The sequence below is a fragment of the Nerophis lumbriciformis genome, linkage group LG01 (genome assembly GCF_033978685.3).
Source record: "Nerophis lumbriciformis linkage group LG01, RoL_Nlum_v2.1, whole genome shotgun sequence".
Classification (NCBI taxonomy): Eukaryota; Metazoa; Chordata; class Actinopteri; order Syngnathiformes; family Syngnathidae; genus Nerophis; species Nerophis lumbriciformis.
Genome location: NC_084548.2, coordinates 2085001 through 2137500, shown reverse-complemented (window position 1 = coordinate 2137500; position 52500 = coordinate 2085001). Strand labels below are relative to the sequence as shown.

Sequence of the window (52500 nt, the reverse complement as noted above, 5' to 3'; positions counted from 1 at the left end):
TCATTGTGTACTTGTCTATCAGCGTTGCGTGTGTCAGCTGGTGTGCTCTCAGTACAACAGCCAATCAAATTAGATCTACTTTGTTTTCATCACACAGCATTCATCCAATCAAATTGCAGGACAACCAACGAAGAAGACATGTCCAAACCACACGCCAGTGAACAAAAAAATGATACCTAAAATAATTTTGTTTGGGTATAAAAATTACGAGGTGGTCAACACAAAACGGTTTGCAGTATGCAACACATGCGGTTCGAAAATTACTGATGGAGAGGCAACAACTTCCAACTTCGTCCGGCATTTGAAGTTGCACAAAGAAGGGTAAGTTTTGAATGTAAGATAACGTTTATTGGCTAAGTAATGTGACTTTTATTTGCTGTGTAGTTAAATCAGTGAGGCTGTAAACTCACTGCTAACGTTATAACGTTATTGCAAACACGGGAATCTGTTGCAGTTCACTACCTTATTCATACTTTTTGTTCAGTGATTTTTTTTAAGCAGGGTTACGTTAGTCAATATATCACACGTAACGTTAGACGGCGGTCAGCAGCACCGCGTATTTTAGCCACCTAAAAAAAGACAAAAATAGTAAAATAAAGGTCAGTTAAAATGTATACTATATTATGAATATGTGTACCGTTTTAGCTAGCTTTCTGACATACTGTTGGTTGTTTACCTCAGTGGTCCCCAACCACCGGGCCGCGGCCCGGTACTGGTCCGTGGATCGATTGGTATCGGGCCGCACAAGAAATAATTTTTTTTTTCTTTCTTTTTTTAATTAAATCAACATAAAAAACACAAGATACACTTACAAGTAGTGCACCAACCCAAAACAACTCTCTCCCCCCTTTTGTTCTGGGCATTGAACATGAAGACTCTTCCTTCACTGTTCCGAGTGGCCATGAGAGTCTTGGCAGTGCCTGCCTCCAGTGCTCCAGTGGAGCGAGTTTTCAGCCATGGTGGCATCATACTACGCCCCCATCGTGCACAAATGACTGACAGACTCTTGGCTAATTTGGTCTTTTGCAAATGCAATGCAGCATAGGGCCCTGACATATAAAAAGTACAACTTTTTTGTTATGTTCACGTATATGTCATGTTTTTTCAATGTTAACACTTTTGTACAAATAAGTACATTTGCACTTGATTTTTCAAATGTGTTTGTTCTGTAAAGGAATGAGTTAATGTTTAAAATGACTGGTTAATAGTGCTATTATAAAGTGCAATGTCAGCACAATTTTCTTTCCTGCAATTTAAAATGCACTTGTTTTAATAAATAAATACAGCGTTTGAAAAGCATACACAATCTGTGTTAATATATTAGTCTGTGGTTAAAAGGACTTGAAAGGACTCGAAACTCAAAATGCAGGACTTAGGACTTGACTTGAGACTTTCCAGTCTTGACTTTGGACTTGACTCGGGGCTTGCCTGTCTTGACTCGGGACTTGACTCGGACTTGAGGGCAAAGACTTGAGACTTACTTGTGACTTGCAAAACAATGACTTGGTCCCACCTCTGCATATGACACTGAGATAAATATCATATTTTTACGTGTTTAGGGTATATTTCCGTGTGACTGTCACACATCATGTGAAAGAGCGAAGATATGACGATAACGGGGATTTATTTTTATTTTGTTATGTTATGTAAGCAGGTCAGAAAGGTGATGGCGTCGGAGTCGAGATTGATAAGGTCGGCGAAACAACAGCACATTATCCATCCATCAAGATAGTATCTTCTCCTAAGTTCTAGTCACCACTCGATCAGCAGCGTTTTGGAGCAGCTTATGCCATACGGGGCTTGCTGTAGTAAATATGACAAAGACATTTGAATAATAGTAATAATGATTGTAACAGTAGTGGTAAATAAATCATAAGAATGCATATGTACCATTCAGGCCCGGCCCTAACCAATCTGGCGCCCTAGGCAAGATTTTAGGTGGCGCCCCCCCACATCGGCAGTGAAGTGTATATACTCACAAGAAACCGAATAGCTTTGTCTTTGACCTTTTTTTTTACTTAAAGAAAGCAAATTAACAATCAGAATAGTTAACAAGATTTAAAAAAATATGAATAAATAAATGAATGCAAAAAAATAAAAAATGAATATATGAAATACAATATTTTTTACATACATATTGCTTAATTAACATTAATGATGTGCACTTTAACAACTAGGCTTACAACTATACCTGATATATAAAGGGGTGGAAAAGTGACTATTACCTGCAGGGCAAACATTAGCTAACCAGAAGGCAATAACAATGTAAACAAAAAACACCTGCTTAAAAGATCTAATACAAATGTCCCTGAGGAATGTAAGGTGGGAGTACTGTAATTACCTAACGTTACATTATTATTTTCCATAACAATTTAGCCCCCTCCACAATATTAACCCGACGTTAAAACAGAACTAGCTATTTATTGATTAGCAATTGCCGAATCATGTAACATTAGCTTAATGCTAAAAAGCCAGGTTACTATCACATTCTGTAACAGACAAATAATTTCATGTAGGCTAACGTTACCTACCTGCTACCTCTGTCTTTTTCTCGTTTCTCCTCCTCTTCTTTTCTCTTTTTTCTTCCCTGGGCACCTGACAGTTTTGGCCGTTTTGCCACCTTTGTTGATTTTTTGATGTGGTGACGTCCAAAAAGAGTCATGATACGGGAAGGGAGGGGGCGGCGCACCGTGCGGGGGGCAGGGGGGAAAGGGGGGGGGGGGGGGGGGGGGGGGGGGGCGTAATGTTGTAACAAATAATATTTCTATTAAATAGGCTTTACTTTACATTTTAATTAACGTGGGATTATTTTTTGTATTTAGAAATAATAGTACCAAATTTTTTTTTTTTTTTTTTTTTTTTTCTCCAACATTTGTGGCACTGGCGTGGCGCCCCCTGATGGACGGCGCCCGTAGCATTTGCCTATACGGCCTATGCCACGGGCCGGCCCTGGTACCATTAACCAAATATGATCAATTCTGCATCATTTGAGTACCAAAGTGAAAGAGAGTAGAGGTACATTCCATGGAAATTGTACTGAATCATAAAAACTGTCCCTTCTATTTCAGGTTTTACACCCCCTTGTGGCCATGCGGGAGTGGTTCTGATTAATAATAATAATAATAATAATAGATTGTATTTGTAAAAAGCACTTTGCATTGAGTAAACAACCTCAAAGTGCTACAGTGTATTAAAAAAATTAAAATATAATTTAAAAAAAATAAAAATAAAAACTAGAACAGCCAAATAGCTAGAACTAGTATGCATAAAAAAAGGCTTTTTGTTACGATCCGCTGCCCGGATCATAGTTTGTTTATGTTTGAGTCACATGTTTTCAGCACCTTGATTTTGTTTGTGTTCAGTTGCCATGTCAACTGATTACATTCACCTGCCTCTGGTTAGTGTTCGGGACGCGCACCTGTTGCCCGGGCACTAATCAGAGGGCTATTTAGTCTTTGCCCTGGCCTCACTCGGTCTGGCTTCCTAGTTTGTTCTTACACAACTGATGACGACGATTATTTCCTGTTTCTTAGCTAGCTATTTTGGTTTACTAGCTCCCACGCTAGCCCTTTTGTTTTGCCTTTTGTACTACGTGTATGTTTTTTGTTATTCACCGTATGATTTATTTGTTTAAGAAATCATTTTCCTACCTGCAAGCTGTGTCCGTAGCCGTCTGCATCCTTGGGAGAACCACACCCGCATCACTATGCGACCACGTCGTTACACTTTTTTTTTAAAAAGAAGGGTTTTTAAGCCTTTTTTAAAAGCATCCACAGTCTGTGGTGCCCTCAGGTGGTCAGGGATAGCGCTCCGCAGACTGGGAGCGGCGGATTAAGTTTGCTTAACGGTGTCACGTCGAAGTGGACTTAAAAGGAGTAGGAAAACGTAGAGCTTACTGTAACTCAGGCTGGAAAAAACAACAACAAATTCAACAAAACCAAACTCAGACGAAAGCTGCAATTCAAGTCCATGTGATGAAGTAGCGATGGAAAATGTATTGTGAGTGTTCTTCAGCTGTAACTGAAGTCTTATCAACCTCTGCATTTAAAACCTTCAACTGTTGGAACTCGTGCGTGTTACACTTGCCATACCCTTTTTGCCGTGATCAGCACTATTAATGCTGACTAAGCAGTTACTGCTGCAAGAACGCTAGTTTGACTTATTTTGCAAAACACACAATATTGTGTTTGCCAGGAAGTGTTGCACTTGGAACACGACCGATGTTTGATTGTAATGTGCATCTTAGTCGTAGTTTTGTGGTCGCTGGCGGTGCAGAGACGGCAGGCGACGTGCAGATTAAAAGTCTGTTTGATTAGGGCCAGTGCAGGAACTAAGATTGAAGGAGCAAACTTGGTGCACAAAGACACAATAGACAATTAGCCAGCAACTGAAGGACCCAGCTTGTCGAATTAGGTCCTGACTTTAAGCAACTCAAAGAGAACGTTGAAACAACATGCTTTTTGATGACGTTTAATCAATGTTGGGTTCTGACGTTGATTTGAACATTGAATTTTGGTAATTTCTGAACCAATATTCTACAACACAAAAACAACGTTGAAACAACATGCTTTTTGACGACGTTTAATCAATGTCGGGTTCTGACGTTGATTTTAACGTTGAATTTTGGTCATTTCCCAACCAATATTCTACAACTCAAACATACCGTTGAAACAACATGCTTTTTGACGACGTTTAATCAATGTTAAGTTCCAATGTTTAGATGAACATTGAATTTTGGTAATTTCCGAACCAATATTCTACAACACAAATACAACGTTGAAACAACATGCTTTTTGACGACGTTTAATCAATGTTGGGTTCTGATGTTGATTTGACCATTGAAATTTGGTTATTTCCGAACTAATATTGTACAACACAAATAGGACGTTGAAACAACATGCTTTTTGACGTTTAATCAATGTTGGGTTCTGATGTTGATTTGACAGTAGAATTTTGGTCATTTCCCAACCAAATTTTACAAGACAAAAACAACGTTGAAACAACATGCTTTTTGACGATGTTTAATCAATGTCGGGTTCTGACGTTGATTTTAACGTTGAATTTTGGTCATTTCCCAACCAATATTCTACAACTCAAACATAACGTTGAAACAACATGCTTTTTTGATGACGTTTAATCAATGTTAAGTTAAATTCCGATGTTTAGATGAACATTGAATTTTAGTAATTTCCGAACCAATATTCTACAACACAAATACAATGTTGAAACAACATTCTTTTTGATGACGTTTAATCAATGTTGGGTTCTGAAGTTGATTTTAACGTTGAATTTTGGTCATTTCCCAACCAAATTTTACGACACAAATACAACGTTGAAACAACATGCTTTTTGACGACGTTTAATCAATGTTGGGTTCTGACATTGATTTTAATGTTGAATTTTGGTAATTTCCCAACCAATATTCTACAACTCAAACATAACGTTGAAACAACATGCTTTTTGACGACGTTTAATCAATGTTAAGTTAAGTTCCGATGTTTAGATGAACATTGAATTTTGGTAGATTCCGAACCAATATTCTATAACACAAATACAACGTTGAAACAACATGCTTTTTGACGTTTAATCAATGTTGGGTTCTGACGTTGATTTTAACGTTGAATTTCGGTCATTTCCCAACCAAATTTTGCAACACAAATACAACGTTGAAACAACATGCTTTTTGACGACGTTTAATCAATGTTGGGTTCTGACATTGATTTTAATGTTGAATTTTGGTCATTTCCCAACCAATATCCTACAACACAAATACAACGTTGAAACAACATGCTTTTTGATGACGTTTAATCAATGTTGGGTTCTGACCTTAATTTGACAATTTATTTTGGTCATTTACCAACCGATATTCCATAAAACAAATACAACGTTGAAACAACATGCTTTTTGACGACGTTTAATCAATGTTGGTTCTGACGTTGATTTTAACGTTGAATTTTGGTAATTTCCCAACCAATATTCTACAACTCAAACATAACGTTGAAACAACATGCTTTCTGACGACGTTTAATCAATGTTAAGTTCCAATGTTTAGATGAACATTGAATTTTGGTAATTTTCGAACCAATATTCTACAACACAAACACAACGTTGAAACAACATGCTTTTTGACGACGTTTAATCAATGTTGGGTTCTGATGATGATTTGACCATTGAAATTTGGTCATTTCCGAACTAATATTCTACAACACAAATAGGACATTGAAACAACATACTTTTTGACGACGTTTAATCAATGTTGGGTTCTGACGTTGATTTTAACGTTGAATTTTGGTCATTTCCCAACCAATATTCTACAACTCAAACATACCGTTGAAACAACATGCTTTTTGACGACGTTTAATCAATGTTAAGTTCCGATGTTTAGATGAACATTGAATTTTGGTAACAACATGCTTTTTGATGACGTTTAATCAATGTTCGGTTCTGATGTTGATTTGACCATTGAAATTTGGTTATTTCCGAACTAATATTCTACAACACAAATAGGACGTTGAAACAACATGCTTTTTGACGACGTTTAATCAATGTTGGGTTCTGATGTTGATTTGACAGTAGAATTTTGGTCATTTCCCAACCAAATATTACTAGACAAAAACAACGTTGAAACAACATGCTTTTTGACGATGTTTAATCAATGTCGGGTTCTGACGTTGATTTTAACGTTGAATTTTGGTAATTTCCCAACCAATATTCTACAACTCAAACATAACGTTGAAACAACATGCTTTTTGACGACGTTTAATCAATGTTAAGTTAAGTTCCGATGTTTAGATGAACATTGAATTTTGGTAATTTCCGAACCAATATGCTACAACTCAAACATAACGTTGAAACAACATGCTTTTTGACGACGTTTAATCAATGTTAAGTTAAGTTCCGATGTTTAGATGAACATTGAATTTTGGTAATTTCCGAACCAATATTCTACAACACAAACACAACGTTGAAGCAACATGCTTTTTGACGACGTTTAATCAATGTTGGGTTCTGATGTTGATTTGACCATTGAAATTTAGTCATTTCCGAACTAATATTTTACAACACAAATAGGACGTTGAAACAACATGCTTTTTGACGACGTTTAATCAATGTTGGGTTCTGATGTTGATTTGACCATTGAAATTTGGTTATTTCCGAACTAATATTCGGGTTCTGACGTTGATTTTAACGTTGAATTTTGGTAATTTCCCAACCAATGTTATACAACTCAAACATAACGTTGAAACAACATACTTTCTGACAACGTTTAATCAATGTTAAGTTCCGATGTTTAGATGAACATTAAATTTTGGTCATTTCCGAACCAATATTCTACAACACAAATACAACGTTGAAACAACATGCTTTTTGACAACGCTTAATCAATGTTGCATTCTGATGTTGATTTGACCATTGAAATTTGGTCATTTCCGAACTAATATTCTACAACACAAATACAACGTTGAAACAACATGCTTTTTGACAACGTTTAATCAATGTTGGGTTCTGATGTTGATTTGACAGTAGAATTTTGGTCACTTCCCAACCAATATTCTACAACACAAATACAACGTTGAAACAACATGCTTTTTGACGTTTAATCAATGTTGGTTCTGACGTTAATTTGACCATTGAATTTTGGTCATTTCCCAACCAAATTTTCAACACAAAAACAACGTTGAAACAACATGCTTTTTGACGACGTTTAATCAATGCCGGGTTCTGACGTTGATTTTAACGTTGAATTTTGGTAATTTCCCAACCAATATTCTACAACTCAAACATAACGTTGAAACAACATGCTTTTTGACGACGTTTAATCAATGTTAAGTTAAGTTCCGATATTTAGATGAACATTGAATTTTGGTATTTTCGGAACCAATATTCTACAACACAAATACAACGTTGAAACAACATGCTTTTTGACGTTTAATCAATGTTGGTTCTGACGTTAATTTGACCATTGAATTTTGGTCATTTCCCAACCAAATTTTCAACACAAAAACAACGTTGAAACAACATGCTTTTTGACGACGTTTAATCAATGCCGGGTTCTGACGTTGATTTTAACGTTGAATTTTGGTAATTTCCCAACCAATATTCTACAACTCAAACATAACGTTGAAACAACATGCTTTTTGACGACGTTTAATCAATGTTAAGTTAAGTTCCGATGTTTAGATGAACATTGAATTTTGGTCATTTCCCAACCAAATTTTGCAACACAGAAACAACGTTGAAACAACGTGCTTTCTGACGACATTTAATCAATGTTCAGTTAAGTTCCGATGTTTAGATGAACACTGAATTTTGGTAATTTCCGAACCAATATTCTACAACACAAACACAACGTTGAAACAACATGCTTTTTGATGACGTTTAAACAATGTTGGGTTCTGATGTTAATTTGACCATTTATTTTGGTCATTTACCAACCGATATTCTATAACACAAATACAACGCTGAAACAACATGCTTTTTGACGACGTTTAATCAATGTTGGCTTCTGATGTTGATTTGACAGTAGAATTTTGGTCATTTCCCAACCAATATTCTACAACACAAATACAACGTTGAAACAACATGCTTTTTGACGATGCTTAATCAATGTTGGATTTTGACGTTGATTTGATCGTTGAATTTTGGTCATTTCCCAACCAATATTCTACAACACAAATAGGACGTTGAAACAACATGCTTTTTGATGTTTAATCAATGTTGGTTCTGACGTTAATTTGACCATTGAATTTTGGTAATTTCCCAAACAAATTTTACAACACAAAAACAACGTTGAAACAACATGCTTTTTGACGACGTTTAATCAATGTCGGGTTCTGGCATTGATTTTAACGTTGAATTTTGGTAATTTCCCAACCAATATTCTACAACTCAAACATAACCTTGAAACAACATGCTTTCTGACGACGTTTAATCAATGTTAAGTTAAGTTCCGATGTTTAGATGAACATTGAATTTTGGTCATTTCCGAACCAATATTCTACAACACAAACACAACGTTGAAACAACATGCTTTTTGATGACGTTTAATCAATGTTGGGTTCTGAAGTTGATTTTAACGTTGAATTTTGGTCATTTCCCAACCAATATTCTACAACACAAAAACAACGTTGAAACAACATGCTTTTTGACATTTAATCAATGTTGGTTCTGATGTTAATTTGACAATTTATTTTGGTCATTTACCAACCGATATTCTATAACACAAATACAACGTTGAAACAACATGCTTTTTGACGACATTTAATCAATGTTGGTTTCTGATGTTGATTTTAACGTTGAATTTTGGTCATTTCCCAACCAATATTTTACAACTCAAACATAACGTTGTAACAACATGCTTTTTGACGACGTTTAATCAATGTTGGGTTCTGACGTTGATTATAACGTTGAATTTTGGTCATTTCCCAACCAAATTTTACAACACAAATACAACGTTGAAACAACAAGCTTTTTGACTATGTTTAATCAATGTTGGGTTCTGACAATGATTTTACCGTTGAATTTTGGTAATTTCCCAACCAATAAGCTACAACACAAAAACAACGTTGAAACAACATGCTTTTTGACGACGTTTAATCAATGTTGGGTTCTGACGTTGATTTTAACGTTGAATTTTGGTCATTTCCCAACCAAATTTTACAACACAAATACAACGTTGAAACAACATGCTTTTTGACGACGTTAAATCAATGTTGGGTTCTGACCTTGATTTTAACGTTGAATTTTGGTCATTTCCCAACCAATATTCTACAACACAAATACAACGTTGAAACAACATGATTTTTGACGTTTAATCAATGTTGGTTCTGACGTTAATTTGACCATTGAATTTTGGTCATTTCCCAACCAAATTTTACAACACAAAAACAACGTTGAAACAACATGCTTTTTGACGACGTTTAATCAATGCCGGGTTCTGACGTTGATTTTAACGTTGAATTTTGGTCATTTCCCAACCAATATTCTACAACACAAATAGGACGTTGAAACAACATGCTTTTTGACGTTTAATCAATGTTGGTTCTGACGTTAATTTGACCATTGAATTTTGGTCATTTCCCAACCAAATTTTACAACACAAAAACAACGTTGAAACAACATGCTTTGTGACGACGTTTAATCAATGTTGGGTTCTGACGTTGATTTTAACGTTGAATTTTGGTCATTTCCCAACCAATATTCTACAACACAAATACAACGTTGAAACAACATGCTTTTTGACGACCCTTAATCAATGTTGGATTTTGACGTTGATTTGACCATTGAATTTTGGTCATTTCCCAACCAATATTCTACAACACAAATACAACGTTGAAACAACATGCTTTTTGACGTTTAATCAATGTTGGTTCTGACGTTAATTTGACAGTAGAATTTTGGTCATTTCCCAACCAAATTTTACAACACAGAAACAACGTTGAAACAACGTGCTTTCTGACGACATTTAATCAATGTTCAGTTAAGTTCCGATGTTTAGATGAACACTGAATTTTGGTAATTTCCGAACCAATATTCTACAACACAAACACAACGTTGAAACAACATGCTTTTTGATGACGTTTAATCAATGTTGGGTTCTGACGTTAATTTGACCATTTATTTTGGTCATTTACCAACCGATATTCTACAACACAAAAACAACGTTGAAACAACATGCTTTTTGACGACGTTTAATCAATGTTAAGTTCCAATGTTTAGATGAACATTGAATTTTGGTAATTTTCGAAACAATATTCTACAACACAAACACAACGTTGAAACAACATGCTTTTTGACGACGCTTAATCAATGTTGCGTTCTGACGTTAATTTGACCATTGAAATTTGGTCATTTCGGAACTAATATTCTACAACACAAATACAACGTTGAAACAACATGCTTTTTGACGACGCTTAATCAATGTTGGATTTTGACGTTTATTTGACCGTTGAATTTTGGTCATTTCCCAACCAATATTCTACAACACAAATACAATGTTGAAACAACATGCTTTTTGACGATGCTTAATCAATGTTGGATTTTGACGTTGATTTGACCGTTGAATTTTGGTAATTTCCCAACCAATATTCTACAACACAAAAACAACGTTGAAACAACATGCTTTTTGACGTTTAATCAATGTTGGTTCTGACGTTAATTTGACCATTGAATTTTAGTCATTTCCCAACCAATATTCTACAACTCAAACATAACGTTGAAACAACATGCTTTCTGACGACGTTTAATCAATGTTAAGTTCCGATGTTTAGATGAACATTGAATTTTGGTAATTTCCGAACCAATATTCTACAACACAAATACAACGTTGAAACAACATGCTTTTTGACGTTTAATCAATGTTGGTTTCTGATGTTGATTTGACAGTAGAATTTTGGTCATTTCCGAACTAATATTCTACAACACAAATAGAACTTTGAAACAACATGCTTTTTGACGACGTTTAATCAATGTTGGGTTCTGACGTTGATTTTAACGTTGAATTTTGGTCATTTCCCAACCAATATTCTACAACTCAAACATAACCTTGAAACAACATGCTTTTTGACGTTTAATCAATGTTGGTTCTGACGTTAATTTGACCATTGAATTTTGGTCATTTCCCAACCAATATTCTACAACACAGAAACAACGTTGAAACAACATGCTTTTTGACGACGTTTAATCAATGTTGGGTTCTGACGTTGATTTTAACGTTGAATTTTGGTCATTTCCCGACCAATATTCTACAACTCGAACATAACGTTGAAACAACATGCTTTTTTGACGACGTTTAATCAATGTTAAGTTAAATTCCGATGTTTAGATGAACATTGAATTTTAGTAATTTCCGAACCAATATTCTACAACACAAACACAACGTTGAAACAACATGCTTTTTGATGACGTTTAATCAATGTTGGTTTCTGATGTTGATTTGACCATTGAAATTTGGTCATTTCCGAACTAATATTCTACAACACAAATAGGACGTTGAAACAACATGCTTTTTGACGATGCTTAATCAATGTTGGATTTTGACGTTGATTTGACCGTTGAATTTTGGTCATTTCCCAACCAATATTCTACAACACCAAAACAACGTTGAAACAACATGCTTTTTGACGACGTTTAATCAATGTTGGGTTCTGACGTTGATTTGACAGTAGAATTTTGGTCATTTCCCAACCAATATTCTACAACTCAAACATGCCGTTGAAACAACATGCTTTTTGACGACGTTTAATCAATGTTAAGTTCCGATGTTTAGATGAACATTGAAATTTGGTAATTTCCGAACCAATTTTCTACAACACAAACACAACGTTGAAGCAACATGCTTTTTGACGACGTTTAATCAATGTTGGGTTCTGATGTTGATTTGACCATTGAAATTTGGTTATTTCCGAACTAATATTCGGGTTCTGACGTTGATTTTAACGTTGAATTTTGGTCATTTCCCAACTAATATTTTACAACTCAAACATAACCTTGAAACAACATGCTTTTTGACAACGTTTAATCAATGTTAAGTTCCGATGTTTAGATGAACATTGAATTTTGGTAATTTCCGAACCAATATTCTACAACACAAATACAACGTTGAAACAACATGCTTTTTGACGTTTAATCAATGTTGGTTCTGACGTTAATTTGACCATTGAATTTTGGTCATTTCCCAACCAAATTTTACAACACAGAAACAACGTTGAAACAACATGCTTTTTGACGACGTTTAATCAATGTTGGGTTCTGACGTTGATTTTAACGTTGAATTTTGGTCATTTCCCGACCAATATTCTACAACTCGAACATAACGTTGAAACAACATGCTTTTTGACGACGTTTAATCAATGTTAAGTTCCGATGTTTAGATGAACATTGAATTTTGGTAATTTCCGAACCAATATTCTACAACACAAACACAACGTTGAAGCAACATGCTTTTTGACGACGCTTAATCAATGTTGGGTTCTGATGTTGATTTGACCATTGAAATTTGGTCATTTCCGAACTAATATTCTACAACACAAATAAGACGTTGAAACAACATGCTTTTTGACGTTTAATCAATGTTGGTTCTGACGTTAATTTGACCATTGAATTTTGGTCATTTCCCAATCAAATTTTACAACACAAAAACAACGTTGAAACAACATGCTTTTTGACGACGTTTAATCAATGTTGGGTTCTGACATTGATTTTAACGTTGAATTTTGGTCATTTCCCAACCAATATTCTACAACTCAAACATAACGTTGAAACAACATGCTTTTTGACGACATTTAATCAATGTTAAGTTAAGTTCCGATGTTTAGATGAACACTGAATTTTGGTAATTTCCGAACCAATATTCTACAACACAAACACAACGTTGAAACAACATGCTTTTTGATGACGTTTAATCAATGTTGGTTCTGACGTTAATTTGACCATTGAATTTTGGTCATTTCCCAACCAAATTTTGCAACACACAAACAACGTTGAAACAACATGCTTTCTGACGACATTTAATCAATGTTGGTTTCTGACGTTAATTTGACCATTGAATTTTGGTCATTTCCCAACCAAATTTTACAACACAAAAACAACGTTGAAACAACATGCTTTTTGACGACGTTTAATCAATGCCGGGTTCTGACGTTGATTTTAAGGTTGAATTTTGGTAATTTCCCAACCAATATTCTACAACTCAAACATAACGTTGAAACAACATGCTTTTTGACGACGTTTAATCAATGTTAAGTTCCGATGTTTAGATGAACATTGAATTTTGGTAATTTCCGAACCAATATTCTACAACACAAATACAACGTTGAAACAACATGCTTTTTGACGACGTTTAATCAATGTCGGGTTCTGACGTTGATTTTAACGTTAAATTTTGGTAATTTCCCAACCAATATTCTACAACTCAAACATAACGTTGAAACAACATACTTTCTGACGACGTTTAGTCAATGTTAAGTTAAGTTCCGATGTTTAGATGAACATTGAATTTTGGTAATTTCCGAACCAATATTCTACAACACAAATACAACGTTGAAACAACATGCTTTTTGACGTTTAATCAATGTTGGTTCTGACGTTAATTTGACCATTGAATTTTGGTCATTTCCCAACCAAATTTTACAACACAGAAACAACGTTGAAACAACATGCTTTTTGATCACGTTTAATCAATGTTGGGTTCTGACGTTGATTTTAACGTTGAATTTTGGTCATTTCCCAACCAATATTCTACAACACAAATAGGACGTTGAAACAACATGCTTTTTGACGTTTAATCAATATTGGTTCTGACGTTAATTTGACCATTGAATTTTGGTAATTTCCCAACCAAATTTTACAACACAAAAACAACCTTGAAACAACATGCTTTTTGACGACGTTTAATCAATGTTAAGTTCCGATATTTAGATGAACATTGAATTTTAGTAATTTCCGAACCAATATTCTACAACACAAATACAACGTTGAAACAACATTCTTTTTGATGACGTTTAATCAATGTTGGGTTCTGAAGTTGATTTTAACGTTGAATTTTGGTCATTTCCCAACCAAATTTTACGACACAAATACAACGTTGAAACAACATGCTTTTTGACGACGTTTAATCAATGTTGGGTTCTGACATTGATTTTAATGTTGAATTTTGGTCATTTCCCAACCAATATTCTACAACTCAAACATAACCTTGAAACAACATGCTTTTTGACGATGTTTAATCAATGTTAAGTTAAGTTCCGATATTTAGATGAACATTGAATTTTGGTAATTTCCGAACCAATATTCTACAACACAAATACAACGTTGAAAGAACATGCTTTTTGACGTTTAATCAATGTTGGTTCTGACGTTTATTTGACCATTGAAATTTGGTCATTTCCCAACCAATTTTCTACAACACAAATAGGACGTTGAAACAACATGCTTTTTGACGTTTAATCAATGTTGGTTCTGACGTTAATTTGACCATTGAATTTTGGTCATTTCCCAACCAAATTTTACAACACAAAAACAACGTTGAAACAACATGCTTTTTGACTACGTTTAATCAATGTCGGGTTCTGACGTTGATTTTAACGTAGAATTTTGGTCATTTCCCAACCAATATTCTACAACTCAAACATAACGTTGAAACAACATGCTTTTTGACGACGTTTAATCAATGTTAAGTTAAATTCCGATGTTTAGATGAACATTGAATTTTGGTCATTTCCCAACCAATATTCTACAACACAAATACAACGTTGAAACAACATGCTTTTTGACGACGTTTAATCAATGTTAAGTTCTGAATTTTGGTCATTTCTGAACCAATATAGTACAACACAAATAGGACGTTGAAACAACATGCTTTTTGACGAAATTCTTTCTATGCCAAGTTGTGACGTTGATTTGACCGTTGAATTTTGGTCATTTCCCAACCAACAACGTGGATCCGATGTTAGGCAACATTGTCTCAAATTACAAATACAACTACTTTGCAACGTTGTTTCAAAAAGTCAGTTTTAAAGGACATGTATGTGTAATCAACGTTGAATCAATGTCTTGTGCCTGCTGGGGAAGGAAGGAGGTGGAACTAAATAGAAGTTCAGTGGTAATTAAGAACAGGTGTGCTGGGAGGACAAGGAACAGAAATTAAAGGTTCTGCCAAACAACAAGAGCAAAGAGGAAATACAGTCAATATAAGAACCTGAGGGGAGGAATTCAGGGAAACTAAAGAACACAATAGCCAGAAACCTGTCACGCATATCATGACCTGTGGGAGTCCTTATGCAATGGGACATAAGGACCTATTGAATTTGTAAGGTTTTATTCTTTCTTTATTATTATTCTTCCGCCGCCTCTTTGAGCACTAATTTGACCCACTTAACATGCTTCAAAACTCACCATATTTGACCCACACATCAGGACCTGCGAAAATTGTCTTTTAATAAAAAAACTGAACCCCTAAACTCAAAATTGCGCTCTAGCGCCCCCTAGGGGAAAAAAAACTAGATTGCCTGTAACTCCCACTAGGAAGATCGGAGAGACATGAAACAAAAACCTCTATGTAGGTTTGACTTAGACCTAGTTTTCATAATTGTATATCCTCGGGCAAAAATCAACAGGAAGTTGGCAATTCCCCCTTCAAGACAAAAAAGTACTAAAAACAGTAACTTTTGCCTCTTTGAGCTGTAATTTGACCCTCTTAACACGCTTCAAAACTCACCAAACTGAACACACACATCAGGACTGGCAAAAATTGTGATCTAATAAAAAAACCTAACCCCAAATTTAAAAATTGCGCTCTAGAGCAATTTTTGAATAAAACGGAGAAAAAACTGCTCCTCGGAAGAAAAAAATGACAAAACTGCCTGTAACTGCCATTGGGAAGGTCGGAGAGACATGAAACAAAATCCTTTCCGTAGGTCTCACTTAGACCTACATTTCATAAATTGACAACCCCCAGCAAAAATCTACAAGAAGCTTGCTATTCCCCCTTCAACACAACATTTTTGTAAAAACCGGTCACCTTTCTTCAAACATTATCTCCTCTGAGCGTGTTTGTTGTTTCGGCTTCAAACTAACACAGGAGAGAGATTGAACCCTTTTGATTGAAAGTTATCGAAAGAGTTTTAATACCGGCTCCGGTTTTGATTTTATGACCCTTCAAAGAGCCGCTGCGCTGATGCTGCTGTTTTTTCAAGAAGGCTGCTTAAAAGCAGGAAGCACCAGCGTGCCCACACAATGCAGACAAGGTAGGTACACTAGACAAAAGTCTTGGGACAATTCGGACTAAAAGTAGACAAAAGTATTGGGACACTTATGACGAAAACTGAACAAAAGTATTGGGACACTTATGACGAAAACTGAACAAAAGTATTGGGACACTTAGGACTAGCACCTGCCAAATATGCGGGCCCGACCAATGCTGCTTGCAGCTTTAATTATTATTATTATTATTAAGAGTGGGATTACTAAATCAGTGATAATATTTGAGTGGGCCACTAGTGGGCCCTTCTGTAGTGAAAAACTTGGGCCCCCGAGATAAAAAAAAAAAAAAAGGTTAAGAACCCCGGCCCTATGGTAAAGAAACACTGTCTAAGAAGGCAGCGGTTCATGCTCAGAGACCATACTTGCCAACCCTCCCGAATTTTCCGGGAGACTCCCGAAATTCAGCGCCTCTCCCGAAAACCTCCCGGGACCAATATTCTCCCGAAAATCTCCCGATTTTCAGCCGGAGCTGGAGGCCACGCCCCCTCCAGCTCCATGCGGACCTGAGTGAGGACTCCAGGGTGACAAGAACTAAATCATCCAGACTGGAGATACATTGTATTATTATGTTTATCTTACCTAAAAATAAATATATTTATTAATTAAAAAAAAAAAAAAACTAAATACATGTTTACTATATTTTGCTAAAAACATCAAAATTAATTGTATTTTAATTTTAATTTTTTCTGACTCCTTATTACATCCAGCCATATAATTTTACATTAAAATAAACATATTTGAAATAATTAATTTTAAATGATCATAATAATTCATTTAAAATGACCATATTTAATTATTAAAATAATTGCTTGTTTATCAACAACTTTAGCATTTTATTCACTACATTTTGAAGCTCTCAGAAGCCAAGTTATGTTACATTTCTTAATATTTATTTATGCAAGTTTGAAGTATCAATTATCCAAACACAGTTTTGTTTGCATATTTTCAGGATGTAGATATATATATATATATATATATATATATATATATATATATATATATATATATATATATATATATATATATATATATGTATATATGTATGTATATATATATATATATATAGAACAGAAAACGAAACGACATCATCTGGTACAACCCCCCATACAGCAAAAACGTCTCAACTAACATTGGACACAAATTCCTCAATCTGATTGACAAACACTTTCCCAAAGACAACACCTTAAGAAAAGTATTCAACAAGAACAACATTAAATTGAGCTACAGCTGTATGAACAATATACGACAAATCATCTCAAACCACAACAAAACAATTGCAAATGAGCCGTCGGCCCCCGGACAGAGCGACTCCAAAACCAACAAAGGTTGCAACTGTCGAAAGAAACCTGATTGCCCTCTCAACGGGGGGTGCTTAGAAACATCAGTTGTCTACCAATCTAAGGTAACACGCAAGGACATTAACACATCCGACACATATGTAGGATTAACTGAGGGAGAGTTCAAAACCAGATGGAACAATCACAAGGCTTCTTTCAGGAACCAAAACCTGCGGAATACCACAGAACTCAGCAAACACAGTTGGGACCTCAAAGACAATAATGTTGAATATTCAATAACATGGCAAATTCTTGCATCCAGCACACCTTACAATAGTGGTAATAAAAGATGCAACCTATGCTTGAAAGAGAAACTGTTTATTATTTACCGTCCAGACCTGTCATCCCTCAACAAGCGCAGCGAAATTGTAACAGCATGCCGCCATAGACGGAAACACCTCCTAGGCAACACATGAGCCAATCACCACGCCCCTACGCCAGCCTGTACCCACCCACTCTGTGCCCTATATAAACCATGGTATGTGAATGCTTCCATTAAAATCTCCTGATGATTGAGGGAACCCCTCATGAAACAGGCCTGTAGAGATGAAGTAGTCTTGTGATTTTTTTTCCCACACATACATATATTGCGCTCTACTACGGTATCGAGCACTATTTTTTGGATTACCTTATTAAGACATATATATATATATATATATATATATATATATATATAATACTTGACTTGGTGAATTCTAGCTGTCAATATACTCCTCCCCTCTTAACCACGCCCAACCACGCCCCCACCCCCCCACCTCCCGAAATCGGAGGTCTCAAGGTTGGCAAGTATGTCAGAGACTGAGATTGAAACCTAAACTGTTAATCCTCGGCATTAGAGGCGCACGCTCAGACAATCATTGTGTTGCTCTATTGTGGTGCGAAACAGCTGCAAAGGAGCGACACCACTGCCGACACAACAGCATTTCATTGGAAGAGTTCTCCCTCACGTACGAGTGCGCACATGACTTAACTTTAACTTTAATATCCTGGCAACCAACAGCAGTTTTCGCGCGTCGCCTCCGGTTTTTTTTTTGCCTCGTTGACTCAATTTCTGGGTTTTTTTTCCCCACTGAGTCACGAGCGCCGGCCTCATCCCAAATGTTTGCCACCGAGCGTCTCCATGTGCAGAAACGCACAAACACGGGTTGGTTCTGCCGAGAGTCCGGTTCTAGAGTCTCCCTCGGTGCTGAGCCAGCTCCTTCCTGCCTGCAGGCCGGCGACGTGAGCCAAGTCGCCGCCGCGAGAAGAAAACACGCCATTGTGTTTCTTTCTTTTCCTCGTTATCGGCAACCGCCGTCACCCCTTCGGACCGCCACGCTCAACCCCTTCAAAGATCCTTTGTGCCAGTCAGGCTTTTTCAGGACTTTTTGTGCACGTAGGATGAAGATAAGTCAGATTTGCCAGCGATTATTTGATTCAAAACAATTTCCTGCTCCTTAAATCAGCCTGAAAAAAAGCACAGATGAACAAAACACTTTTTATTTTTCTTCATGACCAAAAATGTCACCCTGGAAATGTTTTTTGTTTATAGTCGTATCGTAAAAAGTAGCATTTATGCAGTAGATCGAGGGGGGAAAAACACAAGTACGCTTCTGTTGAGTGTTTTTGGAGTTCGTTCTCAAAAACAGCAGAGGACTCCTGTCATATAAACAATCTTTGCATAGCGTTTGTACAGTAGGTCCAACACATGATCCTGTCACATGGTACAGTATTTTTTTTTCCAGTAGATTCCAACACTTTTTTCTTTAATAAGACTTTTTTTTTTTAAACAAGGCCTTTGTATTTTTGAAGGAAATCCTAAAAAAAATGTTTTTCAGTAGATTTCAACACTTTTTTCATAAACAAGACCTTCGTTTTTTTAATTGTCGTATAAACAATCTTTGCATAGCGCTTTAGTAGGTCCTTAAAGACAACACATGATCCTGTCACATGGTACAAAAATTTTTTTCCAGTAGATTCCAACACTTTTTTCATTAATAAGACTTTTTTTTTTAAACAAGGCCTTTGTGTTTTTAAAAGAAATCCCCAAAAAAAGATTTCAACACTTTTCTCATGAACAAGACATTCATTTTATTTTATTTATTTATTTAAGATTCCAAACACAACAGAGCACTCCTGTCATAAAGAAGATCAAGCTTATTTTTCAGAAGATTCCAAAAAACAGCAGAGCACTCCTGTCATTAAGAAGATCAAGCATGTTCCTAAAAACAGCAAAATGCTCCCGTCACATAGTAAACAATTGTGGGTTGTTTTTTTTCCAGAAGATTCCAAAAAACAACAGAGCACTCCTGTCATAAAGAAGATCAAGCGTTTTTGCAGCATGTTCTTAAAAACAGTAAAGTGCTCCTGTCACATAGCCCAAAAATTTTTTTTCCAAACAATCTAAAAAAAACAGCAGAACACTCCTGTCTTAAAGAGGATCAAGCATTTTTACAGCATGTTCCTAAAAACAGCAAAATGCTCCTGTCACATAGCAAACAATTGTGTTTTATTTTTCAGAAGATTCCAAAAAACAGCAGAGCACTCCTGCCATTAAAAGGATCAAGCATGTTCCTAAAAACAGCAAAATGCTCCCGTCACATACTAAACAATTGCGGAGTGTTTTTTTTCAGAAGATTCCAAAAAACAGCAGAGCACTGCTGCCATAAAGAGGATCAAGCGTTTTTGCAGCATGTTCCTAAAAACAGCAAAATGCTCCCGTCACATAGTAAACAATTGTGGGTTGTTGTTTTTCCAGAAGATTCCAAAAAACAACAGAGCACTCCTGTCATAAAGAAGATCAAGCGTTTTTGCAGCATGTTCTTAAAAACAGTAAAGTGCTCCTGTCACATAGCCAAAAATTTTTTTTTCCAAACAATCTAAAAAAAACAGCAGAACACTCCTGTCTTAAAGAGGATCAAGCATTTTTACAGCATGTTCCTAAAAACAGCAAAATACTCCTGTCACATAGCAAACAATTGTGTTTTATTTTTCAGAAGATTCCAAAAAACAGCAGAGCACTCCTGCCATTAAAAGGATCAAGCATGTTTCTAAAAACAGCAAAATGCTCCCGTCACATACTAAACAATTGTGGAGTGTTTTTTTCCAGAAGATTCCAAAAAAAACAGCAGAGCACTGCTGCCATAAAGAGGATCAACCGTTTTTGCCGCATGTTCCTAAAAACAGCAAAATGCTCCCGTCACATAGTAAACAATTGTGGGTTGTTTTTTTTCCAGAAGATTCTAAAAAACAACAGAGCACTCCTGTCATAAAGAAGATCAAGCTTATTTTTCAGAAGATTCCAAAAAACAGCAGAGCACTCCTGCCATTAAAAGGATCAAGCATGTTTCTAAAAACAGCAAAATGCTCCCGTCACATACTAAACAATTGTGGGGTGTTTTTTCCAGAAGATTCCAAAAAACAGCAGAGCACTGCTGCCATAAAGAGGATCAAGCGTTTTTGCAGCATGTTCCTAAAAACAGTAAAATGCTCCCGTCACATAGTAAACAATTGTGGGTTGTTTTTTTTCCAGAATATTCCAAAAAACAACAGAGCACTCCTGTCATAAAGAAGATCAAGCTTATTTTTCAGAAGATTCCAAAAAACAGTAGAGCACTCCTGCCATTAAAAGGATCAAGCATGTTTCTAAAAACAGCAAAATGCTCCCGTCACATAGTAAACAATTGTGGAGTGTTTTTTCCAGAAGATTCCAAAAAACAGCAGAGCACTGCTGCCATAAAGAGGATCAAGCGTTTTTGCAGCATGTTCCTAAAAACAGCAAAATGTTCCCGTCACATAGTAAACAATTGTGGGTTGTTTTTTTTCCAGAAGATTCCAAAAAACAACAGAGCACTCCTGTCATAAAGAAGATCAAGCTTATTTTTCAGAAGATTCCAAAAAACAGCAGAGCACTCCTGCCATTAAAAGGATCAAGCATGTTTCTAAAAACAGGAAAATGCTCCCGTCACATACTAAACAATTGTGGGGTGTTTTTTCCAGAAGATTCCAAAAAACAGCAGAGCACTGCTGCCATAAAGAGGATCAAGCGTTTTTGCAGCATGTTCCTAAAAACAGCAAAATGCTCCCGTCACATAGTAAACAATTGTGGGTTGTTTTTTTCCAGAAGAGTCCAAAAAACAACAGAGCACTCCTGTCATAAAGAAGATCAAGCGTTTTTGCAGCATGTTCTTAAAAACAGCAAAGTGCTCCTGTCACATAATAAAACATTTTTTTTCCAAACATTCTAAAAAAAACAGCAGAACACTCCTGTTTCAAAGAGGATCACGCATTTTTACAGCATGTTCCTAAAAACAGCAAAGTGCTCCTGCCACATAGTAAACAATTGTGTTTTATTTTTCAGAAGATTCCAAAAAAAACAGCAGAGCTATCCTGTCATTAAGAGGATCAAGCATGTTCCTAATAACAGCAAAATGCTCCCGTCACATAGTAAACAATTGTGGGGTGTTTTTTCCAGAAGATTCCAAAAAACAGCAGTATTCTTTTGTCATATAAAATTAGATTTAACTTGCATTTTTTTTCAGTAGATTCCTAAAAACTGCAGTATTCTTTTGTCATATAAAAGTAGATTTAACTTGCATTTTTGCAGTCAATCAATAAAAACAGCAGTATCCTTTTGTCATATAAAATTAGATTTAACTTGCATTTTTGCAGTCGATCATTAAAAACAACAGAATTATTTTGTCATATAAAATTAGATTTAACTTGCATTTTTGTAGTAGATCCATAAAAATAGCAGTATTTTTTTGTCATATAAAATTTGATATAACTTGCATTTTTGCAATAGATCACTAAAAACAGCAGATTTTTTTGTCATATAAAATTAGATGTAATTTGCATTTTTGCAGTACATCCCTAAAAACAGCAGTATTCTTTTGTCATATAAAATTAGATTTAACTTGCATTTTTTTTCAGTAGATTCCTAAAAACTGCAGTATTCTTTTGTCATATAAAAGTAGATTTAACTTGCATTTTTGCAGTCAATCAATAAAAACAGCAGTATCCTTTTGTCATATAAAATTAGATTTAACTTACATTTTTGTAGTAGATCCCTATAAACAGCAGTATTCTTTGGTCATTTAAAATTAGATTTAACTTGCATTTTTGTAGTAGATCCATAAAAACAACAGTATTCTTTTGTCATATAAAATTTGATTTAACTTGAATGTTTGCAGTAGATCCCTAAAAACAGCAGTATTATTTTGCCATATAAAAGTAGATTTAACTTGCATTTTTGTAGTAGATCCCTAAAAACAGCAGTATTCTTTGGTCATATAAAAGTAGATTTCACTTGCATTTTTGCAGTCGATCATTAAAAACAACAGAATTATTTTGTCATATAAAATTAGATATAACTTGCATTTTTGCAATAGATCACTAAAAACAGCAGATTTTTTTGTCATATAAAATTAGATGTAATTTGCATTTTTGCAGTAGATCCCTAAAAACAGCAGAGTTCTCCTGTCACACAGAGGATCTTTGACAGTGTTTTTGTAGTAGATCACTAAAAACAGCGGTATTCCTTTGTCATATAAAATTGTATTTAACTTGCATTTTTGCAGTGTATCCCTAAAAACAGCAGTATTCTTTTGTCATATAAAATTAGATTTAACTTGCATTTTTTCAGTAGATTCCTAAAAACGGCAGTATTCTTTTGTCATATAAAAGTATATTTAACTTGCATTTTTGCAGTCAATCAATAAAAACAGCAGTATCCTTTTGTCATATAAAATTAGATTTAACTTGCATTTTTGCAGTAGATCCCTAAAAACAGCAGTATCCCTTTTTTTGCAAAGTCTGCCACTGGAGTGCTCATGTCAGATAAAAACAAAAAAGGGTTTTGACTTTTTAGTTCTTTGTAGTTCAACAAAAACAGCAACAATACGTAAACATAGTGACTTTTTAAGGGTTAAAAACAGTTCTAATAGTGATTGTTTGTCATCAGGATCAAATAAGTGAGGGCAGGACTTAGGAAGTCAAACATGAAGGGGAGGGGAGGGGGGGTTGGAAAGACCTAGGAAAGGGGGGTTTGGGGGGTAAAAATCTGGAACCAATAAAGTCGGGAATCCTCCAAGGCGACGTCATTGAGGTCTGACTTGGTTTGGCTCCACCAGACACCTTCTCCCTTTGATCACAGAGCTCCACGGTTCAGGATTCCTGCACCAATCAGTGGATCAGATGGGCGGACCGCCGAGACCTCCGAGGTCTCCTCCCAGATCCCAGTCCCTGCTGGATCACACGCGAGCTGGAGGAGGACCCATGCGGTGTGACGGCGGGCACAGATCAGCGGCTGGCTGACCGGGGGATGAAGGACAGAGAGTCTTTCCACCGGACCAAAGGCAACTTGAGGAGCGGAACAAGACCGTGGAACAACGAGAGAGGGTGGAGAGTCAGCCCTGACTTGGCAGAGAACTATGAGAGACCAGCAGCAGCCTGACGCTGATCAGGAGAACCCAGAAAAACTGCCGTCCAATGCCTGCCCGGTCCTGGTGGCGACACCCGGACTCAGACGGAAACGGGACACCGGAAAACCCCCGGTGGACGACTCCAGCGCCCCGTCCGGCGACCCCGTGGACCAGGTCCAGGTCTACGCTCCCAAGAAAATCAAAAGCAGTCCTCAGCATCAGCTTTCCTCCACGGGACCGTCCCTCTCTCCGGGTCCCGGTCCGACCGGGGATCCGTCGTCTCCGGAGGACCCCCACGGCCAGAGGGTGATCGCCAACATCCGCGAGCGCCAGAGGACTCAGTCCCTCAACGAGGCCTTCGCCTCCTTGAGGAAGATCATCCCCACGCTCCCGTCGGACAAGCTGAGCAAGATCCAGACCCTGAAGCTGGCGTCGCGCTACATCGACTTCCTGTACCAGGTTCTGCAGAACGAGGAGGTGGACTCCAAGCTGAGCGGCTGCAACTACCTGGCCCACGACAGGCTGAGCTACGCCTTCTCCGTCTGGAGGATGGAGGGCGCCTGGTCCACCATGTCTGCCGGACATTAGTCTTTGGTCTTGGACTTCAAACGTGGGCCACCTTCCAAATGGACTGGCAGGTCTCAGGTCTCAGGTTACACAACAAAGACTCCTGAAGAGACTTCATCTAATCTGTTAGTTGTTCAGTCTTTCTTGGTCACCACGGACTTTGCTTTTGGTTCTGGTTTTCCTTTTTCTTTTTCTTTTTCTTTTTGTTGCAGCAAGGACTGACGTCTCCGTGTCGGATCTTTTTGTCTCGCAATGTTTGACCCTTAACTCCACGCCCAGCATCACCTCGTCACCATAGCAACCATCCTCTTCATCATCAACAACAACAACGTAGGTATGCCTCCCAGCGTTGTCTTAACTTGACTTGTAGATCCCTAAAAACAGCAGTGTTCCTTTGTCATATAAATTAGATGTAACTTGCACTTTTGCAGTAGATCCCTAAAAACAGCAGAGTGCTCCTGTCACACAGATGATCTTTGACAGTGTTTTTGTAGTAGATCATTAAAAACAGCAGTATTCCATTGTCATATAAAATTAGATTTAACTTGCATTTTTGAAGAAGATCCCTAAAAACAGCAGTATTCTTTGGTCATATAAAGGCAGATTTAACTTGCATTTTTGCAGTAGATCCCTAAAAATGGCAGTAGTCTTTTGTCATATAAAATTAAAATGAACTTGCATCTTTGTAGTAGAACCCTAAAAACAGCAGTACTCCTTTGTCATATAAAATTAGATTTAACTTGCATTTTTGTAGTAGATCCCTAAAAACAGCAGTATTCTTTGGTCATATAAAAGTAGATTTAACTTGCATTTTTGTATTAGATCCATAAAAATAGCAGTATTCTTCTGTCATATAACATTTGATTTAATTTGCATTTTTGCAGTAGATCCCTAAAAACAGCAGAATTTTGTGTCATATAAAATTAGATGTAACTTACAGTTTTGCAGTAGATCCCTAAAAACAGCAGTATTCTTTGGTCATATAAAAATAGATTTAACTTGCATTTTTACAGTCAATCCTTAAAAACAGCAGTATTCCTTTGTCATATAAAATTAGATGTAACTTGCACTTTTGTAGTAGATCCCTAAAAACAGCAAAGTGGTCCTGTCACACGGAGGATCTTTGACAGTGTTTAGCAGTCAATCATTAAAAACAGCAGTATTCTTTTGTCATATAAAATTAGATGTAACTTGCTATTTTGTAGTAGATCCCAAAAAACAGCAGTATTGTTTGGTCAAATAAAAGTAGATTTAACTTGCATTTTTGCAGTTGATCACTAAAAACAGCATATTCTTTTGTCATATAAAATTAGATTTAACTTTCATTTTTGTAGTAGATCCATAAAAATAGCAGTATTCTTTTGTCATATAAAATTAGATTTAACTTGCATTTTTGCAGTCGATCATTAAAAACAGCAGTATTCTTTTGTCATATAAAATTAGATTTAACTTGCATTTTTGTAGTAGATCCCAAAAAACAGCAGTATTCTTTGGTCAAATAAAAGTAGATTTAACTTGCATTTTTTGCAGTTGATCACTAAAAACAGCATATTATTTTGTCATATAAAAGTAGATTTAACTTTCATTTTTGTAGTAGATCCATAAAAATAGCAGTATTCTTTTGTCATATAAAATTAGATTTAACTTGCATTTTTGCAGTTGATCATTAAAAACAGCAGTATTCTTTTGTCATATAAAATTAGATTTAACTTGCATTTTTGTAGTAGATCCATAAAAATAGCAGTATTCTTTTGTCATATAAAATTGTATTTAACTCGCATTTTTGCAGTAGATGCCTAAAAACAGCAGAGTGCTCCTGTCACACAGAGGATTTTTGACAGTGTTTTTGTAGTAGATCATAAAAAACCAGCAATATTTTATTGTCATATAAAATTAGATTAAACTTGCATTTTTGCAGTAGATCCATAAAAACAGCAGAGTGCTCCTGTCACACAGAGGATCTTTGACAGTGTTTTTGTAGTAGATCATAAAAAACAGCAGTATTCTATTGTCATATAAATTTAGATTGAACTTACATTTTTGTAGTAGATCCCTAAAAACAGCAGTATTCTTTTGTCATATAAAATTTGATTTAACTTGAATTTTTGCAGTAGATCCCTAAAAACAGCAGTATTTTTTTGTCGTATAAAATTAGATTAAACTTGCACTTTTGCAGTAGATCCCTAAAAACAGCAGAGTAGTCCTGTCACACAGAGGATCTTTGACCATGTTTTCGTAGTAGATCATAAAAAACAGCAGTATTCTATTGTCATATAAAATTAGATTTAACTTGCATTTTTGAAGAAGATCCCTAAAAACAGCAGTATTCTTTGGTCATACAAAGGTAGTTTTAACTTGCATTTTTGCAGTCGATCATTAAAAACAGCAGTATTCTTTTGTCATATAAAATTAGATTTACCTTGCATGTTTGAAGTAGATCCCTAAAAACAACAGAGTGCTCCTGTCACACAGAGGATCTTTGACAGTGTTTTTGTAGTAGATCATAAAAAAACAGCAGTATTCTATTGTCATATAAAATTAGATTCAACTTGAATTTTTGTAGTAGATCCCTAAAAACAGCAGTATTCTTTGGTCACATAAAAGTAGATTCAACTTACATTTTTGCAGTAGATCCATAAAAATAGCAGTATTCTTTTGTCATATAAAATTTTATTTAACTCGCATTTTTGCAGTAGATCCATAAAAACAGCAGTACTCTTTAGTCATATGAAATTAGATGTAACTTGCATTTTTGCAGTAGATCCCTAAAAACAGCAGAGTGGTCCTGTCACACAGAGGATCTTTGACAGTGTTTATGTAGTAGATCCCTAAAAACAGCAGTATTCTTTGGTCATATAAAAATACATTTAACTTGAATTTTTACAGTCAATCATTAAAAACAGCAGTGTTCTTTTGTCATATAAAATAAGATTTAACTTGCACTTTTGCAGTAGATCCCTAAAAACAGCAGTATTCCTTTGTCATATAAAATTAGATGTAACTTGCACTTTTGCCGTAGATCCCTAAAAACAGCAGAGTGCTCCTGTCACACAGAGGATCTTTGACAATGTTTTTGTAAAAAAAACAGCAGTATTCTATTGTCATATAAAATTAGATTTAACTTGCATTTTTGAAGAAGATCCCTAAAAACAGCAGTATTCTTTGGTCATACAAAGGTAGTTTTAACTTGCATTTTTGCAGTCGATTATTAAAAACAGCAGTATTCTTTTGTCATATAAAATTAGATTTAACTTGCATTTTTGTAGTAGATCCATAAAAACAGCAGTATTCTTTAGTCATATGAAATTAGATGTAACTTGCATTTTTGCAGTAGATCCCTAAAAATCAGCAGAGTGCTCCTGTCACACAGAGGATCTTTGACAGTGTTTTTGTAGTAGATCATAAAAAAACAGCAGTATTCTACTGTCATATAAAATTAGATTTAACTTGCATTTTTGAAGAAGATCCCTAAAAACAGCAATATTCTTTGGTCATATAAAGGTAGTTTTAACTTGCATTTTTGCAGTCGATTATTAAAAACAGCAGTATTCTTTGGTCATATAAAAATAGATTTAACTTGCATTTTTACAGTCAATCATTAAAAACAGCAGTATTCTTTTGTCATATAAAATATGATTTAACTTACATTTTTGTAGTAGATCCCTAAAAACAGCAGTTTTCTTTGGTCATATAAAATTAGATTTAACTTGCAATTTTGTAGTACATACATAAAAATAGCAGTATACTTTTGTCATATAAAATTAAATATAACTTGCATTTTTGTAGTAGATCCATAAAAACAGCAGTATTCTTTAGTCATATGAAATTAGATGTAACTTGCATTTTTGCAGTAGATCCCTAAAAATCAGCAGAGTGCTCCTGTCACACAGAGGATCTTTGACAGTGTTTTTGTAGTAGATCATAAAAAAACAGCAGTATTCTATTGTCATACAAAAGTAGATTTAACTTGCATTTTTGAAGAAGATCCCTAAAAACAGCAGTTTTCTTTGGTCATATAAAGGTAGTTTTAACTTGCATTTTTGCAGTCGATCATTAAAAACAGCAGTATTCTTTTGTCATATAAAATTAGATATAACTTGCATTTTTGTAGTAGATCCATAAAAACAGCAGTATTCTTTAGTCATATGAAATTAGATGTAACTTGCATTTTTGCAGTAGATCCCTAAAAACAGCAGAGTGGTCCTGTCACACAGAGGATCTTTGACAGTGTTTATGTAGTAGATCCCTAAAAACAGCAGTATTCTTTGGTCATATAAAATTAGATTTAACTTGCATTTTTGTAGTAGATCCCTAAAAACAGCAGTATTCCTTTGTCATAAAAAATTAGATGTAACTTGGACTTTTGCAGTAGATCCCTAAAAACAGCAGAGTGGTCCTGTCACACAGAGGATCTTTGACAGTGTTTTGCAGTCAATCATTAAAAACAGCAGTATTCTTTTGTCATATAAAATTAGATGTAACTTGCATTTTTGTAGTAGATCCCAAAAAACAGCAGTATTCTTTGGTCAAATAAAAGTAGATTTAACTTGCATTTTTGCAGTTGATCACTAAAAACAGCAGTATTCTTTTGTCATATAAAATTAGATTTAACTTTCATTTTTGTAGTAGATCCATAAAAATAGCAGTATTCTTTTGTCATATAAAATTAGATTTAACTTGCATTTTTGCAGTCGATCATTAAAAACAGCAGTATTCTTTTGTCATATAAAATTAGATTTAACTTGCATTTTTGTAGTAGATCCATAAAGATAGCAGTATTCTTTTGTCGTATAAAATTGTATTTAACTCGCATTTTTGCAGTAGATCCCTAAAAACAGCAGTATTTTTTGTCATATAAAATTAGATGTAACTTACAGTTTTGCAGTAGATCCCTAAAAACAGCAGAGTGCTCCTGTCACACAGAGGATTTTTGACAGTGTTTTTGTAGTAGATCATAAAAAACCAGCAATATTTTATTGTCATATAAAATGAGATTAAACTTGCATTTTTGCAGTAGATCCATAAAAACAGCAGAGTGCTCCTGTCACACAGAGGATCTTTGACAGTGTTTTTGTAGTAGATCATAAAAAACAGCAGTATTCTATTGTCATATACATTTAGATTGAACTTACATTTTTGTAGTAGATCCCTAAAAACAGCAGTATTCTTTGGTCATATAAAATTAGATTTAACTTGCATTTTTGTAGTAGATCCCTAAAAACAGCAGTACTCTTTGGTCATTTAAAAGTAGATTTAACTTGCATTTTTTGCAGTCGATCAATAAAAATAGCAGTATTCTTTTGTCATATAAAATTAGATTTAACTTGCATTTTTGTAGTAGATCCATAAAAATAGCAGTATTCTTTTGTCATATAAAATTTGATTTAACTTGAATTTTTGCAGTAGATCCCTAAAAACAGCAGTATTTTTTGTCATATAAAATTAGATGTAATTTGCATTTTTGCAGTAGATCCCTAAAACAGCAGAGTGCTCCTGTCACACAGAGGATCTTTGACAGTGTTTTTGTAGTAGATCATAAAAAACAGCAGTATTCTATTGTCATATAAAATTAGATTTAACTTGCATTTTTGAAGAAGATCCCTAAAAACAGCAATATTCTTTGGTTATATAAAGGTAGTTTTAACTTGCATTTTTGCAGTCGATCATTAAAAACAGCAGTAATTTTTTTGTCATATAAAATTAAATATAACTTGCATTTTTGTAGTAGATCCATAAAAACAGCAGTATTCTTTAGTCATATGAAATTAGATGTAACTTGCATTTTTGCAGTAGATCCCCCAAAACAGCAGAGTGCTCCTGTCACACAGAAGATCTTTGACAGTGGTTTTGTAGTAGATCATAAAAAACAGCAGTATTCTTTTGTCATATAAAATTAGATTTAACTTGCATTTTTGAAGAAGATCCCTAAAAACAGCAGTATTCTTTAGTCATATGAAATTAGATGTAACTTGCATTTCTGCAGTAGATCCCTAAAAACAGCAGAGTGGTCCTGTCACACAGAGGATATTTGACAGTGTTTATGTAGTAGATCCCTAACAACATCAGTATTCTTTGGTCAGATAAAAATAGATTTAATTGGCATTTTTACAGTTGATCATTAAAAACAGCAGTATTCTTTTGTCATATAAAATATGATTTAACTTACATTTTTGTAGTAGATCCCTAAAAACAGCAGTTTTCTTTGGTCATATAAAATTAGATTTAACTTGCAATTTTGTAGTACATACATAAAAATAGCAGTACACTTTTGTCATATAAAATTAAATATAACTTGCATTTTTGTAGTAGATCCATAAAAACAGCAGTATTCTTTAGTCATATGAAATTAGATGTAACTTGCATTTTTGCAGTAGATCCCTAAAAACAGCAGTATTCTTTGGTCATATAAAAATAGATTTAACTTGCATTTTTACAGTCAATCCTTAAAAACAGCAGTATTCCTTTGTCATATAAAATTAGATGTAACTTGCACTTTTGTAGTAGATCCCTAAAAACAGCAAAGTGGTCCTGTCACACAGAGGATCTTTGACAGTGTTTAGCAGTCAATCATTAAAAACAGCAGTATTCTTTTGTCATATAAAATTAGATGTAACTTGCTATTTTGTAGTAGATCCCAAAAAACAGCAGTAGTCTTTGGTCAAATAAAAGTAGATTTAACTTGCATTTTTGCAGTTGATCACTAAAAACAGCATATTCTTTTGTCATATAAAATTAGATTTAACTTTCATTTTTGTAGTAGATCCATAAAAATAGCAGTATTCTTTTGTCATATAAAATTAGATTTAACTTGCATTTTTGCAGTCGATCATTAAAAACAGCAGTATTCTTTTGTCATATAAAATTAGATTTAACTTGCATTTTTGTAGTAGATCCCAAAAAACAGCAGTATTCTTTGGTCAAATAAAAGTAGATTTAACTTGCATTTTTGCAGTTGATCACTAAAAACAGCATATTCTTTTGTCATATACAATTACATTTAACTTTCATTTTGTAGTAGATCCATAAAAATAGCAGTATTCTTTTGTCATATAAAATTAGATTTAACTTGCATTTTTGCAGTCGATCATTAAAAACAGCAGTATTCTTTTGTCATATAAAATTAGATTTAACTTGTATTTTTGTAGTAGATCCATAAAAATAGCAGTATTCTTTTGTCATATAAAATTGTATTTAACTCGCATTTTTGCAGTAGATGCCTAAAAACAGCAGTATTCTTTTGTCATATAATATTAGATGTAACTTGCATTTTTGCAGTAGATCCCTAAAAACAGCAGAGTGCTCCTGTCACACAGAGGATTTTTGACAGTGTTTTTGTAGTAGATCATAAAAAACCAGCAATATTTTATTGTCATATAAAATTAGATTAAACTTGCATTTTTGCAGTAGATCCCTAAAAACAGCAGAGTGCTCCTGTCACACAGAGGATCTTTGACAGTGTTTTTGTAGTAGATCATAAAAAAACAGCAATATTTTATTGTCATATAAAATTAGATTAACTTGCATTTTTGTAGTAGATCCCAAAAAACAGCAGTATTCTTTGGTCAAATAAAAGTAGATTTAACTTGCATTTTTGCAGTTGATCACTAAAAACAGCAGTATTCTTTTGTCATATAAAATTAGATTTAACTTTCATTTTTGTAGTAGATCCATAAAAATAGCAGTATTCTTTTGTCATATAAAATTAGATTGAACTTACATTTTTGTAGTAGATCCCTAAAAACAGCAGTATTCTTTGGTCATATAAAATTAGATTTAACTTGCATTTTTGTAGTAGATCCCTAAAAACAGCAGTATTCTTTGGTCATATAAAATTAGATGTAACTTGCATTTTTGTAGTAGATCCATAAAAACAGCAGTATTTTTTTGTCATATAAAATTAGATTTAACTTGCATTTTTGCAGTAGATCCCTAAAAACAGCAGAGTGGTCCTGTCACACAGAGGATCTTTGACAGTGTTTATGTAGTATATCCCTAAAAACATCAGTATTCTTTGGTCATATAAAAATAGATTTAACTTGCATTTTTACAGTCGATCATTAAAAACAGCAGTATTCTTTTGTCATATAAAATATGATTTAACTTACATTTTTGTAGTAGATCCCTAAAAACAGCAGTTTTCTTTAGTCATATGAAATTAGATGTAACTTGCACTTTTGCAGTAGATCCCTAAAAACAGCAGAGTGGTCCTGTCACACAGAGGATCTTTGACAGTGTTTTTGTAGTAGATCATAAAAAACAGCAGTATTCTATTGTCATACAAAATTAGATTTGCCTTGCATTTTTGAAGAAGATCCCTAAAAACAGCAGTATTCTTTGGTCATGTAAAGGTAGTTTTAACTTGCATTTTTGCAGTCGATCATTAAAAACAGCAGTATTCTTTTGTCATATAAAATTAGATTTAACTTGCATTTTTGTAGTAGATCCATGAAAACAGCAGTATTCTTTAGTCATATGAAATTAGATGTAACTTGCACTTTTGCAGTAGATCCCTAAAAACAGCAGAGTGCTCCTGCCACACAGAGGATCTTTGACAGTGGTTTTGTAGTAGATCATAAAAAACAGCAGTATTCTATTGTCATATAAAATTAGATTTAACTTGCATTTTTGAAGAAGATCCCTAAAAACAGCAATATTCTTTGGTCATATAAAGGTAGTTTTAACTTGCATTTTTGCAGTCAATCATTAAAAACAGCAGTATTTTTTTGTCATATAAAATTAGATATAACTTGCATTTTTGTAGTAGATCCATAAAAACAGCAGTATTCTTTAGTCATATGAAATTAGATGTAACTTGCATTTTTGCAGTAGATCCCTAAAAATCAGCAAAGTGCTCCTGTCACACAGAAGATCTTTGACAATGTTTTTGTAGTAGATCATAAAAAACAGCAGTATTCTATTGTCATATAAAATTAGATTAACTTGCATTTTTGAAGAAGATCCCTAAAAACAGCAGTATTTTTTGGTCATACAAAGGTAGTTTTAACTTGCATTTTTGCAGTCGATTATTACAAACAGCAGTATTCTTTTGTCATATAAAATTAGATTTAACTTGCATTTTTGTAGTAGATCCATAAAAACAGCAGTATTCTTTAGTCATATGAAATTAGATGTAACTTGCATTTTTGCAGTAGATCCCTAAAAACAGCAGAGTGGTCCTGTCACACAGAGGATCTTTCACAGTTTTTATGTAGTAGATCCCTAAAAACAGCAGTATTCTTTGGTCATATAAAAATAGATTTAATTTGCATTTTTACAGTCGATCATTAAAAACAGCAGTATTCTTTTGTCATATAAAATAAGATTTAACTTGCACTTTTGCAGTAAATCCCTAAAAACAGCAGTATTTCTTTGTCATATAAAATTAGATGTAACTTGCACTTTTGCAGTAGATCCCTAAAAACAGCAGAGTGGTCCTGTCACACAGAGGATCTTTGACAGTGTTTTGCAGTCAATCATTAAAAACAGCAGTATTCTTTTGTCATATAAAATTAGATGTAACTTGCATTTTTGTAGTATATCCCAAAAAACAGCAGTATTCTTTGGTCAAATAAAAGTAGATTTAACTTGCATTTTTGCAGTTGATCACTAAAAACAGCAGTATTCTTTTGTCATATAAAATTAGATTTAACTTTATTTTTTGTAGTAGATCCATAGAAATAGCAGTATTCTTTTGTCATATAAAATTAGATTTAACTTGCATTTTTGCAGTCGATCATTAAAAACAGCAGTATTCTTTTGTCATATAAAATTAGATTTAACTTTCATTTTTGTAGTAGATCCATAAAGATAGCAGTATTCTTTTGTCGTATAAAATTGTATTTAACTCGCATTTTTGCTGTAGATCCCTAAAAACAGCAGTATTTTTTGTCATATAAAATTAGATGTAACTTACAGTTTTTGCAGTAGATCCCTAAAAACAGCAGAGTGCTCCTGTCACACAGAGGATTTTTGACAGTGTTTTTGTAGTAGATCATAAAAAACCAGCAATATTTTATTGTCATATAAAATTAGATTAAACTTGCATTTTTGCAGTAGATCCATAAAAACAGCAGAGTGCTCCTGTCACACAGAGGATCTTTGACAGTGTTTTTGTAGTAGATCATAAAAAACAGCAGTATTCTATTGTCATATAAATTTACATTGAACTTACATTTTTGTAGTAGATCCCTAAAAACAGCAGTATTCTTTGGTCATATAAAATTAGATTTAACCTGCATTTTTGTAGTAGATCCTAAAAAACAGCAGTATTTGTTGGTCAAATAAAAGTAGATTTAACTTGCATTTTTGCAGATGATCACTAAAAACAGCAGTATTCTTTTGTCATATAAAATTAGATTTAAGTTGCATTTTTGTAGTAGATCCATAAAAATAGCAGTATTCTTTTGTCATATAAAATTAGATTTAAGTTGCATTTTTGTAGTAGATCCATAAAAATAGCAGTATTCTTTTGTCATATAAAATTAGATTTAACTTGCATTTTTGTAGTAGATCCATAAAAATAGCAGTATTCTTTTGTCATATAAAATTAGATTTAACTTGCATTTTTGCAGTCGATCATTAAAAACAGCAGTATTCTTTTGTCATATAAAATTAGATTTAACTTGCATTTTTGTAGTAGATCCATAAAAATAGCAGTATTCTTTTGTCATATAAAATTAGATTTAACTTGCATTTTTGCAGTCGATCATTAAAAACAGCAGTATTCTTTTGTCATATAAAATTAGATTTAACTTGCATTTTTGTAGTAGATCCATAAAAATAGCAGTATTCTTTTGTTATATAAAATTAGATTTAACTTGCATTTTTGCAGTCGATCATTAAAAACAGCAGTATTCTTTTGTCATATAACATTAGATGTAACTTGCATTTTTGCAATAGATTCCTAAAAACAGCAGAGTGCTCCTGTCAGACAAAGGGTCTTTCACAGTGTTTTTGTAGTAGATCATAAAAAACAGCAATATTTTATTGTCATATAAAATTAGATTAAACTTGCATTTTTGCAGTAGATCCCTAAAAACAGCAGAGTAGTCCTGTCACACAGAGGATCTTTGACAGTGTTTTGCAGTCAATCATTAAAAACAGCAGTATTCTTTTGTCATATAAAATTAGATTTAACTTGCATTTTTGTAGTAGATCCCAAAAAACAGCAGTATTCTTTGGTCAAATAAAAGTAGATTTAACTTGCATTTTTGCAGTTGATCACTAAAAACAGCATATTCTTTTGTCATATAAAATTAGATTTAACTTTCATTTTTGTAGTAGATCCATAAAAATAGCAGTATTCTTTTGTCATATAAAATTAGATTTAACTTGCATTTTTGCAGTCGATCCCTAAAAACAGCAGAGTGGTCCTGTCACACAGAGGATCTTTGACAGTGTTTTGCAGTCAATCATTAAAAACAGCAGTATTCTTTTGTCATATAAAATTAGATTTAACTTGCATTTTTGTAGTAGATCCCTAAAAACAGCAGTATTCTTTGGTCATATAAAGGCAGATTTAACTTGCATTTTTGCAGTAGATCCCTAAAAATGGCAGTAGTCTTTTGTCATATAAAATTAAAATTAACTTGCATCTTTGTAGTAGAACCCTAAAAACAGCAGTATTCCTTTGTCATATAAAATTTGATTTAACTTGCATTTTTGTAGTAGATCCCTAAAAACAGCAGTATTCTTTGGTCATATAAAAGTAGATTTAACTTGCATTTTTGTATTACATCCATAAAAATAGCAGTATTCTTCTGTCATATAACATTTGATTTATTTTGCATTTTGCAGTAGATCCCTAAAAACAGCAGTATTTTTGTCATTTAAAATTAGATGTAACTTACAGTTTTGCAGTAGATCCCTAAAAACAGCAGAGTGATCCTGTCACACAGAGGATTTTTGACAGTGTTTCTGTAGTAGATCATAAAATACAGCAGTATTATATTGTCATATAACATTAGATGTAACTTGCATTTTTGCAGTAGATCCCTAAAAACAGCAGAGTGCTCCTGTCACACAGAGGATTTTTGACAGTGTTTTTGTAGTAGATCATAAAAAACCAGCAATATTTTATTGTCATATAAAATTAGATTAAACTTGCATTTTTGCAGTAGATCCATAAAAACAGCAGAGTGCTCCTGTCACACAGAGGACCTTTGACAGTGTCTTTGTAGTAGATCATAAAAAACAGCAGTATTCTATTGTCATATACATTTAGATTGAACTTACATTTTTGTAGTAGATCCCTAAAAACAGCAGTATTCTTTGGTCATATAAAATTAGATTTAACTTGCATTTTTGTAGTAGATCCCTAAAAACAGCAGTATTCTTTGGTCATTTAAAAGTAGATTTAACTTGCATTTTTGCAGTCGATCAATAAAAATAGCAGTATTCTTTTGTCATATACAATTATATTTAACTTGCATTTTTGTAGTAGATCCATAAAAATAGCAGTATTCTTTTGTCATATAAAATTTGATTTAACTTGAATTTTTGCAGTAGATCCCTAAAAACAGCAGTATGCCTTTGTCATATACAATTAGATTGAACTTGCATTTTTGCAGTAGATCCCTAAAAACAGCAGTATTCTTTTGTCATATAAAATTAGATTGAACTTGCACTTTTACAGTAGATCCGTAAAAACAGCAGTATTCTTTTGTCATATAAAATCAGATTTAACTTGCATTTTTGTAGTACATCCCTAAAAACAGCAGTATTTTTTTGTCATATAAAAGTAGATTTAACTTGCATTTTTGAAGTAGATCCCTAAAAACAGCAGAGTGCTAAAGCCACATATAATATATTTGACAGTGGTAGATCATTAAAAACAGCAGAGTGCTCCTGTCACATAGAATATTTTTGATAATGTTTTTTTTAGTAGATCATTGAAAACAGCAGTATTCCTATTTCATATAAAATTAGATTTAAGTTGCATTTTTAAAGTAGATCCCTAAAAACAGCAGAGTGCTCCTGTCCCATAGAGGATCTTTGACTGTGTTTTCGTAGTAGATAATTCAAAACAGCAGTATTCTTTTGTCATATAAAATTTGATTTAAGTTGCATTTTTAAAGTCGATCCCTAAAAACAGCAGAGGGCTACTGTCACATTAAATATTTTGATGGTGTTTGGTAGTAGATCATTAAAACAGAAGTACTATTTTGTCATATAAAATTAGATTTAACTTGGATTTTTGAAGAAGATCCCTAAAAACAGCAGTGTTCTTTGGTCATATAAAGGTAGTTTTAACTTGCATTTTTGCAGTCGATCATTAATAACAGCAGTATTCTTTTGTCATATAAAAGTAGATTTAACTTGCATTTTTGCAGTAGATCCCTAAAAACAGCAGTATCTTTTTGTCATATAAAATTAGATTGAACTTGCATTTTTGCAGTAGATCCCTAAAAACAGCAGTATCCTTTTGTCATATAAAATTAGATTTAACTTGTACTTTTTCAGTAGACCCCTAAAAACAGCAGTATTCTTTTGTCATATAAAATTAAATTTAACTTGCATTTTTGTAGTACATCCCTAAAAACAGCAGTATTCTTTTGTCATATAAAAGTAGATTTAACTTTCATTTTTGCAGTACATCCCTAAAAACAGCAGTATCCTTTTGTCGTATAAAATTAGATTTAATTTGCATTTTTGTAGTACATCCCTAAAAACAGCAGTATTCTTTTGTCGTATAAAAGTAGATTTAACATGCATTTTAGCAGTAGATCCCTAAAAACAGCAGTATCCCTTTGTCATATACAATTAGATTGAACTTGTGTTTTTGCAGTAGATCCTTAAAAACAGCAGTATTCTTTTGTCATATAAAATTAGATTGAACTTGCAGTTTTACAGTAGATCCCTAAAAACAGCAGTATTCTTTTGTCATATAAAATCAGATTTAACTTGCATTTTTGTAGTACATCCCTAAAAACAGCAGTATTCTTTTGTCATATAAAAGTAGATTTAACTTGCATTTTTTAAGTAGATCCCTAAAAACAGCAGAGTGCTACAGCCACATATAATATATTTGACAGTCGTAGATCATTAAAAACAGCAGAGTGCTCCTGTCACATAGAATATTTTTGATAATGTTTTTTAGTAGATCATTAAAAACAGCAGTATTCCTATTTCATATAAAATTAGATTTAAGTTGCATTTTTAAAGTAGATCCCTAAAAACAGCAGAGGGCTACTGTCACATTAAATATTTTGATGGTGTTTGGTAGTAGATCATTAAAACAGAAGTACTATTTTGTCATATAAAATTAGATTTAACTTGCATTTATGAAGAAGATCCCTAAAAACAGCAGTATTCTTTGGTCATATAAAGGTAGTTTTAACTTGCATTTTTGCAGTCGATCAGTAATAACAGCAGTATTCTTTTGTCATATAAAAGTAGATTTAACTTGCATTTTTGCAGTAGATCCCTAAAAACAGCAGTACCCTTTTGTCATATAAAATTAGATTGAACTTGCATTTTTGCAGTAGATCCCTAAAAACAGCAGTATGCTTTTGTAAAAAAAAATTAGATTTAACTTGTACTTTTTCAGTAGATCCCTAAAAACAGCAGTATTCTTTTGTCATATAAAATTAAATTTAACTTGCATTTTTGTAGTACATCCCTAAAAACAGCAGTATTTTTTTGTCATATAAAAGTAGATTTAACTTTCATTTTTGCAGTACATCCCTAAAAATAGCAGTATCCTTTTGTTGTATAAAATTAGATTTAATTTTCATTTTTGTAGTACATCCCTAAAAACAGCAGTATTCTTTTGTCGTATAAAAGTAGATTTAACTTGCATTTTAGCAGTAGATCCCTAAAAACAGCAGTATCCCTTTGTCATATACAATTAGATTGAACTTGCATTTTTGCAGTAGATCCCTAAAAACAGCAGTATTCTTTTGTCATATAAAATTAGATTGAACTTGCACTTTTGCAGTAGATCCCTAAAAACAGCAGTATTCTTTTGTCACATAAAATCAGATTTAACTTGGATTTTTTAGTACATCCCTAAAAACAGCAGTATTCTTTTGTCATATAAAAGTAGATTTAACTTGCATTTTTGAAGTAGATCCTAAAAACAGCAGAGGGCTACTGTCACATTAAATATTTTGATGGTGTTTGGTAGTAGATCATTAAAACTGAAGTATTATTTTGTCATAAAAAAAAGATTTAATTTGCATTTTTGCAGTAGATCCCTAAAAACAGCAGTATTCTTTTGTCGTATAAAATTAGATTTAACTTGCATTTTTGCAGTAGATCCCTAAAAACAGCAGTATTCTTTTGTCATATAAAATTAGATTTAACTTGCATTTTTGCAGTAGATCCCTAAAAACAGCAGTCATTTTTTGTCATATAAAAGTAGATTTAACTTTCATTTTTGCAGTAGATCCCTAAAAACAGCAGTATTCTTTTGTCATATAAAATTAGATTTAACTTGCATTTTTGCAGTAGATCCCTAAAAACAGCAGTCATTTTTTGTCATATAAAAGTAGATTTAACTTTCAGTTTTGCAGTAGATCCCTAAAAACAGCAGTATCCTTTTGTCATATAACATTAGATTGAACTTGCATTTTTGTGGTAGATCCCTAAAAACAGCAGTATTCTTTTGTCATATAAAATTGTATTTAACTTGCATTTTTGCGGTATATCCCTAAAAACAGCAGTATTCTTTTGTCATATAAAATTAGATTTAACTTGCATTTTTTCAGTAGATTCCTAAAAACTGCAGTATTCTTTTGTCATATAAAAGTAGATTTAACTTGCATTTTTGCAGTCAATCAATAAAAACAGCAGTATCCTTTTGTCATATAAAATTAGATTTAACTTGCATTTTTGCAGTAGATCCCTAAAAACAGCAGTATCCCTTTGTCATATAAAATTCAATTAAACTTGCACTTTTGCAGTAGATCCCAAAAAACAGCAGTATTCTTTTGTCATATAAAATTAGATTGAACCTGCATTTTTGCAGTAGATCCCCAAAAACAGCAGTATATTTTTGTCATATACAATTAGATTGAACTTGCATTTTTGCAGTAGATCCCTAAAAACAGCAGTATCCCTTTGTCATATAAAATTAAATTAAACTTGCATTTTTGCAGTAGATCCCTAAAAACAGCAGTATTCTTTTGTCCTATAAAAGTATGGCAATATTCCACCTTTAAAAGGAGTCCGAGGCGTGACACAGGTGGGACATTCCCTGTGTGAAAGGGGACAGAATCCAGCGATTGTCCACCATCAGAGCAGACATTTTTTTCACCTGTGCCTTTTATGCAGAACTTTCTGCTGTTCCCTTTCACACAGCTGCCCTCTCAGCTGTTACGGCTCAGGTGTTTCCTTCGAAACCCAAAAACGGCTTTGTCAGTTTGTTCCGTGTGTGTCCTTTTACACAGATGCCGCCATGTTGTGTTGAAAGACGTTGTCACTGCCAATGACCTGACTGTGTGAAATATCCCGCCTCCCGAGGCGCTGTGCCGGATCTTTTCGCAGGATTTCAGTAGCTTCTTTCACACAGATCTTGCAATATTAGTGCTGTGTGACACACAAAATGCGCAATGGTTGCTTTCAACACATCGAGGCTTCGGGGGGAGTGTGACACTTCACACCCATAACACAGAATTGCAGAATACCCTTTTCACACACACAAGAATCATTCCTGTTCTGTGTGAAAGGCACTAATACGGACTGTTTTGACAAAAATACGGTAAAAATGTGCTACACGCACAACTTCACGACCCTGTTCCTTTTTGCTGTCACACAAGATGCCGTCCCGCCTCTGTTTCTAAGCCCAAAGCCCAGAAATTGTCATGCCGACTTTGTCTCTCCAGGCCTTGTTGGTGCTTTTCACACTGAACAACCCCACGTAAAAATGGTGCAACATACTGCAGGTTATTAAATGGATCTTTTAAAGAGGGACGGTGGTAAATAGGGATAAATTAGGGAAAAACTCTTAAAAATGGGAAAAGGGGGGAAAGAGAGGTAAAGAAATTGTGTGAAAGGGGCTTTTGTTTATGTCAAAGTGAGTATTACCGATATATACATTATCAACTCAGCCTACACTTTATAAATACATACTTTTTATCTTCAAAAAATTAAACTTGAGTCTGAAAAAGAGGGGAAAAAGAGGATTTGTGTGAAAGGGGCTTTTGTTTATGTCCGAGTGAACATTTTTAGCATGAAATCTATCCCTACACTTTATAAATACGTACTTTTTATCTTTACAAAGTTTAGTTTGAGTCTAAAAATTTTTTTTAGAAAAAGGGGATTGTGTGAAAGGGGCTTTAGTTTATTTCCAAGTGAACATTTTCAGCATGAAAACTCATCCTACACTTTATAAATACGTACTTTTTATCTTTAAAATGTTTACTTGAGTCTAAAAAAAGCAGGAAAAAGAGGGATTGTGTGAAAGGGGCTTTAGTTTATGTCCAAGTGAACATTTTCAAAATGAAAACTATTCCTACACTTTATAAATACGTACTTTTTGGTGTAAAAAATGCAACTTGAGTCTAAAAAAAGCCAGGGAAAAAAGGGATTGTGTGAAAGGGGCTTTAGTTTATGTCCGAGTGAACATTTTCAACTTGAAAACTATTCCTACACTTTATAAATACGTACTTTTTAGCTGTAAAAAATGCAACTTGAGTCTAAAAAAAAAGCAGGAAAAAGAGAGATTGTGTGAAAGGGGCTTTGGTTTATGTTTTCAATTGAACGTTTTCAGCATGAAAACTCATTCTACACTTTATAAATACATACTTTTTATCTGTAAAAATTTAATTTTAGTCTAAAAAAAGCAAGGGAAAAGGGATTGTGTGAAAGGGGCTTTAGTTTATGTTTTCAGTTGAACATTTTCAGCATGAAAACCATTCCTACACTTTACAAATACTTACTTTTTATCTGTAAAAAATGTCACTTGAGTCTAAAAAATGCCAGGGAAAAAAGGGATTGTGTGAAAGGGGCTTTAAATTATGTCCAAGTGAACATTTTCAGCATGAAATCTTTTCCTACACTTTTAAATACGGACTTTTTATCTGAAAAAAATATAGCTTTAATCTAAAAAAAAAAAAATTGAGAAAAAAGGGATTGTGTGAAAGGGGCTTTAGTTTATGTCCAAGTAAACATTTTCCGCATGAAAACTCATCCTACACTTTTAAAAAACGTACTTTTTATCTGTATAATATGTAACATGAGTCTAAAGAAAAGCAGGAAAAAGAGGGATTGTGTGAAAGGGGTTTTAGTTTATGTCCAACTGAACATTTTCAGCATGAAAACTCATCCTACACTTTATAAATACGTACTTTTTATCTGTGAAAAATGTAACTTGAGTCTAAAAAAAACGGGATTGTGTGAAAGGGGCTTTAGTTTATGTCCAAGTGAACATTTTCAGCATGAAAACTTATCCTACACTTTATAAATACCTACTTTTTATCTGTAAAAAATGTAACTTGAGTCTAAAAAAAAAACGCGAAAAAAGGGATTGTGTGAAAGGGGCTTTAGTTTATGTCCAAGTGAACATTTTCAGCATGAAAACTTATCCTACACTTTATAAATACGTACTTTTTATCTGTAAAAAATGTAACTTGAGTCAAAAAAAAAAAACGGTTAAAAAAAGGGATTGTGTGAAAGGCGCTTTAGTTTAGTTTTCAGCATGAAACCTCATCCTACACTATAAATACGTACTTTTTTATCAGTAAAACATGTAACTTGAGTCTAAAAGAAAAAGGGATTGTGTGAAAGGGGCTTTAGTTTATGTCCAAATGAACATTTTCCGCATAAAAACTCATCCTACACTTTATAAATACGTACTTTTTATCTGTGAAAAATGTAACTTGAGTAAAAAAAAAAGTGGTTAAAAAAAGGGATTGTGTGAAAAGGGCTTTAGTTTAGTTTTCAGCATGAAAACTTATCCTACACTTTATAAATACGTACTTTTTATCTGTGAAACATGTAACTTGAGTCTAAAAAAAAAAGGGATTGTGTGAAAGGGGCTTAAGTTTATGTCCAAGTGAACATTTTCCGCATGAAAACTTATCCTACACTTTATAAATACGCACTTTTTATCTGTAAAAAATGTAACTTGAGTCTAAAAAAAACCGCGACAAAAGGGATTGTGTGAAAAGGGCTTTAGTTTAGTTTTCAGCATGAAAACTTATCCTACACTTTATAAATACGTACTTTTTATCTGTGAAACATGTAACTTGAGTCTAAAAAAAAAAGGATTGTGTGAAAGGGGCTTTAGTTTATGTCCAAGTGAACATTTTCCGCATGAAAACTCATCCTACACTTTATAAATATGTACTTTTTATCTGTGAAAAATGTAACTTGAGTCAAAAAAAAAAGTGGTTAAAAAAAGGGATTGTGTGAAAAGGGCTTTAGTTTAGTTTTCAGCATGAAACCTCATCCTATACTTTATAAATACGTACTTTTTTATCAGTAAAACATGTAATTTGAGTCTAAAAAAAAAAAGGGATTGTGTGAAAGGGGCTTTAGTTTATGTCCAAGTGAACATTTTCCGCATGAAAACTCATCCTACACTTTATAAATACGTACTTTTTATCTGTGAAAAATGTAACTTGAGTCAAAAAAAAAGTGGTTAAAAAAAGGGATTGTGTGAAAAGGGCTTTAGTTTAGTTTTCAGCATGGAAACGTATCCTACACTTTATAAATATGTACTTTTTATCTGTGAAACATGTAACTTGAGTCTAAAAAAAAAAGGGATTGTGTGAAAGGGGCTTTAGTTTATGTCCAAGTGAACATTTTCAGCATGAAAACTTATCCTACACTTTATAATTACGTACTTTTTATCTGTAAAACACGTAACTTGAGTAATTGTGTGAAAGGTGCTTTAGTTTATGTCCAATTAAACTTTTTCAACATGAAAACTCATCCTACACTTTATAAATACGTACTTTTTATCTGTGAAACATGTAACTTGAGTCTAAAAAAAAAGGGATTGTGTGAAAGGGGCTTTAGTTTATGTCCAATTAAACTTTTTCAACATGAAAACTCATCCTACACTTTATAAATACGTACTTTTTCATCAGTAAAACACGTAACTTGAGTAAAAAAAAAAGGGATTGTGTGAAAGGGGCTTTAGTTTATGTCCAAGTAAACATTTTCCGCATGAAAACTCATCCTACACTTTATAAATACGTACCTTTTATCTGTGAAAAATGTAACTTGAGTCTAAAAAAAAGGGATTGTGTGAAAAGGGCTTTAGTTTAGTTTTCAGCATGAAAACTTATCCTACACTTTATGAATACGTACTTTTTATCTGTGAAACATGTAACTTGAGTCTAAAAAAAAAATGCGGTTAAAAAAAAAAGGGATTGTGTGAAAGGGGCTTTAGTTTAGTTTTCAGCATGAAACCTCAACCTACACTTTATAAATATGTACTTTTTTTTATCAGTAAAACACGTAACTTGAGTAAAAAAAAAAAGGGATTGTGTGAAAGGGGCTTTAGTTTATGTCCAAGTGAACATTTTCAGCATGAAAACTCATCCTACACTTTATAAATACGTACTTTTTATCTGTGAAAAATGTAACTTGAGTCTAAAAAAAAAGGGATTGTGTGAAAGGGGCTTTAGTTTATGTCCAAGTGAACATTTTCAGCATGAAAACTTATCCTACACTTTATAAATATGTACTTTTTATCTGTAAAAAATGTAACTTGAGTCTAAAAAAAACCCGCGAAAAAAGGGATTGTGTGAAAGGGGCTTTAGTTTATGTCCAAGTGAACATTTTCAGCATGAAAACTCATCCTACACTTTATAAATACGTTCTTTTTATCTGTGAAAAATGTAACTTTAATCTAAAAAAAAAAAAAAAAAAAAATTGAGAAAAAAGGCATTGTGTGAAAGGGGCTTTAGTTTATGTCCAAGTAAACATTTTACGCATAAAAACTTATCCTACACTTTATAAATACGTACTTTTTATCTGTGAAAAATGTAACTTGAGACTAAAAAAAAAAAGCGGTAAAAAAAAAGGGATTGTGTGAAAGGCACTTTAGTTTAGTTTTCAGCATGAAAACTTATCCTACACTTTATAAATACGTACTTTTTATCTGTGAAAAATGTAACTTGAGTCTAAAAAAAAAAAGGGATTGTGTGAAAGGGGCTTTAGTTTATGTCCAAGTGAACATTTTCCGCATGAAAACTTATCCTACACTTTATAAATACATACTTTTTATCTGTAAAAAATGTCACTTGAGTCTAAAAAAAGCCAGGGAAAAAAGGGATTGTGTGAAAGGGGCTTTAATTTATGTCCAAGTGAACATTTTCAGCATGAAAACTCATCCTACACTTTATAAATACGTACTTTTTATCTGTGAAAAATGTAACTTGAGTCTAAAAAAAAAGGGATTGTGTGAAAGGGGCTTTAGTTTATGTCCAAGTGAACATTTTCAACATGAAAACTTATCCTACACTTTATAAATACGTAATTTTTATCTGTGAAAAATGTAACTTGAGTCTAAAAAAAAAAGGGATTGTATGAAAGGGGCTTTAGTTTATGTCCAAGTGAACATTTTCAGCATGAAAACTTATCCTACACTTTATAAATACCTACTTTTTATCTGTAAAAAATGTAACTTGAGTCTAAAAAAAAAACGCGAAAAAAGGGATTGTGTGAAAGGGGCTTTAGTTTATGTCCAAATGGATATTTTTAGCATGAAAACTCATCCTACACTTTATAAATACGTACTTTTTATCTGTGAAAAATGTAACTCGAGACTAAAAAAAAAAAGCGGTAAAAAAAAAGGGATTGTGTGACTTTAGTTTAGTTTTCAGCATGAAAACTCATCCTACACTTTATAAATACGTACTTTTTTATCAGTAAAACATGTAACTTGAGTCTAAAAAAAGGGATTGTGTGAAAGGGGCTTTAGTTTATGTCCAAGTGAACATTTTCAGCATGAAAACTTATCCTACACTTTATAAATACGTACTTTTTATCTGTAAAAAATGTAACTTGAGTCTAAAAAAAAAACGCGAAAAAAGGGATTGTGTGAAAGGGGCTTTAGTTTATGTCCAAGTGAACATTTTCAAAATAAAAATCAATTCCGACACTTTATAAATACTTACTTTTTTTCTGTAAAAAATGTCACTTGAGTCTAAAAAAAGCCGAGGGGAAAAGGGATTGTGTGAAAGGGGCTTTAGTTTATGTCCAAGTGAATATTTTCAGCATGAAATCTTTTCCTACACTTTTAAATACGGACTTTTTTTCTGAAAAAAATATAGCTTTAATCTAAAAAAAAAAAAAAAATTGAGAAAAAAAATTGAGAAAAAAGGGATTGTGTGAAAGGGGCTTTAGTTTATGTCCAAGTGAACATTTTCAGCATGAAAACTCATCCTACACTTTATAAATACCTACTTTTTATCTGTGAAAAATGTAACTTGAGACTAAAAAAAAAAGCGGTAAAAAAAAGGGATTGTGTGAAAGGGCTTTAGTTTAGTTTTCAGCATGAAACCTCATCCTACACTTTATAAATACGTACTTTTTTACCAGTAAAACATGTAACTTGAGTCTTAAAAAAAAAGGGATTGTGTGAAAGGGGCTTTAGTTTATGTCCAAGTGAACATTTTCCGCATAAAAACTTATCCTACACTTTATAAATACGTACTTTTTATCTGTAAAAAATGTAACTTGAGTCAAAAAAAAAAAACGGTTAAAAAAAGGGATTGTGTGAAAAGGGCTTTAGTTTAGTTTTCAGCATGAAAACTTATCCTACACTTTATAAATATGTACTTTTTATCTGTGAAACATGTAACTTGAGTCTAAAAAAAAAAGGGGATTGTGTGAAAGGGGCTTTAGTTTATGTCCAAGTGAACATTTTCAGCATGAAAACTCATCCTACACTTTTAAAATACGTACTTTTTATCTGTATAATATGTATCATGAGTCTAAAGAAAAGCAGGAAATAGAGGGATTGGGTGAAAGGGGTTTTAGTTTATGTCCAAGTGAACATTTTCTGCATGAAAACTCATCCTACACTTTATAAATACGTACTTTTTATCCGTGAAACATGTAACTTGAGTCTAAAAAAAAAGGGATTGTGTGAAAGGGGCTTTAGTTTATGTCCAAGTGAACATTTTCCGCATGAAAACTTATCCTACACTTTATAAATACGTACTTTTTATCTGTAAAAAATGTAACTTGAGTCTAAAAAAAAACCGCGAAAAAAGGGATTGTGTGAAAGGGGCTTTAGTTTATGTCCAAGTGAACATTTTCCGCATGAAAACTCATCCTACACTTTATAAATACGTACTTTTTATCTGTGAAAAATGTAACTCGAGTCAAAAAAAAAGTGGTTAAAAAAAGGGATTGTGTGAAAGGGGCTTTAGTTTAGTTTTCAGCATGAAAACTCATCCTACACTTTATAAATACGTACTTTTTTATCAGTAAAACATGTAACTTGTGTCTAAAAAAAAAAAGGGATTGTGTGAAAGGGGCTTTAGTTTAGTTTTCAGCATGAAACCTCATCCTACACTTTATAAATACGTACTTTTTTACCAGTAAAACATGTAACTTGAGTCTTAAAAAAAAAGGGATTGTGTGAAAGGGGCTTTAGTTTATGTCCAAGTGAACATTTTCCGCATGAAAACTCATCCTACACTTTATAAATACGTACTTTTTATCTGTGAAAAATGTAACTTGAGTAAAAAAAAAAACGGTTAAAAAAAGGGATTGTGTGAAAAGGGCTTTAGTTTAGTTTTCAGCATGAAAACTTATCCTACACTTTATAAATAAGTACTTTTTATCTGTGAAACATGTAACTTGAGTCTAAAAAAAACGGGATTGTGTGAAAGGGGCTTTAGTTTATGTCCAAGTGAACATTTTCAGCACGAAAACTTATCCTACACTTTATAAATACGTACTTTTTATCTGTGAAAAATGTAACTTGAGTCAAAAAAAAAAAACGGTTAAAAAAAGGGATTGTGTGAAAGGGGCTTTAGTTTAGTTTTCAGCATGAAACCTCAACCTACACTTTATAAATATGTACTTTTTTTTTATCAGTAAAACACGTAACTTGAGTAAAAAAAAAAAGGGATTGTGTGAAAGGGGCTTTAGTTTATGTCCAAGTGAACATTTTCAGCATGAAAACTCATCCTACACTTTATAAATACGTACTTTTTATCTGTGAAAAATGTAACTTGAGACTAAAAAAAAAAAGCGGTAAAAAAAAAGGGATTGTGTGAAAGGGGCTTTAGTTTAGTTTTCAGCATGAAACCTCAACCTACACTTTATAAATACGTACTTTTTATCTGTAAAAATTTCATTTGAGTCTAAAAAAAGTGGGGGAAAAGGGATTGTGTGAAAGGGGCTTTAGTTTATGTCCAAGTGAACATTTTCAAAATGAAATCCATTCCTACACTTTATAAATACTTACTTTTTTTCTGTAAAAAAATGTCACTTGAGTCTAAAAAAAGCCGGGGGGAAAAGGGATTGTGTGAAAGGGGCTTTAGTTTATGTCCAAGTGAACATTTTCAGCATGAAATCTTTTCCTACACTTTTAAATACGGACTTTTTATCTGAAAAAATATAGCTTTAATCTAAAAAAATTTTTTTTTTAAATTGAGAAAAAAGGGATTGTGTGAAAGGGGCTTTAGTTTATGTCCAAGTAAACATTTTCCGCATAAAAACTCATTCTAAACTTTATAAATACGTACTTTTTATCTGTGAAAAATGTAACTTGAGACTAAAAAAAAAAGCGGTAAAAAAAAGGGATTGTGTGAAAGGGGCTTTAGTTTATGTCCAATTAAACTTTTTCAACATGAAAACTCATCCGACACTTTGTGAATACGTACTTTTTATCTGTGAAAAATGTCACCAGACTCCGAGATTTGTAATAAAAAATAAATTTCTCTCCCTTTCCAGCTGCTGACAGAAAAAGGACTGGCCTGTTGTCCAGGCCATTTTGAGCCTCGGAGTCCTGTGGACTTTGGCCTGGAGGACGACAATATTCCCGCTGGAAGGACCATGAATGCGTGTTTGAAAGGGATCAAGTCCCAAAGTGTCTTCACGAATAAAGTTCAGTTGAAAGTCTCTTGACGTCTTGTTAAAAACGCTCCCTTTTCTTTAACGAGGTCTGCACGCCTTCCCACTCAGTCAGGAACTCTTCGCCTCCAAAAAGAACATTCTAGAATGTGCAATTAAAAAGCCCTGTGAGGTTTTTTTTTTTTTTTTTTTTAATAGCCTGTTTGGAGCTTTTTAGACGTGATTTTCATTGTTTTGGCTTTGAAAAAGTCGTTAAATTGGAGGAAAAAAAGGGAAAATTCAGCGACAAATAACAGGCCAGTCATTTCATTTTGTATCAAGTAAGAGAAACTTTTTAAAATAAAAACTATTTTGATAAAAAAAAGCAGAAAGAGAGTTGTGTAACATTATTAAAGTGAGGAAACTTACTTTACGTTACTTTTCTTCTTTCCTGGGTGTTGTTTCGGGGAAAAGTGCTGCAAAAAGTGTCAACTTCAAATCCTTCAAATTTCACTTTTCATGAGGGACAACAAATTGTTAGTTTGCTGGATTTCAGGCATAGAATGTTCCCCCATGTTCCATTATTTGTTACTCACTGGCATTTGATTTATTAATACTCAAAGCATTCTTCCTACTCAATATTGTCCACAATTATATTTAATTGACAATTATGTTGCTACTTGTGTAATCATTGTATTATTTTTTATTGACAGTAACTTTGGACTTTTGATAATTATGTTACAATTTTAAATTTCCTGCAAATAAATAATCTTATTACATAACATATTTTATTTTATTTCGTTAATGTATTTCAGTACAACTGTCAATCTAATACAAATATATTTTGTGTTAATAGTTTTACAACCGTTAATGTATTTTATGTTTCCAAAATTAAGTATTCTTAGGTCATAATATTTATATTAATATTAGTTTATTTAATATAAGGCATTCTTGCCCTTATATTTGTTCTGCACTTTAATTTTGTTCCATTAATATTGGAAAAAAAAATAATTTAGCCCCAAAATAAATGTAAATAATCGATTTTGTGTGAGGGCCACATTTATGTTGCTACTTGTGTAATCATTGTATTATTTTTATTGACAGTAACTTTAGACTTTTGACAATGATGTTACAATTTTAAATTTCCTGCAATTACGTTAGAAATAATCTTATCACATAACATATTTTATATTATTTTTGTCATGTCTGTGTAATCATGTTTTGTTTTAAGTCATGTTTTGTTTAGTTATAGGACTCTTTAGTTTCTGGCTTTTCACTCCCTTGTCTTGTTTCCATGATTACCCCATTAGTTTCACCTGTTCCATGTTTGGACTCATTGTGCACTCTTGATTGTCACCATAGCAACCCATTAGTTTTCACCTGTCACGTCACGCACCTGTTTCACGTTTTGAGTCACGCACCTGCTTTCACTAATCATGTCTGTAGTATTTAAGTTCATTCTTTTCAGAAAACTAATGGGTTGCTATGGTGACAATCAAGAGTGCACAATGAGTCCAAACGTGGAACAGGTGAAACTAATGGGGTAATCATGGAAACAAGACAAGAGAGTGAAAAGACAGAAACTAAAGAGTCCTATAACTAAACAAAACATGACTTAAAACAAAACATGATTACACAGACATGACAATTTTGTTAATTTTATTACAGTACAACTGTCAATCTAATAAAAATATACTTTGTATTAATAGTTTTACAACCGTTAATGTATTTTATGTTTAATTAAGTATTCTTAGGTCATACTATTTATATTAATATATTTAATAATAAAATTCCATAGGCATTCTTGCCCTTATATTTGTTCTGCACTTTAATTTTTTTCCATTAATATATATATAAAAAAAAGTTTAGCCCAAAAATAAATGTAAAGGATTTTGTGTGAGGGCCACATTTATGTTGCTACTTGTGTAATCATTGTATTATTTTTATTGACAGTAACTTTGGACTTTTGATAATTATGTTACAATTTAAAATTTCTGGCAAATAAATAATCTTATTACATAACATACTTTATTTTATTTCGTTAATGTATTACAGTACAACTGTCAATCTAATAAAAATATATTTTGTGTTAATAGTTTTACAATCGTTAATGTAGTTTATGTTTCCAAAATTAAGTATTCTTAGGTCATAATATTTATATTAATATTAGTATATTTAATATTAAAATTCCATAGGCATTCGTGCCCTTATATTTGTTCTGCACTTTAATTTTGTTCCATTAATATTGAAAAAAATAATAATTTAGCCCCAAAATAAATGTAAATAATCGATTTTGTGTGAGGGCCACATTTATGTTGCTACGTGTGTAATCATTTTATTATTTTTATCGACAGTAACTTTAGACTTTTGACAATTATGTTACAATTTTAAATTTCCTGCAATTACGTTAGAAATAATCTTATCACATAACATATTTTATATTATTTTGTTAATTTCATTACAGTACA

The 52500-nt window shown here is 33.2% G+C and overlaps 2 protein-coding genes across 3 annotated transcripts in view; one reads left to right on the top strand and one right to left on the bottom strand.

The window, feature by feature from the left end:
- LOC133615281 (E3 ubiquitin-protein ligase TRIM58-like) overlaps window positions 1-2608 on the bottom strand; it is a 36245-nt gene extending 33637 nt beyond the window's left edge. The window contains exon 1 of the mRNA XM_061973773.2: window positions 2532-2608. The gene's annotated coding sequence lies outside the window, so the exon portion shown is untranslated. The remainder of the gene's footprint in view (window positions 1-2531) is intronic.
- Window positions 2609-16642: 14034 nt separating this feature from the next.
- Window positions 16643-50511, top strand: LOC133612687 (twist-related protein 2-like). Of its 2 annotated transcripts, none has more exons than XM_061970331.2 (3): window positions 16643-16745; window positions 24232-25396; window positions 49934-50511. In XM_061970331.2, the coding sequence occupies exon 2, from the start codon at window positions 24509-24511 to the stop codon at window positions 25085-25087; it is 579 nt and encodes a 192-aa protein (XP_061826315.2). In that variant the 5' UTR covers window positions 16643-16745; window positions 24232-24508; the 3' UTR covers window positions 25088-25396; window positions 49934-50511. The 2 variants fall into 2 exon arrangements, with proteins under 2 accessions (XP_061826315.2, XP_061826307.2); XM_061970323.2 differs by having other exon boundaries at window positions 24232-25400; window positions 49934-50509.
- Window positions 50512-52500: the final 1989 nt, after the last annotated feature.

Excerpts from the sequence above, each read along its gene's own strand:
- LOC133612687 (XM_061970331.2), top strand. The coding sequence starts at position 24,509 with ATGAGAGACCAGCAGCAGCCTGACGCTGATCAGGAGAACCCAGAAAAA.